We start from the raw sequence: 60948 nt of genomic DNA, 5'->3' as shown, positions 1-60948 counted from the left end.
GTTGGCCACCATATGTCCATATCACATGTTAAAAAGTACCCAGACAAATATTCTCTGCCAAAGTATGCCAATTTGTAAAAATTCAGAATATTTTACAAAGTTATGGTCCTCATAAGGCCAATTTCACTGTTTTTATGTCAAAATAAATAACTGAAACAAACAGGATTAAAATGTGTACATCACTCGACATCTGTTTAATCTAAATCCACATCTGTATATTGTCAAGGAGTTTGAAGAAATAGACACCATGTGTTCAATTAACAGTGTTTTGAGACTCAACTGCAGTGTGTTTGGTATGGTACAGGAATACTATCACACAGAGCAATGTCTTAAATGTGTTTTTTTTTTTCTTAATTGAACTTTGGAAGTACTGTAGACAGAGATGTATACATACACACAGAAAACAAATATGTGCAAATGCTTGTTAATTATAACAAGCAAAAACAAGACATAAACAAGACCTATTCTGTTTGACTGCAGAAAAAAGATGTTCAGTTTATCCCAGTTGTTATCAGGTTATGTCAACTCCTTCACCTTTATGGGTAAACATTATTTTCTAATGTACATCATAAAAGATCATTTTGGGCTAAATATTTGCTGACTTAAACTATTTTGCATCAGCTGCAAACCATGTGCTGGGTTGATCGGGTGATTTGGTGGGCATCATTTCCTATTTCCACTGTACATATGGAAAACCTTTAAGGCAATTGTTCTTCAGTTTTCAGCATGATTTTTTTTTAAACCCGGTCCCTTGATGTCAGGGATAGAATTTCTTTGCTCACTGCTATGTATAAGCTGCCTATCCTCATTATAATAATCATAAATAATGAATGACACATGTATTAACAAAAGTGTATTTTATTTTCTCTCCAAACGGTTTATGAAAGGTTGATATTCACAATGATTAACTCACAAGTAGATGTCTTTCAGATCATAACATTTTTTGCAATGCATATAATAAAAAATACAATTTTAAATAAGTTCTCATCAGATATATTTATTTATGTACTGTTCATACCAGATTTAAAAAACAGTTACATTATAAAGCCAGTCAGAACTGAAGAGGGAATATTGGACAAATGCCAAAATTCTCAGCAAAGTGCCATTACAACAAAACAAACAGCCAAAAAGAATTAGTCTCATCCAAAAAATTGTGTAGACAACAGAGCTGTCATTCAGTTAATCTGGCATCTCTCTAGATATTCTTTCATGCATGATTTGTCACAGAGACTTAGAAGTAAGATGTTAATATTTAATATTAATAACTTGACATTCTATTTCAAATATCCTGGAAGAGTTGGCTACTGCCCCCACAAAGGGAGATGAGTTCTTAACTTTAAAATGAGGTCACAGAGATATCCTAACGTTGGTTTGATTCATCAAGGATTTTGCATGACACTGTAATGCTTTTGCATAGAAAGTATCATGGAGCTTAAAGCATTTCTTAAAAGTAAAATGGTTTTGAATTTGATCCTAAATTCACAAAGTTGAAGCCCTGACTCAAAGTTAAACAAACGTGCTCACAAAAAAAACATATTACAGACACATACTCTTGATAACATACATGTAGTTAAGGCACTTGAAAAGGAACCTTATTTCCCAGTCAAAAAATTACAGCAAAACAGTATCTGGCTCAAATGAACCAACCGCATTCAAGTTGCCAGATTTTTAAAACAATTGCAGTTCTGCGCAAACTGAGCTCTCCCACCATATTTAACAAGCTGAATATGTGAGGAAACAGGGTAGGATAATTACAGCAATCGTATAAAAAAAATACCTCTCGTTACAATACTAGAGTACATGTTTTTTAGGTAAAGATTTCTGTAGAATAAAAATGAAGTAAGAAAAGATGCCTTCCAGCTTTTGGAAAGGGGATTTAGTCCCCTGGAGGAGTGTATGAAGAATTTAAGTGAAAATAAGCAGAGAAGAGCACTTGTTATCTTTGGCTGTTGGCATTGTTAATGAGAACACACTGGTGTACCATATAGCGTTTTGCTGGCAATGGACTCCATGAATGTCAGTGAGACTCGACATGCAGTGTCAATGTCATTCAGGCCCTGTGTATTGTACAAGCTCCCTGTCTGGTCGTGTGGAGATGGGAGAAAGAGGGCCAAAAACAGCCAGAAGATAATGGAGATGTCACTGTTCAACGGTGGGGTGGACTATTGTTGAACCACAGTACTTGCTTTAGGGATTTCCATTCAGTGCTCAGCCACTTAATTCGTCTGTGAACAATGTGTTTATTGATATCACACATTGGAATGACCACCTCTCTACATATGAAGCCCCATCCTGGACACTACCCTAGCTTGCTGTTTCACCTCTTTCTTTATTTGAAAAATATATAATTAGTTTGGTCCATAGTTTCTCTGCAGTCTTCTTCTTTTTTTTTTTTTTTTTGGTAGGCTGTTGCAACACATGCAACTATGTTATCACCCTCTTCTGCCATTATCTAAACAAGTGAAAAAAGATCTACCAAAAACATGATTTTTTTTCTTTACAGTTTTTACCTAAAAAGTGTTATTTTTGCTCAATTATGTTTTACTTCATATCATTTACATGCTACTGTTATTTAATCAGATTTTCCTTTCAAATGTTAAACTTCTCTGAAGTCTGAATTAGCCTTTTTTGGTGCTACAGTACTCATTCTCATTTATAAACTAAGCAGTGTTTTTTTTTTCAAACCACCCAAGCACTTTTCAAGGACTTGAGAGGCATGTTTGGCAATCCTTTATTAAAATCAAAATGAGCTGTTCAGAGAGAACACACAAGTCTTAGTCATAAAAACAGTGCTTGGTCATTGGCTCCAAATAATGGAACAAAGCTTGACAGGCTTTGTCAGATCTCATTGTATCAGGAGATCATATGCATTTTAATGTAAGCCATTTGATGGCTCTGTTCTTTGTAATTGTCCTAACGTGGGCTTGCATTTGTTTATTATGTCTTTTGGTTGGTTCCTTATGGCAGTAGGGCTCCTTCAGTAATACCTGCTGTGCTAACGCTTACTAAAACATGAGCGATTGCTGACCCAGTGGCATGTTTGAAGCCCAAAGTCAAAACCTGTTTGCGAGACAGGCTCTTAAATCAATCGCACATGGGCGTGGGAGGGTGCAGTCGCTACGCGCTACCTCGCTACCTCGCCGCCTGTTAGCTGTAGCTCCGCGGGCGCTAAGGTGAGCTCGGTGAGGTCCGGGAGCCGGGTACGCTAAATGATGCACGTGACGCCGGCATCCTCCACGTGTCCGCAGTTGGTCTTGCCCCAGCCGGAGAACTTGCACTGGTGAATGGTGTCCTCCGTGCCAGCGCAGGCCACGTCGTCCATCCATATCAGTCCAACGCCTGGGAGATGTGGGGGGAAAGGCCAAGGCAAGTGAGAAAACAGCCTTGGGTTGCCGAGAAACCCGACAACCCACGGCAACGGCATATAAAATATACAGTACCGTTTTCCATCGATTGATCCTCGACAGAAGCCTTTTATTGAAGATCAGCTTTGAAAAACACTCGGCAAACAGTGACTTGTGGAAATGATACCACAGATGGCGAGGTTGAGTAGGAACAGTGCTTGTATTAAAATTAGCCTTTTCATCATGATTAAGAGAAAAAAGGGGGCTAAAGTATCTAGTTAAACTCTGGCCTCTCCAGGATTAGGGCTATTTTTGACACTTGTGTCTGCTGTGTGCTTTTGGACATAATCTGAGGCAGATCTCTCGGAATGGGATGAAACGCTCAGGGTGCCAACAGTGTGGAATCTGTGCTGTTGTTCTACAGCTTGAGTCCACAAGCACGAGGCAAGCCAGCCAACTGCCACCAGAGAGGGCCTCTGGCAAACACAGCCCTGCTTATTTATGAAATAAATGCGAAACAGATCCACTAAGTCCATGAACACATGGGGCCCTTTCTCATTGTTGGCTTGTTTTTCATTGTGACTGCAAATGATTTCAAGATCGACAGAATAAAAATGTGTAGGGACAGACAGAAATCAAACTTATGACATCTTACAAATTTACTGTGCTTGTCCATGTCTTCAGACAGTCCAACTATTTATTAAATTGAAACATCAATCCACTCATTCTTGAATTTGGATAATGTAATTAAATAGACATCATTTTGTTAAATTGTATGACTTGCTTTTCATTATTTGAATCTTGGTTTCAGTCTTGGTGAATTCCATTTCATTTGAAATCAAAGTTATGACTACAGGGAGTCTTATTTATGATTAAGTTGAACTACGACTGAGTTCGGCCACGGCCTTATACAAAGCAGTACATGTGTACATGTGAACTATATTAACAATAAGACCGTAATTGAGGGATAATAACAGAATCATCCCCATAGCCTCATGGACATTCAGGGGTTAACTCACAAAGATTTATCTTCCTCCTCAGAGTTTGGTTTTCAATAGTACTGTTTTCCTGTACGAGTCAGCAATAATTCCCTTGAGAATCCAGTGTCTATTTTCATTTTCCCAGGACTTTCTACACCATATTATTATTGTTTGTTTCAATAAATTATCCTGTAACTTTATCCAGGAGTTGGAGGAGTTCACTGACCTTTACATACAGTAAGAGATGGAAGACCTTCTGTCATGTGGATAATTAATAGACAGTATTTTGTAATGTATAAACATCTTAAAATGATTTATCTTCACTGATTTTCAAAAACCAGCAAGACTGCCTGGATTATCATGGCCAGTAAAATACCCATTATGAAATACTCAATGTAAATGAGTAACAATAGAGGAAAAGCCAAAAAAATCATACCTATTAAGATACAAGACTTATAGAAATATGAGGCAATACATGAAATGTAATGAAGTTAATAAGAATAATTAGAAACATTTCCAGTCAAGGAGTAGTGTTTATATTCTAGAACGGATTCATATCACATGCTTTGTACTCAAAGAGTGCCCACATAGATATTCTTGACTCATTTCCACATAACGTTTTAATGAAGAAACACAAATAATGTATTATTAACAGAAATTAATATGGCCTTTTCTTTTTTGAATGCATTACGATAGAATATTTCAGGCTGACAAAATTGAGACTGCAAATTCAAATGATGGATTCATCCACTAACAGATGACAGTTAACAGATGTTGGAATCCTTTCCTGCCACATAATTTTATTAAGTACTCCGTGCTGATTAGGGAATTCATGACCTGGCTTGATGAATGACTGAGTGCGAAATATCTCTTCTCTTGGGTACAGCAAGTGAGCATGACTAGTTATAGTTTCAATGCGCTAAACCTTAGTGACATTCTATATGGCAACGCAATGAATTCAAAGGAAATTAATGCCATTCAAAGGCATTTACAACAGGTCTGTCTGAGAAGGGGGAAAAATTTCTCTAGAATGGCACAGCCCAAAAATGGATGTATAGAATCCCGGAGCATGTGGCATGGAACAGGTTGGCACAGATGCATGAAATGCATTCAGGAATGTTGTTAATCTGTCTATGTATGATTTATAAATGCTTTTTTGGTCTCCTTCAATATATTATAGTGAGTGTATGGAAAGGGCATCAGAAGTGGTAAATCTCACAATTTAGCACATAATCTCCTGATACTTTATCCAAATATAGACTAGAGATATATGACCATTACTTCTCTTCAAAGAACAGCTAAAGGCAGCAAAAGTTTTATTTGAAATACCAGGAATTTTAAAATTTAATTTGGTACATCCAATGTCAACATCTATGCTAATGGCAGTTACCACCATTTAGCAGTCATCGGCTATTGTATGTTTTTGAACAAGACCAGATCTGATCACAGAAAAAAAGTGATCTGGTGCATCTTGTCTGCAGCACAAATATGAACAGGCCCACAAGATTATAAGATGGAAATGGGCCACAGTCAAGTATTAAAACTGCAGCTGTTCAAGTGGACCTTTTCAGCTGCTAAGATTGATTGCGACATGGATATTTTTTAAAGGATTTGCTTGATTTACTTCAGAAACTCATCACATATTTTCAGACTGCCTCATTTATCAAACGAATCAGGCTAGCCGCACTACGACTTATATTAAAAGGGGTGTCTATCCAGAATATAGATGGGGCACTGTCAAGACGTACATTTCAGATCAGTCATGCAAGACATACGTTTAGCAAAACACTGCCAATCACTGATGATGGATACAGAGAATGGTATACTTTGGCAGGGAACCATTAATGTGTTATCCAGTTACTCTAAACACTCTGTAAAGTCTAAATAAGGTGAAGCGGACAAGTCGTCCTGGCAGTGGTTGTCAAATTCAAATATCCGCAGCAGAATGTCCCCATAGGATCTCACACTCAAACTAAGCGTAGTGAGAGCAGATCCTGTTGTGATTTTTCATGTATATGAGCTCACACTGAGTGATGAAACCAAAGGAGACCCAGTCTGTTGGCACGGAAACTGCAGATGACGGGGGTGGCAGCTGCATGAACATTGTGTTGATTCCACATTCCTGGACCCAGTGCAGTGTGAAGGCAAATTAATGGGATATCGGCAAGCTAGTGGGACCACCCATGTGAGAACGCTGGGCTACGGCGATGCAACATTTCTTATTATTTTACATTTAATCTTACAGTTTTTCAATTAACCTGTTCATGCACCTGTGATTCAAACGAGCTTCATAACCATCTGGCAAAGTGTCACCTGGCAAGTGGTTAGAAGTCTGGAGATAAATGTGAATAATGCCTTCAATGTGATCCAGCGTACATTCTATCACCTGGTACTGTGTTCAGTCTACATTCTATCACCTGGTACTGTGTTCAGTCTACATTCTATCACCTGGTACTGTGCACAGTCTACATTCTATCACCTGGTACTGTGCACAGTCTACATTCTATCACCTGGTTCTGTGCATGCATGTTCTGTGCAAATCCAAATTGGGTACTTTGGTTTGGACGCATCCAATGGAGTGTACCAAAATCAGACAGTAGTTCTAAAACTGATCAATATAACAGTGAACAAAGGCTTGTGAGGATGGTGTAATAAAAGGTATAGCGCCTCACCTTGGCCGAACCGAGCGGTTTTGTGAACTTCCCTGGCTCCTTTGTAGCCCAGCATCCTGCAGACGACGTCGCCGTCCTTCTTGTCCCACACGTCGTCGCACACGGTGCCCCAGCGCTTCTCGTGGAACACCTCCACCCGTCCCTCGTGTGGACCGGAGCCGTTCACCAGCCTCAGCAGGGTCTCTTCCACTGCGGCACACGCAACAAACACACACACACACGGTAAGGCCAACAGCGCCTGTTACACTGCAGCACACGCAACAAACACACACACACACACAGTAAGGCTAGGAGAGATCACTCCCTGCTAAACGGTGTGTGTACGCGCAGTTTCTGTGTGTTTGTTTTGTGTTTTGTTGTAATTTGCTTAATAAAAAAATGTAATGTGAATAGTAACATTGTCCGTATGGTTATGTTATATGAGACAAAAATGTGTCTTTACAGCTGGTGGAAGTGGCTTAAGTTGCTGTTTACTTTTCTGCAAAAAAAAAGGGGGGGGGGGGGCGAAAACTAATCATTTGTGGAAAACGTTACGCAATGCTTGTTAAAATCAGATAAGTGTGATCACTTAGGGTGTCATATGCCTAGGTCTTCATTGACCTTCTTAAAATACTATTGAAAAGAGTCAAGTACACTTTTTAAGACTTGTTAGGGAAGGTTAGGGAAGGGTGTAACACTTCAGAGCCTGAGTTGTTGGAAAATATACAAATCAAAATGCTTAACTTGCTGAACTATAAGATTCATGATATGGGGGTTTACACAGAATACAGATGCATGTAACCCTACAAGATAAAGCCTGAAAAGAGTGCAAGAACATTGCGTAAATATGTCACAGATGCAGGCTAGCTCTTGGCCCAAAACATGAAGCCCATCTGGGTGAGTGGAAACACATGTTCCCCATAGACATGAAGTGAAGACCTTCATTTTCTCGGAAGAGATCACTCTAGCCGCTCAGAAGTCTTTCATCTGTACTGCTGGAGCCAACTCAGGTTAACTCTACTCTTAGGTAAACATCTTGGAAGGCTAATGCTGAGCAGCAAAGGCTATAAAAAGTACAACACAAGAAAATGACAAAAAATAGCACCAATTAGGAACAATCAGGAAAGTGACAGGCCAGGATGACAGGGTTGATGTTAAAAATGTGTCATGGTAATTGGGAAAGACACCCGGTTCCGTCATCTTCATTTAAGGTGTGGATTTCTGCAGACTCGTTCAACAATGCGACTTTCAAGGGACGATTTATCTGAGCCACTGAGCCAGTCAGTGAAAGACACGATTAATGCACCTATTCTGTGTAAATGAGAGTAAGAGGGATTGATTTACACTCCACGTTTGCAGTCAGAGGGATGACTGAAAGACATCTTGCTGTTGTATGGCTCAATACACTGTCAAGGTACCATGATGTTTGTGGAGCAGAGACACTGAACGAAGACTGCTGAGAACCTGTGTCCAGTATCATCTTAGCCTTTATATGTTAACTGTTTCAATCTCAATACTCAGTCACATCGCATCATAAATATAAGCTTTATTCAAACATCAAGTGTTTTTTGTGTTCAATATTTGTCTCTATTTACAAGAAAAATGTTTTACTTACCTACTGGCTTGCATAAACCATTTTTCAATGTAGTCTGAGCCTCTATTATTATGTATTAGTATTTGTACTGTAAAGTGCAACGGTTAAGTAAAACCATTTCAAGCACAATGCCCTGGAAAGCATCTGTCCCTGAGGAGTGCTTTGTGTCAGCGTTTTGGGTTGAGGAGATAACTGCTGGAGCAATCGGTTCACGAGCTGGGTGGAGGCAACCGCTCTCTCTGCCAGCTGACTCTTATTTGCACTGGGCTGTATTCGTCGAGGCAGCTGGCCAGCGCGATGAAATCCGGTTCAAAGGGGGCGCTCCCTCTTAATCTGTGTGTTTACGAACACCCCTCAGAGAAAACAAGTGACATTCTCCCATGGAAGGACTGAAAGTCGGAGGCCGACCTTTTCAACCCGAAAAGGCCACAATAGCGCAGAATTTGAAAAGGAATGTACATGAAAAGGAAGGTAGATCTGAAATGAAGGCCCTGTTGCTAAAGGAACCGTGTTGATTCTCTACCCAGAATCTTCTGTAAGAGTACAATGATGTTTTGATCCTTTAAAAAGAGGTACTCGCATTGTTGCAAGTAAATTAAACTTTCACTAAACTTTCATTGAACTTTTCATGTTCAAATGAATTAGCGGCAAATAAAAATCACTTATAAAACATGTAAGAATAATGGATTGTACAGTTGATATATATGCGAAAATTTTAACTTATAAAAAAAATGTATTTTGCCAAGGCACTGGACATATATAACTATACTGCATTGTAACATGATCTCCTAAGAACTGTCAAGCCCAGTTCAGTTTCTGGACAATGTAAGAAGCAATTTCACTTTTGACAGCCTAGCAGCTGTGATTATTCCACTGCATACTTTCAGCTGTAAAATTTAAATTACGAAAAGCAGAGAAATGGTTTTGCCCCAGGGGATCAAGCTCTGAAACCCGTGATGGCAATATCTTAAAAATAATCCATGAAATATTTACGTACATTTTGGGAGTGTCCAAAAACAACCAAGTTCTGGCAACACATTGTACACATGCTCAATATTACAGGCCCCCTCTCTCCAGATGTCTTACTGCTGACAGATGATTCTAAGATGAATCCAAAGCACTTTTCTAAGAAGGCTCTCTAAGCAGGGCTCCTTCAGTTCATTGCATTGTTTATGATCCACTGCCGCCAAGAAGGCTTTTCTTAAGAGCTGGATTGAGCCTATAGTGGGTCTCAATGTCCTGTGGAAAAACCATTTGTTGGACATAGTTCTCTTAGAGAGAGCTTCAGTCAGACTTCGAAGAGCTTCTCCCAATGTTCTTACTGCCTGGGACGCGAGTGTGGAGAGTGTGTTGCGTTACGTTCATTTCAGAGACACAATGTAATTTATAGCTGTACTTTTGCTGAATTTTGTTGTAAGCTTTTGCACAAGCATCAGTTCGAGGGAACAGCAACAACACATCTGGCAAAGACTCTTTTTTTTTTTTCATGTTTTGAAAACTGTGTTAACCACTGTGTTCTGAACTTGGAAAAGACTTTTCTGTTGGTGTGCCAGTACTCTAACATTAGCCATGTCTATTCAAAAGCAGGCATTTAACCTCAAAGCTTAACATTACAGTATTATCCCGGCTTGATTTAGGGGCTTGATGTTTTATATCAAAGTCAGGTAGCCAACTTTTGAAACGGGACATGCGTGGGGGGATGGGGCGGGGGCCGTTGGAGGAGGGCGAAGTTGGGGTAGAGGGTAGGGTGGGAGGGTGTGGGCGGTGCTAAGGCAATGCTAGCTGATATTATAGAGGTTAAGCTTTCATGCAGGCCCATTTTACAATCTGCCATGCTGTCCAGGTGGGTGTAGATGTCTGACTCCACGCTTGTCTGTACAGATGTCAACCGCGACTTTATAGATGTCAGTCTAGTGGGGAAAGGTAAATGAATGAAGAAGAGAGTGAGATCTGGGAGATTGAGAGCCTGTGATCTTTGAGAATGGACAGGCGCAGGAGGGCCCGGAGCTTTTGGTGACAGTCCAGCACCCACTCAACCATTAGCGCCACAGCCCACACTTATGGAATCAATTTCGTATGGAGAAAAAGAGACCTCTATCCCCTTAAATCACAGGACGTCAAATTTAGAGTCAGTGATCTTTCCTTTTACCTAATAGAGTAAAATATGTTTCAGATGTTTGGAACCGTCACATATATAGAACGGAGTTCCAGCTTTCATCACACCAAAATGGTTCTAATGATGTCATAGAGAAAACACAGCATCGCCAGCCTGAGGAAAAATTGGGGGTTCGCCTTTGCTTTCTTTCTCTACGTGAAAACACATTTCGGTTTTATTCAAATAATTCGCCTGTCAGGTTAGACATGCACTGAAAGGTGTGAAAGAACAGTGTGATACAGCAGGTACACGGAGTCACTGAGGGGAATGCTAACAAATCAAATCAAAATTCACACATCTGTGTAAAAAAATATTGCTTTTCCCTAACAAGGAATTTCTGCTCGTCTACAAAGAAAGGAGTTCCCAAGTCCAGCATGCACTTTGGACAAGGAATTTTCATTGCTGTGGTCGATTCTCCTGTAAACTATATTTACAGTCCATGCTGCCTGAGACTCTGAAACGCATCTTTAAAATCCTCTAGATATCGATGTACGTAAGTAATGAACTCCCTGGACTGTAAAGCACAGGTGAATTAGATCTGTTTAGGGTGTTAAATTTAAGCCATGAAGGAAAATTACAGGACTCAGTGCTCTTGTATCCCCTCACTCAAAAACACGAGGAAAATGTATTTATTGGTAATGTTTGGGAAGTAAGGTTTCGTGCCTCAATGGTTCTCCAAAGTGCCCTCAAACATAGTCCTAATAAAATAAGGATGGAAGCACTGATTTCCAGGCCAGGCAGGGCTTGTGTGGGTAATGGAATTCCTTGGGGCTTGTTTACTGGTTTCATACATGTGGAACCTCCCCTACTGCCCCACAAAATAGTTAAACTGTGACATCATCAGTGTGAGACTAGCATGTGTCCTTGGGAATCATAATGTGCATCGTTTTTCTTGTGAGAGATTTTTTACATGCATCGGCACCCAACGCCACCAATTGCACATTTAAGACAACAAGCTTACCTGTCTTTTCACCCAGGACCCCTCTATCTCCTTTGTCGCCTTTTTGACCCCTTTCTCCTCTTTCACCTTGAAAACAGAAGAACATTACAAATCAGAACATGCACAATGGACATCACAACGAGTTTGGGTTGATTAGACTGTTAAATGTGACAGTTATGCGTGGAAGGATCACCTCTGAGACCTCTGCTGCACACAGAGTCTCCCACGATGCTCATTAATCTCAACTTCTGAAACCATAACCATATGCTCTGTTGCGAATTTTTGCGGGTGGGATAGGATTAGGGCTAAACCTAGGCTATGGTTTGTGGTTTTCAAATCACAGCTCCGACATGGGAGAAGGGCTACATTCAAGGTTACCGTAATATAATATAAACTAATGCAGTCACCCTCACACTGAGAAAAAAGCTAAACCTACCAACCTCAAGTGTTAAATTAGGGGAAGCACTTGTACAACTCAAAATTCAATTTCCTAAATATAGCATTTTATCACTGTGATATTCACCGAGGGAACCACAAATGGAATGTTATTTCCTTGTCATTATGCTTCATATTTGTCAATTACAACATAATTGCCATATGGTACAGTCAATTCCCCTTCAAACATGCACTCTACTTACTGGCCGTTGAGTACATATGTTGTAAATATATATTGAGTTAGCCTTTTCAAAATCCATTTCTACCGAATTTATATTGGCACACTTTTTCTGTAAGTCAATGATATTCCTTTGCAAGAGGAAAGGGGCACTGAAGAGAGACTTCTTTGAATACACACATGCACATACCAATACATGCACACAAACACACACACACACACACACACACATACACATAAACTTCCCCAGTATTATTCTAAATATAACAAAACAAACCCCAAATAAGGTTTGGCTGGGCAAAGCAGGAATCTAAAAATCTGTCTTCTGAGGTTCAAAGTCTTGACCACAGACTAGACACTTCCTTTAGTGCTACTTTTCAAATGTTTTGAGAAAACAAACAAAAACAAAACAAAAAAAAAACACTTAATTAGACTTGTGTAATGATCATTTTACAAAAACTACAGTGTTCCCTTCAGTACGGGCAGTAAAATATGGGCAGCTGATCTTGTTCTCCAAGAGAACACATCACACCCTTCATCGGGGTCATGATATCATATTCTCCATAGACAAAGGGCAGACTCAGCCATTGAGCTGGGCCATGGGCAATTTAACACAGAACCTATCAGGACTGAATCCCAGTGAGCTTTCAAAGCAGTCACTCACCAACATTTCTTTTACAGTTTAACAGTCAGTTTTATGTTGATTAAATATCACAATGAGGGTGTGTGATTGTGTGGTTGTGCATTATTCTTACTGATTATTATAGTTCACTTGGAAGAGTCTTACAGTTTACTATAAATATCACGTCCTGCAGTGGAAGAGAAGTAAAGTTTTCCAGAGATTTAATTCTGGGCTTAATGTGAAAAATGAATTAATCAGAATGCTGGCACATTTAATTGGGCTGAACTTTCAACAAGTTAGATCATTGTTTAACAAGATCATTGTTTTGTCTTTTACAAAGTGCAGTAGTATACCAAGAAAAATATATGCATGTAGTTGCCAGAGTTTCAAAATAAAACATGTTTTGTTTAAATGGTTATTTAAATATTAATAAATGACATCAATTATACCACCCAAACATTTAATTTTTCTTAGCTTTTTCCACAATACCTTGACATATCTACCCACTGTAATAGATAACAGATGCATTCCAGTCTCAATGACCTGTATCCGTATCTTTGTTGCTGGCCTTTATCAAAGGAAAACAATACGTTGTGCCATAATTATAAAAATGTAATAGCATATGGCAGTCATTACTTTTTACATATCCTCATTCATAGCCTTACACTCTTAAGATCATTTTTCAGTTAAGATAAATAGCCTCGTAACCAGTGCTACAGTCAGGTTTCCTGGTACAATATGGAGGTAAAGCACTACAGAGGATCTCAAAAGCTAAAAAGGCTCAAAAGTCACTTGGCTTTATGGCGCAGGCCAAGTCATGACCTGCGCCTCTTTTCCCTGGTCTGTGCATCTGTGTACAGACATGAATGCTCTCTTGTTTCACCAAGTAGTGGGTCTTTATTCAGGTTCTGAAGCACACACTTCCCACTGAATTCTCTGAATTCCTCTTCCCTGGCCAGTCATTTGAGTACATTGTCTACTAGACTGGCAGATTACTTTGTCTCAGGAAGCTTTCGTAACATATTTTACACATGCATTTGCACAGCTGGCATTTGCCGAAGACATTTGAGCTAGGTACCTTGCCCAAGTGTGCTCTTCTGGTTACAAGTTCATCTCTCTAACCACTACACCACACTGCCAACCCTTCCAAAACCTCAGAATGTGGCGCAATGCACTGCTTTTGTCGACAATGTTTTTTTATGACAGCTGGTGTTGCCATAAAGTGATATTCATGGACATTTCAATAGGCTGTTATTTAACTGGGGATGTAATTAGTATGTCTCCTTTCTAAAACCGGAACTAACCCACGAGACGTGGCACCCAAGAAGAACCACCAATTGCTTGGTCTTGTAGCCGGTAGACCACATCCTCTGTTCACAATGTGAACAGTGGTCGGGATACATTTTACAAATACCCATTCTTAAAATACATCACAGGAAAGGAAACAAAATGACTGTTTGGAGAGGTATTTTAGAAGTGGCACCAAATCTTTCGGTTTCCACTGAAGGGCTTTAGGGAGGCTAATAGGCTTCACGGAAAGGCGGAAAGACTTTGTTGTTTTAATCGCTCTTGTTTTAAGCCTCTTTTTCCTGAGTTTTAATCTGCGGGATTCGGTATAGATCAACCGGGATGGGCTGCAGATGCATCGAGCTGCAGAACCTTATCCAAGCTCAGCGTTGTTCACTCAAGGGGGGTTGGGACTTCACCAAGTGACAGCTCGGCCAAACTAAACTGATCCACACCAGCTGCATGTTAAACACGCTCGGGGTCCATGAAAAACACAAAAGATCCATTGTACTGAGTTACAACCATCACAAAATCAGCTTAGGCGCACCGCTTTGAACCATTTGAGAGAGAGGACAAACATTAGATGTCTCCCAAGTAATGGTTTGATAAATATCCAAGGTATTTTCGTGTTACGTGCTATCAGAAGCTTGGTGAGTAGCTTTCCGTACATTCTTCACCCGAAAAAACACAACACTGAATCAGTGCAGTAGGTCAGGCTGCCTGAGAGGAATGATTGATGTTGGTGTTCCAGAAAAAAAACCAACACAAGTCAATGCTTGATTGGGATGCCAAGCCAAGTTAAATGATGCTTCATGATTCTATTTTAGGGGAATTCATTCGGTTTCCATTTCATACCTTAAAGGAACAATCACAGTACACAATACAAAATACAGTATGTAAAAACAAAAAATATAAAAAATACTACAAGAGCACCTTAACCCTCCATATTGTCCACCTACCAATGTGTATATGTCTACGAAGAGCATGCAGCACCAGCAGCACACTGTCACAGCATGGGTCACTTTCATTTCAGTTTGGTTCAGGCAATTAATTGAAGTTCCATTAATGAATTGAGAAATGTCCATAAACATTCTATGAGGATTATTCATTAAATGGATTCCATTTCAGACAATTTCCTGATAAGTGACTGAATTGAAATGGAATGGCCTCCAACCCTGTGTTCTATCACAGCAGGGTCAGGGAAGTGGATGTGGAAGGTGGGCGGACTCAGTGGACTCTAGAGTCACGTACATGACACAATAGGAGCCTGCTTGTAATGTAAAGCGTACCTTTTGGCCCTCTGGGTCCCATTTCACCTTTGGTCCCGGGGAGTCCGCCGTTTCCGGCTGGGCCCTTTAGACCACGTGGACCTTGGATTCCTTTTTCCCCGGGGAACCCTGACAACGAGCAACACCGATACATCACAATTGCTTTCATACAAAGTTTTATATGCTGTATCTGGTGCTAAATAACAAACACGCAAACCGTTGCAACTGTCTTACAGAGAACTACCGTAAATGAGTTCCCACGATATGAATGTTGTCAAATGTTAGCAGACCTCCTACGAAATGCTGACTGTTGGAGTGATGCTACATGTCACCAGTCTAAGATGAACTGGAGCTTTGCTGCTTCATGAGATATTATGAGCAAACAGGGAAACATCATAGTTTAAAAGATTATGGTTGCTGTTTTTTTTACACTTTGGCAATGGCTTTCAAAAGTAATTCACCGGAACAATCCAAAAAAAATGTTTGGAGGGATGGAACTTTACACAGAGCGTATGACCACATCCCATCTTTGGGGAGAGGAGTCTAATATTCTTTCCTGACTTGTGACCCTTCGGGGAGGGCCTCATCATCTTGAAGTATAAGCAGGTCAAGTTCACCTTCTATAGTTTTTTTTGTTTGTTTTGCAAACGCAGAGTACACGCCTGCAGGAAGACTTGTACTCTGCATTTGCAAAACAATGTTAAAAACCACACAAGGTGAATTTTAAAAGCTTGAAAAATCAATTTTGTGTGTGTGAATCATTTCACTTCTTCATTTGAACTTGTTTTATTGGTTTTAATGCACCAAACCAAGTGAAGGTGAGCACAGTGATTTTTTTGTTATACATCGATTTACTCAGACATCACTAAGGTGGACCAAATGTAGAAATGACAGTTACCTGCAATCCCGGGCAGGCCAGGTAATCCTGGGTCCCCTAGGGGCCCCACATCTCCCTTTTCACCCTTTGGTCCCGGAGGCCCTTGATGACAAACAGGAGAGAGAGAGACATTTTTTTAGTGATTCAACAGTGAAAGGATAAAGAAAACCTCACTGCTAGAACAAAATGTTCCATGGAGTGTTTTTTCGAAAAGTGATGCCAGACTACATTGCCATTTTCTGGGTGTGTGACACTCAACCAAACTGCATCACTATTGACCACAGAGCTGAGCTTCAGGAAAAGATCAGACTCCTGCAGAGCAGATATTAAAGGGACACCCCCAGCCGTCTCTTGTACTTGGCTTCAGCTGACCAGACCTCACTGCGTTTGTTTTTCGATTGGGCTCACTACAATGAGGAGCATTTGGATATCGTGGAGCCAAGGAGGCACAGATCTACTGATAGAGAACTTTTCTAGGGCTGTTGTCGATTTGCTGTGTAAAAATAAGAGAAACCCGGTTCTTATTAATATGAGCTATTCATAAACCAGAGGGTGTGGTGCTGAATACTGAATTAATGGAACACTGCGTAGACTCTGGGACGTGTACAAGTATAAAGCTTGAATTAATGCACTTATGTACTCTTACATTGTAAGCAGGACAAGAACATCTGCCAAAAGAAACGTCATGTAGTAATATAACTGACTTGGGCTTAATCCTACTTTTAAAAGCGTCAGGCTTAGAGATTAAAAAGTGAGACTCTACCCAATAGGTGTCTCATTCTGCATTCTTCCCATACCAGTTTAGCAGACAATTGGATTTATTTGTTAAAGTGTGAAGGCTTAACAACAAACCTTGGCAAATGGCTCTAAAGAATGCATATTTCCTTGTTTGCAGAAATGCATATATTCACCATTGCAGTGTCTCTCTCTTTTTGACCATGGATGGCAAGTACGCCTTTCTGAAAGATCTATTTAGGAGGAATTTTGCAGTTGTGTCTTTTTTTTTTTTTTAATCTTGCTTTTGTTATTGGCTTGTGAGGCTGTGCCAGCCACCTATGTATGAAAGGGGAAAGGGAAAATAAGCAGTGATTTGAATTGGCCATTGTTCAGCATGCCATCATTTTACTTCCGAGCTTGCGGGCCTACGTCAGGTGCTGGAGCTCCTGGCCCATTGCTTTTCCTCAAGCCCAACTGAGTCGGACAGACTTCCTCTGTGGGGATCTCTGACATCAATTTGAATCCTTCGATTGCGCTGAATATTTCTTAAACCTTTTTGGCTCTGCGATGTGTAGTCTAAAATGGAATAAACTCAACGTGGCGGTCGGCCAGTGAGCTAATGTATTTCAGAATAGCCCCAGACAATCGAAGGCACATTAGCCAAGAGGTACATTCTCAGCGACACAGGCCTTTCTTTATCATGTATTGAACATTGAACATTCTCTGTCCTCATAGGTCAAATTAAAAAAAATAAGAGGATAATTAATTTGGCAAATCAATCACATGGCTTGTAGCTCAAACCAGAGCTATGAATCAATACCACAGACATGTTATTGATACTTCAATTAAGATATCTTAATTCTGAAAACACATGTATAACTTGTGCAGTTGAAAGCTATGTATTCAGACAGTAAGTTGTCCATCCATCTACACTGCTTATTCCTGGTCTGGGGAAGGGGGCAGGAGCTTATTCCAGCATGCACTGGGTGAAAGGCAATACACCCATCACAGAGCACACACACTCATACCTATGTTGTCCTCATGTTAAAAAAAACTTGACCCCCAAAGCAAGTTTAGATAAACTGAAATAAACCTGATTAACAAGTTCTGGAAAACATAACTTACATAGGGCTAACATAGGGCTAAGTTGTGGTGGAAACCACATATATTTTTTCACTATGGACAAACTATTAATCCAATTACAATTTGACGGACTGTATAGTATTTTCCTGGGCTGTTTCCAATATGGAATAGGAAGTTCAGTATAAACAGTGAGGGTTTTTAAAAAAAATATAACATCTCAAAAATACTTTGGTTACCAAGGCTTTTTGATCTCTCTGAAATTACTGTGAAATGAAATGGCTGCGAACAGAGAATTTGAGAGGTTGTGGTAAAGACTGACTTAGAAAAGCAAACATGTCTTCCCGGACGTCGTTACATTTAATCAAGATAAGAGGCCCTACAATTGTGCTGCTTCCATGTTTAAACTCTCCCAATATTAGCTGCAATTTTAAAATGTGTCTTTAGATCTAAAAATGCACTTTTAGAATGTATTTTTCGCTTGAACTAGCAGCAGTCCGCCCTGTCCAAATTGGAAGGTATGAAATATAAGCAAACGCCATTTGAACAGGGAGAGGCACGACACCAGTAACACAAGTTACAGTACCACTGTGAGGTGTGCACGTTCGCTGGCCAAAGCACTGCTTAATGAAAAACAAATGTGATGTTCACTGGAAATAATGACAAGGCTCAGTTCTGTGGTTTGGAAGTAGCTAAAATTATCTGGCAACTGGTTCGAGCCTGAATAGATAATCATTCCTGCACCCCAAAAATACTGAATTTAAACACAAAGTTCCTAATTTGGCACAAGGGCTATATATGACTATACAGCCATATATTAACTATTCTCGCTGTGACTCGCCCTAACAGTACACCACAGATTTTTCTACAGCAGTTCAGACATTCCAGTTCAGGACAGCAGATCTGCCTTCTGTGACTCTGTAAGCATTGTCAGAAAAAGGAAAAAAGTAGTTCTAAAGTAGACAAGAACTAAACATTCATGTTCTGAAATGTAGACAACTGCCCTCTTTGGATTTTTCCATAAATAAACTGACAAATGTGCATACAAACGTGAAAGCATCTTAACTCTTAATATTGAACTTTAAATATATCATGTCTACTCTTCCTTTAGTTCAAGGGCAATAATGAATGAACAGTCAGCTGAATAATGACTGTCTTGGTAATGTATTGTAATGTATGTACTGTATAATGTCTGTTGATAAAAGACAGTTCTGCAGGCTAGAGAGCACCTTCTATGAGAGTGAGGTTCTTCAGAGCCACAGACTGCTGCCAGTCCTTCAGTCTCAGGTCCTCGGTGATGGTGTTCAGGATCTCGATCTCGTTCCTCAGCTGCTCCTCCATGTGGACCTGCGCCACCCTCATAGTCCTGGCGTTCTGCGTCACGTTGCTGATCTGGACCTGCAGGTCCTGGATCTTCAGGTGGTGGATGCTGATGTCGCTGTAGAAGGTCCGGTTGATGGTCCAGCCGATGTCCTCCAGCCTGTCCCTGAGGCCGCCCACCTGGCTGGACGTCTCCCTCAGCAGGGCGTCCTGCGTCTCCAGGGAGGTGACGGCGTGCGCCAGGCCCTCGCTCAGGCTGCTGGCGTTTTGCCGGCCGGGGGGGGCGTCCGCACCCCCCACGCGCTCGGAGAGCCGCGACACCGAGCCGGCCGTCTCCTCGGACCGGGCCTGCAGGCCGCGCACGTCCTGCTCCAGCCTGCGCAGCGCCAGGTCCAGCTGCACCAGCGTCTGAGAGTGGTTCTGAAAGAGGTTCTCCAGCTTCCAGATGTTCTCCAGCACGTCGGTCTGGCCGGAGAGCTGGCCCACGGACTGCTGCAGCTCCCGGTACCTCTCGCCCATTTGAGTCACGTTCTCGATCATGGCTTCCTGCTTCTCCGAAGATGCCTGTGACCTGGAAACTGAAGGGTCAGAAGATGAAGCGGTTGAGTTTTAGTTGTCATTATTTTCATATGCAATGACAATTGGAGGTACAACAGAGATACAGAGTGCATAGGCAAAAGGTGAACGTCCAGGGATTACCCACTTCATAAACAGCGTATACTAACCAAAACTGGTCTGGTCCAGTGGGACTGAGCTGACATGCAGCTAAGTTATTATGATAGCTAAGAGCATGTTTAGTTCCATAAATATCACACATGATTTTACAGAATGTATGCTTTCTCTCACACCATTATCCAAACACCAACCAGTTTATTGCATGGTAAAAAGTTAATTATGAAATCTTAAATCTGTAAAAATCTGTTAAATCTGTTTCAAATTTTCATCATGATGTTGATCTGCATTCCACAACTTTTTCAAGTTAATTACAACGGATCTGTAATGATTCTAGCCTGCAAAGAACTTCGACGACAAAGAACTTTAAGCAACATTTAACTTTTTCAACATGACTGAAATCTGTTTTTTTATAGTTCCAACAGTTATGGGCACTGTTCTTTGTGGTAAAGCCCGGTCTCACTGGAGGAGACTTCTGTTGTCAAAATATTCTGCTGTTGTACGGGAAACATTTCAATCTGTTTCATACTTGCGACTCTCTTAGGACACATGGCTTTTCAGTTTCGTGCTCAGCTATAGAAAAGTTGTGTGGTAAGGCAAAAAAAAAAAAAAAGTTGGCAGAAGACAGTTCGTAACAAAATACTCCCCCTTCAGTGGTGACGCCATTCAGCGATATACTTTCACGAGACCCTTTTGTCAAAAAAACATGTAAGGTTTCTCAAACTAAGTAAAAGAATAAGTGCAGAGGAAACAAAAGGAAATGACTCCCACCTCAGTGATCATTTCTGTCCATACCTTCTTTACCTATTGATATATGTGTTGTATGAACTATTTCTCACTAGATTGTTTCCATATGATGAGAAAAAAACAACCTTTAAGGAAAAACTCAGATTCTCACTGGCTGGTTATACTGTAAACTGTATAGAAAACTGCACTGAAATGCAAAACAGGCCACCGTGTTACTTTCCGGCACATTCACCTCTATCTCAAGCTATAAGACTACAGATAAGACAAGTTGTTATTAATTGTTTTTAATCAGAGTTCTGGGACCAGAGAACTACACTCTAAAATGAGTTTAAAACCGAGTGGAGTTTGTGCCAAAAACCACATCAAACAGATGGATTTTTTTTTTCTCCCAACAGGGCAAATTAAGCAGAGGGAAAGATCTGGATTCTTGGAAGAGAACAAATACCATGTCGGTAAAGGTCAGCACTCATTTAATGTTCTATCCATCATTGTTGGAGACAACCTGAACTCTCAGGAAACCTGCTGCAAACTTCAGGAAACATTGATTATCCCCATTTAGCATGAATGAGGATCACCAGGGCATACCCTTGCATTGGTCCTGCATCTCTTGACACGCGACTAAAAAAGTTTAATTGCGCACAGGCGTTACGACCACGAGCAAAAACCGCGCGAAAGGCGACGACTGCTTTCGAAGCGACGTTCTCACGCGCAGCCCGAAACAGATGGGCTCTCCGTGTGAAAGCAGATATCCCCCGTGCCTGTGGTCCTTTTTCTCCGTATTCCCGAAACATCTTGCTGTCCTGGCACTCGGGGTCCTTGCGGCGTGTCACGGTGCAAGCCGAGCTCCGGCTCCAGGTGCGAGTCGGCTGCGCGTCCCGGACCAGATGCTGCTCTCCCACTGTTCGGGAACGGGGTGAAAAATGTGGGCCCAGCCGCCCTCCTTTTTCCTGTTATTTAGTTTCACGTCCCACCTGAACATGGTCCTGATTATTCCCCGGCGTCTCTCCGGCTAACGAGCCATTCGCAAAAAAAAATGGCCTTCTCCGATTTTCTTACATGCATGCTTGTATGCTTGTCAGCAAGGAATTTAGACATAAGAAATGTAGCTGCCTCCATCTATGGCTTAGCTGTGGCCAGGGCTTGAGTCTCTGTAAGACACCCTATTATTAACCCAAGCTACCTACACAAACCTCTGTGGAGGTGACCTCCTCAGCCTGTACACAAACACCCACAAAAGCTCAACCTACCCAGGAATCAATGTGGCACACACATATAATGACCTGGATCAGACAGTAAATAAATAAACATCAAGATTTGGACAGGCTGCCAACTACTCCACAGATAATTGGACAACCCTGTGTATGTTTTTTGGGGAGGGGGAGGGGGGGTGTGTGGGAAAATGTTAATTGCCTGTGCAACTGGGAACGCTTTGGCGGAGGACCGTTTGCTCAGTTAACGAGGGGCACGTATGAACAATAAACACAAGTAAAGATGGAGGCCCTGGCAGGCTGACAGTGGTGCAGTGGTGCAGAGCACCTGCGTGGGCTGGGAGGGCCTTGGCGGTTTTCGATGGCGGTCGAGTCCCGTGCTGCGAGGAGGTCAGTGTACACAGGCCGCCGCGCGTGCGCCATGCCGTTAACTGGAACCGCGTCCTCCAGTGACTCATTTATTCCAGAAGGAGGCGCTGCTGCAGTGGCATGAAATGTCCGCACTCTCTCTCTCTCTCTCTCCCTCTCAGTCTCTCTCTCTCTGTCCCTCTCAAGCATACTTTTTCTTTCTTTCACTTTCTAGATATCTCTCAATTCAATTACAATTCGATACATTAGCATGACATGAATATGACATAACTACTGCGATATCACATAGATATCATATCTCTCTCCCATACACAGACATCTCTCTCTCACTCTGTCCGTCTCTTAAATTCAAATGCGCTTTATCTGCAAGACAAGTAAACTACTGTTGCAAAAGTAATGAGACATACAGGCCCCTACAACCAAGAAATGAGGGGGGAAAGAAAAAGAGTAACCCCCGTCTCTGTCTCTCTCTGTCTCTCATTCTTTCTCTTTCTCTCTCTCACCCACTCTCTCCCTCTCTCTCTCTCTCTCTCTCTCTCTCTGGAGCTGGAGGGGGTGCCACAATATCATGCCTTGGCTGAGTTATTTCACATCTCTCTCACAGGCTCACAATACACAATTTGTGACCTTGGGCCCTTCGTTGCAATCTTAAAATGTGCCGCCCTCATCATTAACTATGAAGACCAAATGAAATGCTAGAGAGAGAGAGGGTCATTATAAGGGTTTGTGCAGTCCCATACTACACTTTTAGCCATCCCATAGGGTCCCCAGCAGAGGACTAATGTCACTGTTAGCAGCATTGCAGTGGGTAGCAGCGACAGTAATCCAGACATGTTGTATTTAATACCATGAGAGACCTTAGGCCACGGAGTCAAAAACAACCTGGGTGTTTAAATCACTTAATCTTAATATCTCTTACGCCAAATGTACTTTTTATTACTAACATTGTGAAATATGAATATGAAGAATGTGAATTCGTATTCCTTTAAGCTCTTGGTGACCATTGCTTGAGGAATTCTGATTACACGCTGGTTGGCTGACAGGCGATGTCCATGAGGGTCATGCCGCGCCATTGTGTTTACACTCCTGTAACATGACTGCATTAATCTGCTGATATAGTAATTCTCCATGCATTCCCCAGCTGCTTTTTGCACTTTTTTAATCAACATTTATCCTCAGAACAGGGTCCTGGCAACATATTCATTTGTAATATATTATTCACGTGGGACACACACACACACACACACACACACTGTTTATTGAGTGTCTGTGCCCATTATTAAAGGAGGGGTTGTTCAAAATGTGGCGAAATCACCCAGAAGGCACTGCTGGAATGCTACAGTGTAAACAACTTTGCACGCATGTCGTCATGGTCATTGTTTTCGTCGAATTAAAACCACAAACAACAGGAGTTCACAGGAACCAGGATTGATTCCAATGGGAAATACACAAGGACAGCTGACATGGGATGAATGATGTGGGTAATAATTGAATAATGTGGCGTAATGGTTAAAGCATGGCAACCCCACGCCTGATGAATATCTCTAACATTTTAAGTCACAATGTATAATCTTCTGTGTCTGCTGAAGGAATGTGAAGTAATAGCTGTGAATTATGGTTCCATGTTAGCTCTGCAGGAGGGCACGGCACTTTAAAAACAACATAATTGGGTTTTGGAGTGAGTCGGATGCAAAATTGAAAACACGGCAAGCTCCTACAGATAAAAAGGTCTGCTGAGAAAATAAGTCATAAGCCCAACACCATCTAAAGATGTGTGTGCGACTGCAGACTCATACAACCTTTATGATTCACCCACGTCATGTCAAACGATTACCGTTTCGGGTAGCATCATGCTGAAGTAAACAGAAGTTAACAATGACATGGAACAGAAACATTGCCTGATAATTAAATTCCAAAACCACAAAGCCACAAATAGCTCCTTCAGACTCAGTGGAATAACATGCTCTCTTATTCCCTATTACTCTCACTCTTAATATACAACTGCATGTTTGTGGACAACTGTCAGGCCAACAGTCACCATAATCTCATCTACTGGCATTGCATAAGCGTGATAAATGCACATCATGGCAAATAAGAACCATGCAGATCAATGCCTAGTGCATGCCTTTAGGAGCTATGGATGGGCTTTGAGTTTGGCTGTGGATGGGGCTCTGAATTTTTTTAGAACAATATTTCACGCCAGACATTCATTGGTCCCTCCTCTAAAATTTGGCTGCTAAGACCTGCCTAACTGGGTGATCTCTCATAGGTCTGCTCATTGCATCTGCAAGATAGAAATATTTCAAGTAGTTCACATCAACAAGGTGTAGTCAGCACAATTTGGAAAAGAAAGATAGGAAAAAGAACAATTGTCATTGGGCTTGATTAAAAGCAGGTCCCCCGATGCTGCTGCACCTGAAGATCTCGTTAAAGACCCATGTGACTCTACGCCCAGCGTCCTTTCTTTTTCCGATATATCATTCTTTTTCCTGGGCGGCAATCTCGGCCCGTGGGTAAAAAACACAGTGATTCATCCTGACCCCATTACTGGCCGATGATGTCACAGTGAGTGTTTTTGCAATCGCACGAGCGGTCGCTGACGGCACGGACAGCTCGTCCCCCAGCTGAGCGCCATGCAGCGGAGCGGGATCTATGGCCGTCTTGTTTCACTGAGAGCAAAGAGGGCCGCCCTTCTTCTGGCTTCCACAGCACAGAGCCTCTGGCATCCCACGCCACTGCGTTATCACGTGATCCCGCCCGCCCACACCAGGCATGCAGGAACAGAGGTTTTTGGGGGGGGAGAGCGTCTGCCAATGGGTCAACCTACAAAGAGAGCTCTGTCGCGGAGAGGCCAGCCGAGACGTCGGGCCCATGGATGCGGGCCTCCCTTTGATTCAGCTCCACGGGTCCGGCCAAAACTGGGCCCAACCGAAAACCGGACTGAATTTTATAGCGATACTGACAGCCAAGGGAAATGTCTGTTTAAAATACTGTTATCGGCACACGGCTGAAGTCCAAATGATAATGACAAAATAATGAATGAACTGCTTAAAACAATATATCAAATAAAATGCTTCATTGATCATTTATATGTCAAAAAATCTATTCCACACATATTACATATTTAGTCTGATTATGTAATCAATCCCTTTGAAAAGCCACTCCATTCACTCTTCTAAGATCGGTCCACAGCTAGCACCAGAAAAGACGTCAGACGATGTTGTTTTTCCTTTGTTATTCCAGCGCCTACAGTGACGCGTGTGTGTCATCTGGAGCACATTATGGGATTGCACCAAACTCTTGAGTCACGCTCTCATTTAACAGAGCATTAACTTGTACTTTGGGTACCAATAAACGTAGTCTAGCAGTGGGAGACATCAACATGCAGTTCTCATTGTCTGCGTAACAACATTAAATGCTAATGCAACCTTCTTTGGCCTTGAATTTCCATAAAAAATTATATACAGATCAAAGCCATTTGTACGTGTGTGTCATTCTGTAAATGACAGCTTCCCATACAACGCCACCAAATTAGTTATCACCAGTTATTGGTTTGGGAACCCTGTTTGTGGTGAATACTGTTGTACTGTTTTGATCTCCCTTCTACAGCAAACAATAATGGTGAACAACTTAACCATAATTAATAATAATAGTGGTGAGAGCAGAATCATTTCCTGGGGTGAGATAGCAGGGCCATACATCTTGTTGAAATGAATAGTCGAGAGCAAAGTTTTCAATGCAATGCATTTGGCTTCGTGTCTGCATTCCAGAGCTAATCTCCCACTTCCATATGGGGTTGTGACCCTCTCTGGTTTTCAGCTTTCTGTATCCGATAATAAACATACATTCCTGTCACAGCATCTCATCAAATTAAATAAAAACAAAAACCCATACCACCCGTGCTCTGGGTTAAAAAAAAAATTCACTGTTTCCTTCCACAGAGATTTCTGAAACAAGGCACAAATTTAGCATTAGCATTTTTTTCAACAGCACAGACATTAGAAGTGTGCGTAATTGAAATGCACACAGATAATATTGACAACCGGTTATTTTACCTCCGGGCCAGATTTTTAAAATTTTTTATTTCAGAGACCAAGAGGGAGGAACAGTAACAGTAAAATGAAAAACCCTTTAAAAAAAAACAATAAAAAAAACTCAGTTTTGTTACTGCTCCAGGTTCCCCGCATTCTGGCACGGACCGGCCGCATCAAATTCTGTTTACGGTGGCAGGCGCGGAGCTTCCTGCCTCGAGATGGCAACCCGAAGGGTGCGATCTCCGGCAAGGTGTCCGGTTTTCCTGGAGGACGTCTCGGCTCCGGTTGTTTTGGTGGGAATGATTCATGCCTGGCGCATTGTCCAGAGGCCTGAGGAACCTGGAGCTTTCCCATCGGAGCGGAATGAAGAAAATACAGAAGGCGGGATCGGTTTTCATTACCATCCCCATAAAAAAAAACTGTATATTCTGTAGAAAGCACAATGCACGATCCTTCCTTCTTGACGAGACGAGAGGCTCGCTTTAATTTCCTGTTTCAGGGCTAACCTTTATACACAATTCAGACAATGCCATCACAGAATTATTGGGGCACGCACGTGAATAACTGAGAGTCTCGACGGTTCGTCAGGACCGGGCCAATCAAACCCCAGGGTGACCCACCGCAGCAGGCCTTGTCGTCGGGTTTATCGGCGCCCGGAGGCAGGAGGGCGGCGGGACAAAGGAACGGGCCCGTAGCCCGGGAACGGAGCCGCCGAAATGCCAGCGAAGCCCGTCCGGCTCCCTCTGATTTAGCTTCGCTTTTCTGAAGCCGAGTTCAAAGAGCGCCTCACGCTGAGGTGGGAATTGACTTGTAGGGGGAGCGATCCTCTCTAAGCAGCGGTCGGTAGGTTTCATCCTCGCCGCAAGGAATGGCGGTATTAAAGAAGCCTGGATGAAGGCTCTGTCCACCTGCTCTCTTCTTCCCACAGCACTCAGGACTGTCTACGAGACACATCCCGTCTTCAAAAGGACGTTTAATTATTTGCTTAATGGCTCATATTATTCCATTTCATTTCACCCCTGTTTCTAGTCCAACCCCACCCTCTTTAGACAGCCTGTCTAATCTTTATCGTCTGTTCACCGTGACAACTTTTCAGGTTCATCGTCATGTTTCCGTTTTTAGAATGTCCTCCTGGGAGCCATAAGCTATCTCTTATTTAACACAGTAAGGAAACAGTAAGTAAACATAATGATTACAACAAATAGATGAATTATTTCCCACTCAAATATAAGAGGATACTACAAAAGTACAAAGCAGAAAATTGCTGGGATAAGTTACAGAATAAGAGAAACAAACTTAGCCGGTTTAAGTTCAAACATTCTCATAAATCAAGCTAGTCATCGATCCAGACAGTCCTCAGCAGGTAGGCATCCATTTTGTGTTTCTTCTCCACAGCTTGATTAGTTTTCTTTCTCCAGTGAAATCATTCCTCCGAGAGACGTTTGAAAATTATGGCAGAACCCCCGACGGCAATGTTGGTACTTTGCGTGTTTGCACAGCGTCCTAATTTTATGGTCTGGAACACTGCGGGGGCAAAACCGCAAACACGGCCCAACGTGTGGTCTCTGAGCATTGGCTGCTTAATTAACTCTGGACTTAACACAAGAACATTTAGAGTTGCAATTATATAACATGCCGTTCCCTTTGTGAGCCAAGGGTTTTCTCTTCTGCACGAACAGGGCGCTCAAATCACTACAACCTCTTTTTTTTTAAAAAAAGACCCTTTTTTGAAAAGACCCTTTGAAAAAACACTGCAACACCGTGTGACGTTCAGAACAAACCCTGTCAGTATGCTACAGACAAACATTTGATTTTTTTGGTGTGTTTTTGCCAACCAGCCTTTAATAACATTGATAAAATCTTCTTTTTAAAGAATTTGTTTCCTTTTGCCTTTTGCAGTTCACATGCAGTACATTCTATGTCAGCCTAATTCTTTTTTACGCTTGGAACAATGTACACAGCGTGAGAAGAAGCTTGGTTGGGGTGGTGAGAGGAATGACTCCTGGCCTCTAAACCACTTGACTTCTCTTTGTCTTGGCGCATGAAGGGGGAACCACTGAGGGCTCAAGAGATTAGAGATATACAGAAATGACTATGAACGCTGACTTCACAATGCCTCTTGTACAGGGGGGTTGTGGGATCGAGGTTCCTTATACAGCACAGGAAATCAATTTGGCGCCTTCATTTGTCGAAGCTAAATTCTCCAAACATCTTCAATAAACAGCCAACAGGGCACACTGTATTGAGCAAAAGCTTGTGTACAAAGGCAGGCCATTACAGCAGTGATAAATCACGTGGCCTCCTACTGGTACTCCACACCAATTACAGTTCAAATGTTAATTAATGTGCTATTTAACTCACCGTTTGAGTGCGCACGATTTTGCTGTTCATGACTTCTCAATGACCCTATAGAAGCTGGGTTTTTCTAGAGAAAGAACAGGGTTTCTGCTCACACCGTAATGAGTTGGACACAAAGGGGGGGCTGATGCAACACAAAATTAATTAGACAAGGTTTTTAGAGAGAAGAAAGGAAAAGCAACCGGGACTGGCTCGGAATGTTGTGCGAGGGGGTTCCAACGCGGTTGCCGAGTGACACACATTTACAGAAAACCTTTTCTCAAGACCGGATTAGGACGACCATGTATAAACTGTCGCTCTAAACAAACAGTACGATAAATACTTTCGTGCTATCAGTAAACACATGTATTTCTGTACATTTTGCCAGTATCTCAATACCTCAGGTGTTTTTTTTCCCTCTTATTGACAGATTTGCTTAAAAAGTTACCAACAATCGCTCACGCATGAAGTTGAACGATCGCAAATGCACTACTCTCGATAAGCTTGAAATTAAGCGTGACCCACATGGTCTAGATTTGTGAATTTATATCCCGTGTTATGTTACATTAAGTAGGTAAACGTATCCTTAAATAAGTTAAGACAGCCTGAAAAGCATGATGTGATAACATTAAGCCCAGCTTTTCAGTATCTTTCCTCGAGGACTAGGCCGGGGTGAGTCATGCTTTTTTAAATTTTAAATCATGACAGGTATGCATTGCCAGCCAGTTGGAGCAGGAGTCGGCGAAACCACACAAAGCTGGCACGGAGTCCCAGATGTTCATCTAATGTGACAGTTCATGGTTTTCCTGGCCCTCGACTCCATTTCGGGTAACGGGACACGTCTGGGACCGAGCCCTGCTTTACCTCATCCTCCGTGCTCGGCGTACGCCTCCAAGCAATCGCAGCGCCCGTCCCAAACTGCATCCCAGCATGCATGGAACCCATTAGAAACTCTCATTGGTAAGGAAAGATGCACTGTATACCGGGATTCCAAACATGACCACAAACGACATTGGCAAGGGTTGCCGATGACGATGCGTCACACGCAGAAGAAAACAGACCCACAGAGCACAGTTTGCATGTCTCGCATAAGTTGCTCCAATGTTGCTGTTTTCTCACGTGACTACCAACAGAAAAAAACAAAGACAGAAATTTGACTCAACTCCGGGGAGAGGTGGGATGAGGAAATACCAAGAAACCAAAAAGCACACAGAAAAAAGGATCTTGCAAAAAAAAACCCCAGAAAAACAAGACTATAAGGTATGGAGAACACCAAATGTGCACACAACGGAACTAATCTTCAAACCCATTATGTTCAGGGTTTGTTAATGGAATCCAGACCAAGCAATAGCCTTGTGTTTATCTCCTAGTTCTCCACTCTAGAGAATACAGTGGACTGGGTACAATTTCTAAATTAGGAATAGATTGCTAAAACAAGATAAAAACCAACACAGGCATGATCTAGAAGCAAATGGCTCAATCTGCATGCACTTCAAGTCTCTACACTTGAATACTTCATCAATCCTTAATTTTATGTGGCTTATAAAATACTTGTAAATGTGACTGTGGTACTTTGGGTGGTACAAAATGAAGCCTCAACTATGTACAGTGTAGAAGAATGGTCGAGAAAATTGATGTGCTTTGCAAAACCTAGGGAAAACGTATATGTTCTTTGAGTCAAATGGCATATCCCTGCAATGGTGAAGCCTTACGATAAGAGTCTAAAGGCAAAAGTCTTTCCTGGTGATAACAGACAGGTATAAGCCTGTGATGAAACCTAAACTTAAGCTTCTCTGAGCTGCTGATAACCTGATATGATCTGACCTTGACCGCATGCCAGGAAAAGACAACCAAACTGACTTTTATCTCCCTTTCCTTACATTAAAATGAGCCCAATGATCTCTTTTCCCTCTCTGCTCCAGTTCAGTGGTGCACTGAAACAGTATTTGCTATATGGCCTCAGGGTATAGCTTAGTATGACCTGGGGTTGAGCCAGTGGAATTGTGGGAAGTCTTTGGCGATCAGCTCTGGTAGTACATCCCATCCAGTAAAATCATCACGAGGACGATGAAAACAACGAGGAAATGAGCTCGACCAATCGGCTGAGCTTTCATGTTGCATCACACCAGCAGTGTTCCCTTGAAGAAAACATTCCACCCAATTCCGTCACATGAGGGTCACGCTAGGGTCTAGACTAATGATATATCCTGTTCCCTCAACTCCCTGAACTTTAATGACTTGTTTTTTGCCCTGCAAAATCATACCTCATACACAAATACAAGGGAAAACCTACATGGTAAACCTATCTACATCTCTCCTGGAGCAGATAGCCAGGTTTCAAAGTTGCTATACTGTCATTTCAATTCAATAGCTATAATCAGCTAATTTGGAGACAAAACACATTTTTAACGCAGTATTTAAATGACTGTTAATTAATTAATCAGACATTGTGCTACATGACATATTCATAATATGACTATAATACCATTATGAATAGGAATTTATGTGTCTCCGGAGAAGATTTAGCCATATAAAACCCCCCTTAGAATATGCTTTGTGATCTCTAAATCAGGAGTCGGCTAAACCATGGCATACTAAAGTTATTAAAATAGACTAAATCATTATAATAATAATTGTAAAACAGTGCATTTACTCATTGTCACAATTTCAACCATCACCAATTTGGTGACGTTAAGATATTCTATTAATGATATCTAACCAATTTTGAGGACCATGAATATAAAGCTTTGCACATAGATGGGCATTCACATATTTAAAAACAGTTCATGTACTAACAGAACAGATTTCCAAAGCTAAAGCAGAGCTGAAATAAAGCATGCTGTGTTCATAAATTGAGTATACTAAATATCAGGGTCTATAGCAAATTCAAGACATTGTACAAGTCTAATCTCAGTTTTACTTATTCCTTAAAAAACAATGAGACACAACGGGGCTAAAAAGGGACGTCAAACAACCTGATGTAAATCAATTCTACATTTAGTTCCTTTCGTTGGATATCACGTTACATCCCTTCCTGCCTGGCAAGATTTCAAACAATATGACTATTTTGATATTCGCACCAAAGTAAACACTGGGACAAAAAAGAACTTCAGAGGGCAATATCTATGTTATTAATGACGGATACTTGATACATCACAAGCAAATGCCTTCCAGAAAGGGAAATCCAGCTGGTACAGCTTATTCAAAAGCTCTCATAGCTGTATCATATGGGAATTGTTTTAACCATTTGAGCAGCAAGTATGCCTAGAAAAGGTCAGTAAGTGTTACTGCACCATTCCATGTAGTCCTTTGAATCATTTTATATTGTGAACCATGTCTCCATTGAGAATGCATACTTTATGCAAGTTTGCTGTATACAGTATGTGAGCACAAGACAGAGATACAGAATACTGAAACAATCTAAGCAAAAAACCCAACGGCACTGGTAATAAAAGGAAGCCATTAAAAAACATATTTTGTCTGGTTATGACAAATAAACCCCTTTTGACTACCCCAGGAAATCGCCCAGCAATGTTAATAAACTTCACCCTAAAGGGAACAATAGCTCCCAGAGCCAGTTTAATGATGAATGACTTAATTGTGATTCATAAGGGCTTTTTATACCAATTCATGCTAACCCACACTTTCACCCATAATTCCTGTTCTCGGTGAATAGTGTACAACGGTCCATTGGAACAACAGGCACCTTCCAAGTTCTAAATGATAAGTTCAGAATCGCACAGTACAACAATCAGCGATAAAAGTCTTGTCTTTTTCTGGCACTCAAACATGACTGCAGATATCAGGCTTGTCAGGGATAGCAATACTGTATTCCCTTATTTGCCAAATACGTTAATGTTTTAATGGATTGTTCTAAAAGTTGTTCTATTCTCTACCAAAGACACTCTATCCATCTTGGAATGTTCAAACAACTTTTTTTATTACTAGTAAACATCCGAGATTGCAGGTGGCCTGTCTTTCTGTGCAGAGACATCTGTTTATATTAGAGAGACAGAGAGGATAGTACAGGCTGTAATATTCAAGAGGCTCTCTGGGGAAAAAATGGTCCAGTGAAGCCAAGCTCACCCAGGACTGAGGTCAAATTAATCTGGGGGATATAAACTGATGGTCAACAAGAATCCATGGTGGGTCATTGAAGCTTTACTTGCACAAGATGGGGTCAAACAGACACTCAATCAAGCCTTCCATATATCTCATTAGTCTATAACAGGGGTGTCAAATTTTACCCGAAAAGGGTTGGCGTGGGTGTAGGCGTGACTCCTGATTCAACGAATTAATTAATCGTGGTCTTCAGGCAAGACCCTGATAAATATAATCAAGTGTCTTAGTGCTGGGCTAAAACACTCCGGCCCTTTCCTGTTAAGATTGGAGACCCCTGGTCCATAACATGTTTAATACTATCCTACTGTGGTTCCCCACTGGGCTGAGGCAACACATCCATTTCCTCAAAATTAAATTCCGGTGCTATTCGCTATAGGCTTCCAAATGTAATTTAATATGGGAGTGAAGCATTACTGTGGTTTCCACAATAAAGGACAACTCCTATTACAATGAGAGTTGGACTTACGTTTCAGCTGGTGATCAGCTATGCAATAAGTCCAAACTGTGTGTCCAAAGAACAAAAGCAAGTTGCCTAGCAGTGGCATTTATTTGTGAGTCAAATATACAGACTCTACGATATATGATCTCTACTCTGTAAAGGACAGGGAAATGCAGCCTGAGTAGCACACTTATCTGCCATAGTTTGTGTGTAGCAACTTCAGGGAGCATTCACATCTCAAGAAACAGGCATCTATGTATCTTACTTTATACTGTTTGTAGGCTGATCTTAAGTCTAAGCTGGCATGGAAATTTGATTAAAACAAACCCTCCTTTCAAATTCTTGTTCAATTCTTGTTCAATTTCAGTAATATTAATACATCCAGGGAAAGGTTCCATTGCTCTTATCTAAAGCATGAAAAAGGAGTACAGGTCAGTGAGGGCTGGATCTGTGGGAAACTAACGCAGTGAGACTGCATCAAAAGCTTAGCAAGGTCACATGAGAAATCCAATAAATATTGAAGTATGGATGCAAATCAAAAGCAAATGTGGATTTTAAGCAGACTGGGTGTGTTCTTGTTCTCACTGGAAAACTGGCAGAGGTTGGGGAAATGTATCCTGTGAACAGTTTACAGTCACTCATTTCTACAAGCATACAAACAACTGATTCTGTACAGAGTGTCTAAAGGTGTATACTTTGTTACTTTAAAAAATTAGTCGTACATTAAACCACAAAATGTCCCCGATACAGTACCTCATTTCAATACTGTCGTGACTGAGAGTTATTAATAATGTTGTGAATTTTGACTTTACTGTGACTTGTATGCGTGCTTATGGTAATCAGTTGTGTAATAATGTTGATCCTGGGAAATAATAAACAAAGGGCAAGATGGTTGTCAATGTGAAATTAAATAAAGAATAAAAGGCATCCAGCTGCTACTCACACCATGACCTGATAAGTTCTCTGCTGATGCACTTTACAGGGGGAACGCAAGGTTGTGCAAAAGCCATAAAAGCAACCGCTAACACGGAAACATCTGAACGGGATTTATAGGCCACTGGGCCGTTATTTCTCATTCTTGGCAACCAAAACGCAGGCCTAGTTCAAAAACACAGCCCTTGTCATTTCACAGCAAAGCCATTTCAATAAAACTTCAAATTACGCTATCAAGCGGCGAGACCGTCGTCAAACGTCTGTCACATTGACTTGACCTGTTTTACTGAAGAATCCCTGCGATTCAGTTTTAGCCAGTAAGGGCTTGCAGCCCCCCACTCCCCTCCCGATCCAAATCCTTCCCTCCGGCATGGAAATGCAGAGATCCAGGCCAACTGTGGGGCCAATCTCCAGGGCTCCTTCCAGCTGGCCTGTCCCTCAGCCCAGAGACCCACCGTGGACTTCACCACGTTCCGCAGAGGGGGGTCACGCGACGAGTACGATTTCGCTCAAATAAGCCCGCTTCGCTAAGCGCCGCGGGCCCTGGCCTGTCAGGGGTGATTAATGGGCACGGCCGGCCCCGCCCCGAAGGCAACCGGGGCGCCGCGCATCACCTGAGGACAAGACTTTTCATCGGCGAGAAGAAAGCCGGCAGCCCCGTCGGCCCACGGGCCGGCCTCAGACTTCCAGGGGAGGGGAACGTGCTGAGAGGAACCAGCCTCCTCCCATCTGCAGAGCAGGAGGCTGGCTGGCTCAGGTGGGGGGGGGGGGAGGGGGAGAGAGGGGGGCGGGGTAGGAACAGTTTATGCACCCAGAATGGTGTGGTCCAACGGCCCAGGCCAAACGGCTGGGCGCACTGTGCTGACATGTCCCCTAAGAGCTGGACCACTCCGCTGGCCACCCTGCTCGGCCCTCCCCAGAGGGTATGCGCAATGTGATCAAAGCCTCAAGTTTAAATGCCATCTGCTTCCAATTCAGGTGGGAGGCAGTCACAGCTTTCCAAGGTCAACTGCCTGAATGGATTTACCTTCAACAAAGCAGCTTCAAGGTCATTCGGAATAATATTCCTGGAATGAGTTGACAATGGCATCTTCTAGGCAGATAGTCTACTCACTAATGTCCTTTTGAGCTTCTCAACGGACGGAGAGCACTTAAATTTTACCCATTGTGTCACCTTCACCACAAACTGAAATAGGCAGTTAGTTGAAATGAAAAAAAAACAGAGTACAATTGCAAATACAATCATTCTGCGTTACCTAAGACTACTAAATGCTTTGATGCGGTAGCAACTAAAAGTTTTCCTATTAATTTTTATCTTTTGGGATCGGTGATGTCATTCACTGCACAGTGCTGAAGGCTTGTTTTTTTTTTTTTAAACAAAGCCAGATGGCCTCACAATGTACAATTCCAGTCTGAGAGACTGAAAATTTAACATGTCCTGGGTTATTATGTTTTTAATTTCATTTTAACTGCAAGCAAGCATGTTTAAGGATGTGAAATGATTCAACCGCTGCACACACCCAAGCCAGCAGAGACGATGCACATAATTCTTAGCAAATTCTTGTGTGTTAAAAAATCCACTTGCAAGGATTTATCGCATCTGGGCCAAGATCAGAGTTACACAGACGCAGAATGCAGCTCTCTGAAGCCTGCCACACTTTTGGAGAAGCCAGTCACTGGTGGCGGCACCATCTGGTTTCATTTTAAATCTGCGCTTTGTTTTACCGGCTCTGTGTTTACACTCCGAATAATGCGTTGCCACTTCCATCGCGAGCGAAGCGGACAGAGGTGGAAAATCCAGGTTCAGAAAGTAAAAGTCCTCCCCAGTATTTTGTTACAACCACCTGTATTTGCTAATTAGCACAATTCTTCAGCCAGGAGGTGGAACTAATTAGTAGAATCAGCTTTCTGAGTTCATGGGTGGAAGAAACACATGGCTACTTTCTGACCTCTGGACTTTCCACCTCTGGAAGCGGGCATCTCACCTGCGATGCAGAGGCCGAATATGCTGAGGAGCACCAGGATGTACAGGGAGACGATGGCGTACTTGATGGCCGACAGGGAGTCCAGGTGGGCACAGCAGCCGTCAGCCTTTCGTCTCCTCTTGGAAGAGCCGACTGCAAACGAAACACCGCTCTTCAGAACAGCCGAAAACAACGTAACCGGCAGGAAGAAGAGACCAGCAGACAAACCTAGATATTGCATTTGAGGGCCCTTTCTTTGGGCTGTGGAGGGCACAGTTAACTTGTAAAATACTGCAAGTGTTCTGGTTGTAAAAATTCAAGCCAAAATTCAAGTGTTCCCCGGTGTGCATGGATCAGGGACAGGAGCCAGCTAAGAAAGTATGCATTCAGGGATATGCAGTTATTGCTTATTTTCCATTACACGTCCTTCATCTGTATCTAATCAGATACATGCTCAATGTATTAAACAAAATGTCTGAGTAGCCACAAACTCTCGTCACACTCTGTGATTTGGGTTTCAGCCATAGCTGGAGTTTTCTTGCCTTGTCAATCTCACTTCCATGTTGCTTGTGCAGTGATCCCAAAAGGCGACCCAAAGCCAGGATCAGCAAGGCTCTCCTCGGAATTCACACAATATTTTTTCTGGACCAGTCAAAATCGATCATTCGTCAGACTGTTCCCACACAATCACGCAGTTATGACTACAGAAACTCACTGAATCAATAATGCACCTCTTCAGTTTGGTAGCCTAAACTGTATACATGCCAGCACTAGTTTTGATCCTGTTTTACATGACCCACTCTAAACCTTCTCCCATGCTTGTCAAGTCTATGAAGGTCAATCAAAGGATTCAGGACTGAACAGAACTTGTGACAGAAGAATTATTATTATTTATAACATACAATATAGTATTATTATCATTATATCACAGGATTATTATTTTTGGATGTCATGATGCATCATGCTCCCATTACTAGAAAGAACCAAGGCTGAACAATAACAGGTTAGGAAATAAAATATATGAAACCCATGCAGTGTTGTGGCCTTTTTGGCAAGCGAAACCTTCCCATGAATCATAACCCTGCAGACTCATTGCAGGAGTATACTGTATATTATTTTATAGAAATGTATTTTTAATTTAATTAATCATTTGAAGAGTAGGTTTTTTCGAATGTTTTTTTTCAATATTCTAAGTCAGTGTTCTAGAACTCCATTGCATTCAATTACCAGTAGTGATTGTTACATCTGCATTAGAATGTTCAGTATGGAACACGCTAATCATGTACTAGTGATCTTACACGTTGACAAGTTAAAATAATAAAACTTTTTCCCCCTAAAATATCTCATTTCTGTGAGCCCAGAAATAGCATTTGCTTATCTTGAGAAGAGCGCCTCCTAAAGTTACACTCCCAAGGGAAATACAGTATGTCCAGTAGTGGTAGTATCCCCTGACCTAAACATGATACAAATGAGTGAACAGCGACAATTTTCCTTGTCTGAAACAGGCCTCACTGATTCGAGACAATATTTTTTGTGGAGCCATAGGCATCTGCTAACATGTATCGTAAAACCTAATTAATCATGGCTCCCTCTTTTCCATTGTGACTGCTAGGGTCCGTGAAGCCTTGAGCTCGAGACCCGTTGAGAGCCAATCCAGAAGACACAACGTTCCATAAACATACTTCTGCCTTCTCTCCACAGCACGGTTTCATTTGTCCCAGGACCGATGATGTCATTTCAGTGGAGACAGGATTTTTTTCTTTTTTTTTTTTCTTTTTCACTGCACACAAGCTGCGGGACTGAATATTGCATTAACCTTTCAAGAGCCGCGAGGAGTCGAGGCTTTCTCAAAATTAAATCCCAGCGAGGGGAGGGACACACCCTTTATCCTTTTTACGAGGGCGAAAGAAAACACAGCTGCCGTGGACTCGAAGGGAAAAAAGGAATGTTTAGCAAACCGTTAAGCGTTTTGCAGGTGTCACTTCTTGATCAGGCAACTAGTAACAGCGAACTGGAAAATTACTTTTGGAAATTAATTTAATATACTTCACAAACAAAAATAAAAAAAATAAATAAAGAGAACACTCGCTAGATATAATCTTCATGAGCTACGGCATTCTAGCCTAGCTACACCCGCTACATATGCGCATTGTCAATCAGCAGATCCAGTGAATTGTTTACACCAGTATGGTCCCAAGTGGATCCCACATTCAGTCAGCTAACACAACACAGGATATCAGGGACTCGCTACAACATTTACCTTGCTTCATATCAGGTGATGTTCACAAGAGTCAATAAGAACTACATACTAGCTTGACATCCAACTTTGAGCTCCAGGGCTATGAGCTAAATGGTGTGGAACAGCTTCTACTTTAAAAAAATTCCAGCAACATTAAAGCATGAAAACAACAAGACTTAGTGGGGAGGCTATTGCCTAGGTTTGTGCTTTTTTTGCCAAATGAAAGATTTTCCATGGGCCTTATTTTTAAATGCTAATTTCTTTCGCTTAAAGCCTGAAATTAATTTCACGCTCCACTCCGCTGTACATACAAAAATTGCAACTGTAAGGTATACTTCCGAATTTTTGCAGAGGAAACCTCTAGGTGCCTTATAAAAGTAACATTGGCATCATTATTCAATATCCACATTTTTTGCATTTTCCATAAAGTGGTATACTTATAGCCAATGCTAAGGAAAATTTTCTGCACTGCAAATGTGCACATGCACCTGTTTAAGCCAAGTTCCTACAAACCCCATGGCATTTCCCATTACAGAATATGACCTCAGCAACCTACAATCATGTGTCATATTTCACCCATTCCTCTTTATCTTCCAAAATCGAGCAGACAAATACTCTGTAAAGACACTAAAAGGAGACAGTCTCATATCATATCTACATAATCTGTAGTATGTATACAGTAATTCTTACCACACAACTAAAAGCAATATGAAAAGATAAACAAACTTCATGCCTCATGTAATACCCACAAATACAACCAAAAATTACGCTTTCATTAGCATCATTATGACTAAAGTGGTATAACTTATGGACAAACTGTGTGAGCAAATATCGGCCTTATTTTAAAAATCTAGCGATGGAAAAATAGATACACAGATAGATTGGTACTGTATGTTTGGTATGAACCATGATTGCTTGTTTACTAACAGCACCCAAAAACCTACAGTAGACCGCACTACTGGTACTGCCTCCACCCCTTAAGAATTGACTGAAATGTCTGTAACAGCACCAGATGTGTGCTTTATGGTTATGGTCATGCAGGGGCATGAGGGGCAGCGCTGGGTCATGCTTTCTCATCTCAGAACCCTTTAGGCACAGTTCAAAATTTCATACCCCCTCTATCTAAGTGAAACGATGACTGGCCTGATAATTGAGAGTAGCATGAAGAATATGACAGGCTTTAATAGGGGGTATCTCTTAGACCTTCAGCTCTGAACCGGCATACACTCATCGCCAAATTCCTGGTAAAAACAAAGAATTTAATTGGAAAAGAGAGGTGATGAATAAAGGTACATTTCAAATGTACTGGTAGGCAAACAATGCCAAACCAACTAACCTGTGGAATTGGGTAGGAGTGCGGGGCAGTTAACGAGACAGCAGCAGACTGAAATGGTGGGTAGGTCACTACCTGTGATGTTAACCTCCAGTTTTTAACCTGGGTGACTGCTGTGAACATCAAGTGTAAAACATGAAAGACAGGCACAAATGTTGGGGGTCACTCAGGATACAGGTGTCGACCGAGTGAAAAAAACGAAACAGATTTAATCACAAGCTTACCTTCTTCACACAGGTTCAGCTTGGACAGGTTTCTGCTGTTCATCCCTTCGTAGCCCTCTTCGTAGAAGGATCCATTCTCCCGCTCCTCGTACGAGCTCAGGTACATGGCCTTGTTCTCCATCGAAATACTGTCGCGCAGGAAAGGAACAAAAAAACGACCAGTTTTCAGGATCCTTGTAAATGAAATCCGACACGCACGGACATGCATTGCACTTCTGTGCCTGACTCGAAACCCACTGGCACAAATACCACCCATGTTGCATGAAACGTATCAGAATCCATCCACCCATCCATCCATTATCTATGCCCGCCTATCCTGGACAGGGTCGCAGGGGGGTGCTGGAGCCTGTCCCAGCGTGCATTGGGCGAATGTATCAGAATGACAAATCTAATTTAAATCCCTGAAGAGAGGATGATGTATGTTTAATTACCCGTTTCCATGGTGCTGCTCTTACCCATAGTCGCCACAGTCTATCTGATGTAACTACAGTCATTTGCATCAAACTCACACTGTTTGCCATCCCAGTGAAAATGTGGGTAGCAGGTTTTGAATTTTTTCCCTCCTTCACTTCTCGCAACAAACTCAGCTGATGTGTGTTTATCACCACTTATTTAAGAGAACATAAAACACATTAAGAAGAACATGAATCAGATAGCAAAACTGTGAATGCTCCAGCAAGATTGTTGGCCAGGCAAATCTAATGCAGAATGACTTATTATGACCTTATTATAAGTTCCATTTTACACCCTGTCCAGATAACCATGAGTTAAGCACTCCCCTGAGGCAGGTTTTGCTAAGACCTTGGAATGCGTGCTGGCCCATCTCCATGAAAAACAGATGTTTACGCAAAAATATGAATATATTATTTTCCGCGTACACCGGGCTCGGTTTTTTTGTGCATGTTCCCCATCTATTTTTGTTTTTAACACTGAACCCCAGGACAACCCCATGTGAAAGCTCTGTTCTCCCTGGACCGTGGCCAGGGCTTAGCAGTACATAACCGAGAGTGAGACTCGGGCAGATTGTCTCTCTGGCAGTTTTTTTCCACAGATGAGCTCCAACGGGGAGCGTAGAACGACAGGGATAAGAGAAAATGATGCAAAACCGTGGACGGAATAAAGTGTTTGCTGCAACAAAATCTGGTAAAAGGTTTTGCTGCCTTAACCTTTCAATTGAATTTAGTTACATTTACATTGGATATGAAACCCTCGGTGGTGGGACGACAAGACACCTCATTCCCGTGTTGAGTCTGGGCCCTGCTCGCTGAATATAAAACCACCAGATATTTTGATATTTGATATTTTGGCAATCCCCCATATAAATAAAAGACGACTCTGTGTTTATTTGTTCATTTCCACGTCCACTTACTACAAAATTATCAATGAACTTAGGACCAGCATAACATTAGATTTGAAAAAGCAAGAGAAATATAACAAAAACAAACCAAACACGTGCACCGCATGGGCTGAATTACGAGCAAGAAGCCATGAGAAGAATGCGGATTCCATCCAAATCCTTTTGTGCTGCCCTCTAGTGCCATAAATCAGACGTAGAGTCCACAGCGAGTGGCTCGACAGCAAACATTCACAGCTGTACAGCTGTCGGCGAGAGACACTCCCACATTCCTGCTTCGCCGCTGTCTCATGATACTGAGCTCCTCCTGGGGGGGTCAGGAGACAACCCGGAGCAGCGGCAATGCAAATGAGTGCTGTGAAAATTGAAGATCCCTGTCTGTAACTCCCTGAGGTACAGTTAGTGATGATGTCCCAGCTAGCCAGATAAGAGGCCTTTGGCGGGGGGTGGGGTGGGGGTGGGGGGGTGAGTTTAAGACAAAGACATTTAGGATAAACTTAAGAAACCCTTAAGATGGATGCCTTGTATCTGCCGCAGCTATTGTAAACACTGAGGCCTCGGCCTCCAAGAAGAACATCGTGGAGAAGGCCCCTCTCCTTGCATTCTACAACAAAACTGTTATGACGAGTTTGAAAAACTCCACATCTTTCAACTGCATGGCCTTTGAGAAAACGTTAGATGTATCTGTGCTCAATCTGTGCTTACTTTTTATTTTATTTTCCAAGGTGTGTGTGTGTGTGTTAAGTGGGCGATTACCCTTTTTCTGAGTAGGCTCAAAAAAGTGTGAATGTGTGTGGGGTGGGTGGGGGGTTCTCTTGACAACATACTGAAATGTTATGTATCTTCCAGCATTGAATTAGCATGGTCTTTTCACAAAGGTGAAATAGAGATAGCATTTGTGCACCATTGTGCGTAGCATTGTGGGATTGCTCCTCTGTGATCAGACATTTTACAAAAGGACATGAAGTCAGACGGACAGCGAATTGTTGAGCAAAGTCATTAAATAGCATTCAATCTAGGCTTTTCATTACTCAGACAGGGTTCTGCTCGGCTTTTCTGGTCTGGCAGACAGAGCCATTAGCACGCCAGGCTGCTAGGAGACATGGGATTACTGCTCATCATTGTCACCGCTCACAGGACGCTGGGAAAAGGCAGACAGGCGTCTTCCACCACCACCCATTCTATGTGTGCCTCTCTCTCTCTCTCTCTCAGTCTCTCTCTCTCCCTCGTGCCTGGGACCTGCACACACAGTCAACTAACTCTTAACATATAACATTTGGTCCCACATTCCAGAGTGAGACCAAAATTTATCTGTTAAGAGTTGAATGAACACTGTTAGAGTTGAATTTTACTGGACATTTTACTGTGTACAACGTCTGAAATGTTTCTTTCAACTAGAGACAACTATGCCAACTCTGCTGTATCTTCAAGTTAAGCATAATTTCACAAATACACACTTGCACTGTCGCACACTTTTCACACACACAGATACATGCAGTCTATTCTAGCTCTCACTCCACCCTTCACAGTTTTACACCTTCAATTACCTTTCGCGTTACTTATCCGTGATTCAACTGTGCACGTAAATGGAGTGCTCATAGTACTCTTTTGCCGTGCTCTTTAATGGGATATGTAGATCGAATAAATTATAGCCAGGCAACTGATTGCAGAAAGGGGCTATATTCATGCAGACGGAGGAGAAAGCATATGTTTTTTTACACTCGAGTCAAATATCCTTGCCCAACGCTCTAAAACTTAACATTTCCAAAGGCTGGACTCAGAGTGAGCTAACTGGGAACTGCTCGAGCGATCAAAAAGGCAGCTGTCACGTTGGAAGTCTCCGCAGGCAACCTCTCGGCAGGCTTGCAAAATCTAACAGAAACCGAAGCGGCTTTTGAGCAAAGCAAAACATCTAGAGCGCGCTGTTTGATCTGCTCCATGTAATGCGCGGGATGCAGGGTCAGCGTCGAGTGCGTGTGGTCTCTCTCTCTGTTAGGCTAAGATACGGCTGGATTGCGATCGGACATCAGCGACCGAATTGTTTTGAAAGGAAACCAGTTGTGTAGATCAGTTGTAGATGCAATAACATTACTCTCAAGTCATTAGGCAGACGGAATCGTATCTGTGACCTCTGATGCACTACACTGATAGACTTCGAAACTAACCGCACACAGGTCACAGGTAGCTTGTACAAGTCTGTTGTAAAGTCCACTTGTAAAGTCAGATACGGCAACAGACCCAGAACTCGTCACGAGTTATTGTCTCTTCAAAGTCCAACAAATATTACACTGACCTGCAAAATACCATCATATGTCTAAGACAGCCTAAAACACCAACTTATATTTGCATGAAATTAAATGTAATTAGCTAATTTCCAATCATCTAATTGTTGCAAAATATAAACATTTTACTAGAATGAAGCAAATAGGAAATTTCAATCTCAATTTTCAGTATTTTACACATCCTTTCATGCTGAAATCCGTGCACTGTAAAAACAGAAAAACTACCTACTGAAGGCAAGCTCTGAGCAAAGATTGCTCTACAGTCAAGTGCTAGAAGCAAGTGGAATATGACGATGTTTTTCTTTACTTTTTGAAGAGTCACAGGAGTTGCAGCATCACGTTGCATGACAATAAACAACCCTCAGATAAAAATGTTGCCACTTACCTCGTCAGTTGTGAAAAGTTCCACGATTGAATATTACCCTAGCACTTCATGATGATATCTAATCCTAAATGTAATAAGGATTTGTAATAAAGACGAATATCTTTCGCTTGTATATAATGTATTTACATTCAACAAGGAACTTGACAGGCGTTCATTTCAAATAGTTTTGGAGACAAAACATAACTAATAAATAATCATTTGTAACAAAAGTTGAGCACCGCCACGAGAGCTGTGCATCCGCTCCAGGGCTTTCTGGATTTGTAAGAGCAATTTTAACCAAGCCGAGCGTAAGGTGCGTACCCTATTCTAATTAGATTCGTATTTACTACATTGTACAGTATCTAGTTTCCCCGCTAGAACGCCCGAGGCAATGTCCAATAAAACTGCATTAAAAACTTTTATATTTCTTTTAACAAAAGCGCCCTCTCCTGGAGACAAAGTTTTACTTTTCTATTGTACCCGGTTGTACCAAGCTAACGATGAACCAAAACAACACAGAAGAACGCAATACACGTTCGGAACGAAATACATTTTACAGACAAATAATATTTACTCATGTATTATCAATCTTGTTTTTCGTGTTTTCAAGTCGGCGCCAATTAGATAAATCATAACCAGTTTTTTTTTGTTGTTGTTGTTGTTTCAAAACGTTATTCATGCAAATTTATTTGTGCAAAGACAGACACTCTTTGTCCAGGCAGATAGAGATTCATATGCAATATCTGCGCAGATCAGAAATTGGGGGAAGTATTTGTCAAAGAGAATGTTTTTTTTCTGAAGACCATGGAGGAGGTAGAGGTTGATGACACAAGGGAGTTCATTTCACCACTTGGGGGCTACAGATGAGAAACTGAATCCGTGGCTTTGAAATGCTGGAGGGGAGAGACAACCAGCTGTGGATAAATGCAAGGTGCCGGAAAAAGCGGAGGGTAGGGTACACAGCCAGGGAGTGCAAGAGGAGCTTACTGCAGCTTCAGATGCATTTTTCCACATTAGCTGTGTTCTGGATTGCACCAATTTGGAAACGTTGTACTGGGAAGCACATGAGACCTGTTTTGCATTTTTGACAGGAAGTAGCTTCTTGAACTTCGTTGCCAGCCTTGCCTTGTCATGATAGTATTTAAAACAGGAAGTACGAATTAATGTAATGCCTTTACTTTGGGGTTGTGTTATTCTATATAATAGCCCTAAAACCTAATCGTGGACATAGTCAGATCAGGAAGGTGGTTCTTCATTAAAGCCTAAGCCTTACCAATTTGCGCCAGTGTTTTAACCTTTCCCATGGTTGGAGCTGCAGGCCACTTCAGCTTACAAGATGTCCTAACTGCAACCTTTGGATATTTATCTTTTTTAAATAAACCTTTGTATTTGGGTTTACTTACTGTATATAAGTATACAGTAAGTGACAAAATGGTAAAAAAAAAAATATTGTTATATTTGGATTCTTTTTCAAATCTGATGCCTTCTACAGAACTATGACTGAAGCAGAAAATAAAATGCTAATTAATGAGTCCCCAACATGCTCACACAAGGCAGTGATTCATTTCTTTTTGCAGAAATTCACAGCTAAAGCTAAAAGAGGCCTGCTAATCATTTATGGGTCTCCACAGCTTAGTAGCTTTCTCTGTTTCAGAACAAAATGTAATTTTATGGATTGTGAACCTTATTATTCTGCTGCTGTATTGCTTACAAGTATTCTGTATCCCTAGCTATGGATTTATTATTATAAATTATGCTATTTTCCTATTATGACTATTTATTTACTTGCCAGGCTGATCAAGAGTAATTAAGTTATGCATATTATCGGTTTATATAGCCAGATTAACTCTGGCAATTAAGGTTAAGTACAGTGCCTTTCTCAAGGATGAAACTGCAAACTTTGTAATTAAACCAAAGGCCTTAAATTACAAGCTCTGTCTTGTCTCACTGCTAGTGTAATTAAAAGCAAGAGAGAGAGGGACATATGGTGAGAGTCTATACTAATAAAACACTAAACTGAATCAATGCATAATATACCTTCACTTGTAAACAACACAAAATGTATTAAAATGCTTGTAGTTAGTGATAATTACAATACAGTCAATTGATTTGATTCATCCTTGTGTGGCCTATGTGGGTGTGTCTGAAATATAATGGTTTATTTTTCTGTATTGTTTCTTCTTTAGCATTTTGCAGATGGTGTAGTTTCCGTCCTTGATTATGTATAGTCTGTTGTCCACATTGCATAAGAAAATAACTGTGCTATTATTATTATTATTATTATTATTATTATTATTATTATTATTTATTTTCTCAGTTGAACAATAAAATGGTTTTCTGGCTGTTGGGGTATGAAATGAACCTGCGGTTGATATATTCTTTGCGTGTTTTGGCTTAATCGGTATTTTCAGATAAGTGCATGCGTGTCAGAGACTTAATCAAGGAAGAAACAAGCAGGACTAATAAAATGCACCACGAAAGGTCGGTGCTTGCGCTTGGCTGTGAAATTTCCGTGCTCCTTATGGTACCATTCCCTTAGATATTGCATTGGAGTGGGCGGCTGAATTCCTCCCAAAGGAGAGTGCTCTTCCTCCTGCTTCCACTGGCACGCGCAGATGAGCAAAACGCGTGCGTCACTGTCCAAAACGTGCGCGATATCGCAGGTAAGAAGCAGGCCAGGTTTCCGGAAACATTCAGCTGTGACTCTGCCAACATTCAATTTAAAAATAACGCGCTGTCATGTTTTAAAGAGCCAGGTAAGCATTACAACGACTACTTTCACTAACAAGAGGTTTTTAAAGTTTCCCTTCTGTTGCTCGGTCTTTCGAGCGACAGAAGGGCGTTAGTGTATTTTCTTTGACCATTTAATTACGTTTAATTCGTTCATTCCTGTTGCCCCTCGCGAAGCGCCAACTGAACGGTTTAAGTTGCAGGTTGTTAGCTATGTCCTGTTCGAACTGGAATAGCCCTGAACCCGCTGTCCTGGCTAGCAGCTTGAGTTAAGCGTTACATTCACTTTTGACTGCGACCCTCAATATTAGGCCTACGTCCTGTATGGGATGGAATGATGTAGATGCTTTGAAACTACGAACCCGATGTTGTAAAACAGACTGTGACTATAATGGCAACGTTGAATGTTATTACAGTGATGTTAAAACAACGTATTCAACTGGCTGCAGTAAGCCTTCTGCATTATTAAGGAATAGTTGATGCAGTAACGCAAATCGCCGCTTGGGGGTATATTTGTACCAGTAATTTTGCAGTCTGCGACACCCCCTGCATATTTTTTTTCTTATATTGCAGGCAAATATATTGTGTAGCATATAGTGTGTAGAATGTCAACTTCCTGATGAAAGTCTGTCTTTTTGTTGTATACCACAACAACTAGCATACCTTATAATACAGCCAAACTGGCTGCAGTCCTCATCACGGGTCCAAGGTAAGAGTGTGTCCTTTTATCTTGGGTTGTTGTAATGCAAGTGATCTGCTGTCTTCCCCACATTGTCCTCCTGTGTACCTTATTGTAACAGGAAACCGCTGCCCCCTGTTGTGTTGTTTTGCTGCTGTTTTATTTGATATTCAAACAAATGTACATTTCATTACAAATAAGAAAAGAGATATATTTTATTCTATAATTAATGCTTTGAATTTAAAGCATAGTAAATCTGCGTTTATTTATTGTGTTTTCTAAGAAGTATATAGAGAAAAATTGCAGATGGTCTCCACTGCCCTGGGGAAAATGGAGGAGCCCTTCATTTAGATTTATGTTTGTCAGCAATGGATAACACGCAGCGTCATTATGCTCTCTGTTGTTTTTTAAATAGACAGTGACTATACTGTCCTCAAAATTGAACTGAAATACCAGTGTTGTTGTTTAAAGGAGTGGTCTTCATTATTTTAATGTCTTTTTATTTGGAGCCGGTGTGTATAATTGTGATAGATGACGGTTTTATGCGGCGAAACAGACAGGAATTAACATGTTAGAGCATGAGGAGGAGTCTCATTTGTTCCCATAAACCAGGTACAGTGATGTAATCCAGTGGAATGTGTATGACTGATGAGAGTTATTTACTTGGATTTCTTGTGCTTTTTTTGCCCTCTAACTGAAATAATTTTCTTTTTGTTTGGCATTGGCTTGTGCATAGTCCCGTGGGACTTCATTCTTGGCAGTGCTGGGGTTTAATCTCTTTAATTATATGAGGGAAATTTGATTTTTTCCATTTGAAATCTCAAAACGAGGTTGTGCCCAACGACATGCAAAGGTCAAATGAACAATTCTGCCGAATACGTTTATACAAGTTTGTTTCTGACATTAGTCAATTTTGGGGCGTTGGTGTTGAGGAGCTCGCTTCTTTAATTTGTCATCTAGTATGCACGTGCATATAAACAGACATCTATTAAAACAGTTTCGCACTTAATGGCCAAGAACTCATTCTAACGTGTGCCATTCCTAGTGTCTAAACGTTATGAATAACGACACAGCCTCACAAGAAACCGGACGGAATCGAAGTCGCTCCTATGCCTTCTAGTTGATTCCGATGGGAACGCGTCGACGTAGGAGGCAAAGCACCCGGCGTTGCGTTGAAAGGCTCGTGGCTCTTTCTGGGAAACACGGGCCGGTGGAGGTTCATTTCACATCGGCAATCCTCGGTCATTTAAGACCTCATCTTATGCCTGCACGAGCGGCAGCTCGACGCGCTCGAGGGGGTGTTTCTGCAGATGTGGCGGAGGAAGTAATTTCCTCTCCCGTAACCTCTCCCAACATTGAAAGCTTAATGAGCGTCGCAATTTACCAGCAACTTTTAGTTTAGTTTGCACGCCAGTGATGACGTGCTTGGACACAAGTTGCTAATGGTATAGATCAGGTTCATACGAGATTCTTTGCTTAAAAGCCTTTTTTGATCGGCATTTAAAAGTTCATCGCATTGATGTTTTCCTGTTTTTTTTCCCCAACTAAACATTGTGCACCTTTTGGTTCCAGAGGATCAGCGATGAACGATTTGGCATTTAAATCAACCGTATGTAATTTAATTTGACAGAATGACTTGGAGTTTTATTTGTCTGATTTTTACAGCAGGAAATCACCTGTTGGTATAATTGAGCGTTTAAGGAAAGGTGGTCAGATAGGTCTGGAAAGTTCATTTCTGCAATGCCATTTCGACCATTCTAATTACATTTAAAATCTTGAAATATAATACAAATCCAATTGAAAGGCAATGCAGCAGAATCCAAATGACCCATTGCTATTGTGCTATTGATTTAGTATAGACCAGGGGGTGCTCAACAAGAGCTGATCCGCTTCAAGATTTAGAGTCAACATATGTCCTTATTTAATTAGCTCAACTGCTTACCCGATCTGACGGTTTCCCCCAAAAACCATCAGCTTTAGCTGAAGACTGCACATACCCTTGGAGTATATTGCTGTTTAGGAAATTATTCAGTTATTTTGTTTAAAAAATAATAATTTTATTTGATTGGTCAAATGGTTAGAACAAAAACCAGCATATATGATGACCCTCCAGGGCTGGACTTATTCAGTCATCGAGAAAGGAAAAATGGGAAGAAACCCCAAAACAAAGTTGAATGCAATTCCTCAATGTGTGACATGCTAAGAAGCTGACACATACGGTTTGTTGAAAGGATCCTTGACTGACAGCTCACAAAGCCTGGTCTGCATTTATGAGCTGTAGGTGTTAACGCACCTCATGTAGGCACTGTCAATTTGAGCAGCACACGAGAAAGTCTGAAAACTGACAGACTTAGTAAGGAGTGCTGAAATTTCCAGACAGAGGTTTGGGAGTAGGGCTGGTTTTTTAAACTCTCTTGATGTATTAACAGTTTTAATGGATGGGGCAGACGAAGTAGAGCAAGGAATTAGACTGGAAAATCTTAGTTGGCAGGATGCTGCTTATACTACAATTGGTGAGATTTGTAAAGAGTGGGTGGAGTTTACCTGTGGCCATTCTTCCAAACTCTCAGCTATAATCCACTCTATCTTGATCGATGTGTGCTTGGAAGACTTAGCACTAAGAGATCCTACCTGTCTTCATGCCCCTGGCATTTTCAGGGCACCGGGATGGGCAGCTGCAAGAGAGTCTCCAACTGGACCGTGGAGGAGGTGCACGTCTGGGCCACAGCTCAGTACCCCTCCAGCCAAGCCACCTTCCGGCAAGCAGTCAGCAGCCATGCCATCTCAGGTACTCCTGCGGCTGCTCGCCCTAAAATGGCTGCCACCATGATCTTAATCCACCTGAACATGTAACGTCAGCCAGTATTTACTGTCATTTCCCCACCTCTCTCTGCACCTTGTGCTTTGTACCGGAGGGAATAAAAAAAATAAAAAAAAGTTTTTGTTTTGTACACTGTTTCCCTCAAGGTTTCACATGGTACTAATGGCAGTCTCAGCAAATACTCGGTCTCTATAAAACCCGATGTTGTTTGAAGTGTAAAATCACTGGCACGGCTTTGCGATTGCTTTTTTTATGGTGAATGAGGGGGGAAAAGTTGTATTTTCTATAAATGCAGCTATATTAAAGTTGATTGTGGTTAGTGTACATGAAGGTGAAATGTATGTGAATGCACTTTCAGATGCTGTCAGACTTTTCATTGTCGTACGTTTTAATTTATTTCAAATGCCTTCGAAAATGATTCTAAAACAGTACTTGAGATACTCTAGAATGGCTGCTGTACAGAAACAGTTCTGTGTTGCTGACATAAAGCAGGATGTAATTCTTGCCGTGTTCCCCATTATTTCCTGTTTATTTAAATGTAAATATTTTGGTCATCTTATCAGCCACGTAGCATGTTCACTTACTTGGAAAAAGAGTCATTTTTATCAGAACATCAGCATGCATGTTATTGCCTCTGCTTGGTTGAGTAATGGCATGTCAGTAAATTCCTGAAAGTAAGTCACGGCCTAAAGAAGCAAAGCATTGTGGGAACGCTCGCGACGTGTGTCCCCCCCCCCCCAGGCCGGGCCCTGCTGAGGATGAGCGAGCATCAGCTGGAGCGGATGGGGGTGGGAGCGAAGCAGCAGAGGGAAATCCTCCGGGACATTCTGCTGCTGAGAGTTCGAGAGGAGCTGGAGAACCTCAACGACATCTTCGTGGGTAAGAGCCGCCCTCCGTCACCCAGGGACATGTGGTCCGGAGGGCCCGTCAGCGTGCGCTAAAGTACTTAGGCCCGGCCGGCGCTCCTGTCCGTTACATTATTTGGCACGGAGCCTGGCGTCGAGAGGGGTAACCTTGAGTCGCCGGCAGCCTCAGACGCCAACTGACAAAAAACGGCATGCGCACCCTCCGCAAAAAATAAAAAAATGTAAATTCAAGTGAAAGAGTGAGAACCCGATCGATCTTTCAACTAGGCGCAGGGAAAAAACATTTTCTATGGAATTCGCCTTTTTGAAGCATCAAAACGCAAGATCAAGGAAAGCTAGCTATTGTCGACTGATAAAACATGCATCTTTCAAAGGCTGTTCATTCAAGGGCTTGCAGTGGAAGAAAATGGCAACATATTTTGTTTCATTGGCAGAAGAAGAACAACTGTAAAGAAAGATTGATGCTTAAGGTGAATAAAATAGATCTTAAAGCCCCTATGTATTTCCAAGTATGTTCTCGTTTTGTTTTATCATTGTGCTTTTATCTGCTGAAGTATGTTCCTTCGGAAATGTTGCATTGGCCTAAAATGTCATATTTGGGAGTTCTTGTAATGGCTATTTTCTAGTGCTCAAAGAACAAGACCAGGTTAAAACCTAGTATATGGCTGGACTGGCCGACCAATGGTGTGACGTCATAACTCGGCCGACCAATGTAAGGTCATCACTCAGTCACTCACTCAGTCACAGACATTCGCGTTTGTAGGGCTGGCCCCGCTGTTGCGGTCCAGCCAAAAATCATTGCTAGTAGGATATTTTCCGGTCCGCCAATGCATTGTGAACGCGCTCCGTTTTTTAAACGCATGCTGGTTTCGCCCTCCCCCCTCCCCTCCTTCCAGAATGCTTCTCCTCCTGACCAGAAGAAGAGACCCGAGTTGTGCTTATTTGTTCTTGCGTGCAGAGAAGAGAAGGAGGAGGGAAGCGGCTTTCAGAATCATTGACCTGAAGAAGACTGTGAGATTGGTTTTGCCACCGTGCTATTTCTCCGAATCAAGCCCCTGTGTGTTTTCCCCCACTCGATGTAGCGCTACCAGTCTTTTTTTTTTATTTTTTTTTTTACAATGCTCAATGGACTATCCAGCTGCAATCGTGATTGGAAAACATCTCTTCGCATTTACCAGGGGGATAGCCCCGCATCTCTCGTCTGGACAAAATGCCGCTATCGAATAATCAGAGCTGATTGGAGGTGGCTAATAGCCGGCTGTATTGCCCTTGTGAGACCCCGTGTGTATTAGTTAAAATGGGAGAGTAAGTCAATTAGGCTTGAGATTCATGCAGCCGCAATTGAAGACAATTTAACCGACGGCCAAATACAGCTGCTTACCTATTATGCCTTACAAGGGAATGTGAATGAGAAATATTTTTTTTATGGGACCTGTTTTTGGCGAGGTCTGAATCTGCTTTCAGCGCTGTGGAATTTTTGTGGGAAATGTCGCATGTGCATATCCCTGTTTTGTGCTACAGGATGGGGAGTTGTTGTTCACTCAACAGCGTGTTTATCTAGTGTGTTAAATCACCATCCTCGTTCAGCAGTGCTGTTATGTTGAGGTTTTATTTAGCAATTGGTTATTTTTGCCCATTTAGACAATTTGAACATTGTTTTTGTTTCCATTAGGCAATTCAATCACAAACTTGCGAATATCTGAACAAATTAGATTTGCTCCATAAAAATCGACATTTCGATGTTTTGATTTTAAGTTTTGTGTCCTTACAAATTTCAGTCTACTCAGAAGCCTTACAGAAAAAGTGACTGATTGCAGTAGAATAGTAGTTTATAATATATAATGGGGTTTAATCCTCAAACTCTATTTTTCTGCATATTGTAGAGATGTTAACATTTGTTGAGCATACCAATATCCAGTGCACTTAATCCATTCATATTTTAAATTCCTGGAGTTTTTCGCAGTCTATTTGCCAAGTTTGAGGTGCAGTCATAACAATAGCATATTTGTTTTATTATGTTTGGAGAATGTCTGTGATTTTCAGTAATTGATTTTCTACGTAAAACATGATTTATTTTCATATGTAAATCTGTCTGTGATTGTGCTGTCTTGATAATCTTGATCATATAGCACTTGGTATTTTATTTTTTATATACATTTTTATTAACAGAAATACCTATATATATATATGATTCATTTATTGCCCTATAAAGACAGTGGAACCCCCAATGAAAAATCACTTCATTTCCTGAAAATAAGATGATGTGTCACATGTAGAGCCACAAAAAAAGTATTACAACAATACAGACTGAATTATAATAAAGGCCTTCATTCTTAATGATTGTGTCAATGTGTCTTATTCTCCCCCATGACCAACAGGTTTATATAGTATGTGAATAACTGAAAGCAAAAATGTGTTACCATATATACGTGTTGTAAACCATGAAACAGTAGTACCAGTTGCTTTTTAAGTTTCATGAATTATTTCCCCTCCTAATTTAAGTGAAAGCCACACACACCTATGATGTGTAAGAGGCAAAACATATTTGTGAATTTTGGAATTTTTACATTTGAATTTGGGCAATAGTTCCCTCCATTACAAGCCTCCTTAACTGTACATACTCGAATCGCTATCACGTATAAGACTAAAGGGAAGAAAAAACCTGAGAATGGTGTAAAATGCAACAACATGGCGAAGGGGAGAGAAAGAAGCAGTGTCACATGCCTCCTGAGGTATTGTCCTCAACCATCCAGCAAACCAAAAAAGTTCAAAACAAGGCCGTCGTGCCACAGAAAGCCCTGTTTACATTTCCGCACCTTCTGTGGACATAACTAAGTGCTGAGCCTGTAGCTACCACAGCCCATTGGGGGGGCTGGGGTGGGTGGGGGTGGTGGTGGTATACCAAATTAGACTGTGTGATTAATATCCTTCTTCCGAGATGTGTGGCATTTGATTTCCTCCTTTCAGGGCAACAGTGCATCAGGGAAGCGCTGACTCACATTAAATGTAAATATACCTCGGGGAGCGGCACTTAATCATGTCTGACGGAAGGGGGGGGGGGCCGCGGAAAGCTCTCCAAAGGTTAGCAAATCTCGCCTCCGTCCCGAAGCCATGAAACCAAAAAAAAAACTAAAAGCTGATTTCTGTTGTTTTAATAACCCTTTCGAACACAACTACCCTGGACCGGCAGCATAAAACCGGGAGAATTCGGTCGGAGGTTACTTACTTAACAACCTGCTAAGAACGTTTCCGTCAGTTCCAGTACAGCATGCATCGGGATATCGTATTAAACAGGAATTTTTCAGTGTGAAGAGTTGTGACAAGTTCGGTTTTTTTTAGAATGAATCTTTTTGGAAATTTTCATGAAGATGATGCCCCATTTTTAAATAGCATGCCATGCTTCATTTTCACCCAACAGACACTTAGCATTGATTTAAGGAGGCTGCAAGTTTGTTTTATCTTTGTTATTTTTAAGTAATTGAGTAACGTTGGTTCTCACTGAAGGGTTTGGATCACTGAAATGTGGCCATTGCTGAGCTGGGCACTAAAACCAAGGTTCAGTCTACCCAAAAGGAACCTAAGCAGATAATATTATCAGATTTTTGCTAGTGTTGTTTCAGTGTTGAGAGATAGTATAATCGGGCCTAAATTTATCACTCCCCAAGTTGAGGACAAAGCACACCATGCAAAGACACTTCAGAATCCAGGCCTTGATTAAATTTAACTGCGGTGTTCATAGCCCCTCGAAATTCAGGACACCTGAGCCCAAAGTTACATTTTTAGTCTCCCGTACAATATCATTTGTCTGGCAGGCGCTGAAATCAACCAGAGAAAAAGCAAATTGTCTGAGAAACGACCAAAAAAAAAAAAAGTAACACTTGCTTACTGCTCTAACCGCCTTCATTATATAGAGCGAGAGGACAGATGGTGCGGAGCTGACGTTAGGTAGTGCAGTCCTGTGAGTGTTGTAAGCCTCTTGCCGAAGCCTGTGCTTTTATGAGAACAGCGAAGGGGGGACGCAGAATGATAATTACATCCTTCTGCAGGAACAGCAGGTTAATTCACACCTGAGAGACCCACACCACAAATAAGCAGAACTAGGCTGAAAGAATAGTTCCTTTGGTGCTCCCTCCTTCGCTCGCTGATTTGCTTTACGCTTTTGCTATTCGGTTTGTTTCCGGTAAAAACCCTGTTTTCCCTGTTTTTAGACTGAAACATGATAGCGTGGGGGGTTTTTAAGAGTCCAGTCTACAATATGAAAATGGTGGATGAATGTGATAAATGAACAATACTCTAACATGATAGAAATCCTTGGCAGCGGAAAACTATTGGAAAATGCATGAAGGTAATAGATGTGGACTTCTCAAATTGTTTAAAAGGATTTCACCGTTACTCAGAGCTAAAAATGCACGTGTTCTTCTGTGCATTTCACTTCTACTTCACCTGTGGTTTAACAAAGCAAGAGCAAGCCTCAATGTGAAGTAATTCCACTAACTCGAGGGACATGTTGAGACCCCATTGGTGCCTGCACAAAAGAAGGAAACATACTGTGATCTCAGTTTTTTTTTATCTGCAGAGCTTAGAGAGAGCCTGTGCAGCTTGCTGTGAGCACGCTCGCTGTTCGGGCTTACATAAGTGGATGGAATCCAATCTTTCATGTCGCGCCTCCCAGGAAAAGAAAAACAAAATAAACAGGAAACGGCGCTGCCAATACCATGTGCCCGTTCTGGTTGAAGCATATCTCCAATCACATTTAATTGAGACTGGCCCAGACCCCTTCCAAAGACCCAGTGTCTTGAGTTGCATCACTGCAGTGAAGCAGGGCACGTCTTCTCATTCAGAATGCTACAGCTAGGCTGGCCTTCAACTTTCGAACATGTCTAGACTCTCTTTTTCCATTTTCTCTGGTTTCCTTTTTTTTTTTGCCCCCCCCCCTTTTCTTTTTGTCTGCAATTTGGATGCACCACTTGTACCTTTGTAAGTGTATGCTGTGTGTCGTAGAATCCTGTTTATATTCAGCTAATGACAGCTGAAGCTGTAACCTGCAACAAAAGCCACAGCCTTTCACTCCTGTTGGCGAATGCTTTTACCAGCAGAGCCACTCGGGAATCGGAAACCCCACGAGTTGTTGATTATGTCACTTTCTAAATGACGCTACCCGCCTGGCTGAAAGTTTCAGCCTATTAGGAAAGTCAGGGATACGGATCCCTCAGAATTCGTTCCCTTATTTTACGGTACAAGGACTGCCCGGGGGTGGTGGACCAGGCCTTTTCAAATCTGCGATACTGCAGGAAAAATCATTTAGGAAGGCAAATTAGCTTTTAGACTGTTTGACATCTACACAATCCAGAGTTGAAAAAAATGACACACAGCTTTTTTGTGTGATCACAAATCAGTTGAATGGTATAATTTAAAATATTAATTTATGAAATAACCATTAAAACTGTAATTCATCGAATTTGCTTTATGAGGTTTTTTGAGAAGTTCACTCTACAGCATGCTTCTTTTCATTGTTGGAAAATCAATCATTTAAGTGCTTCCTGTGGTTACCTTCTCTGATATGGTGCATTCAATGAACAGTGGGTGCATTACTTAAAATCTCAAGTAATCCTCTCAGTTTTACTCTCTATTTGGCGTATTGGTTAAATTGTGGTTATGGCAGCTGTCTAAGATTCTAGAGTTCGGTATGTCTATTTTTCACTGATCGATATGGCATACATTTTTTGAGCTTACGTCTCTAGTCCCCTGTAGCCAGCTTATTCATAATGTAGCTTCACTATTAGCCACACGGAATATATTAGCAAGAAACAACGTTTCTCTTATCACTGTTTTATTGGCATTATGTTATCAGTAAGGTTTAATATGATAATACCCTTACTATAGAGTATTGTAAGTGTTACATGTATGTTAGTATGATGTACTGTATGATGCTTTAAAGGATACGAGTTAGCACTGTGTACGTCGCCATTTTTCAGCTTGATGCTCATAAACATTGCTATACTGTACTGCACCGATGACCTTGTACTGCTTGCTTCTGTGACACGCATTGTATTTTGCCACGATGGCTTTGTAAATTGATTTGAACGAGAGCATCTGACATATCAAATAACAATGAGCGTTTTGGAAAGCTCCGCTGCAGTGCAGGTGCTGTAGATGCATAATGGCGGACCATGGGAGGAGCAGCAACGACAGGATTTTGTGTCTGAGCCTGACAGCCCCATGTATAGACTCGTTAGTGGCATTAGTGTATGTCAACTGGGCGGCGGGCACAACGGGACCAGTTTCAGAGTAATGAACCAATTAAAGTTGAGTCTTTGAAGGAGTGCTAAAGAAAATACCGGAAATCTATGCCTACTTGCGCAATATTGCTTCCAAAAAGAATGTTATTTACTGTGAGACAGAACACTAGTTTCAGAAATTCTGCAAATGTCCTGTTTGCTGTGTTTGCATTATAAAAATAGTAGCGCTCTGTGCTCTGCGCTCTCTCTCTCTCTCTCCTTCCAGCAGCATATCCATCCACCGGTGCTGCAGACTGTTTGTCACTGTCTTGTAATTTATTCATAGCTGCGACGGCAAGAAAAGGATCGATCTGTTCTGACAGAGAAATGAGTAAGTAGGGAGGCATGAGATGCATCCATCTTTGGATTAGAAAGAATAAACAGTGGAAACAGTTGGAGAAGTGATATTGAAAGGGGCCAGGCCAGGAAGCTGGTTATTTCACACATCGCGGCAGAGCGCGGAGCTTCTGCCTCTTCGTTTTCGGACTTATTTAACGGCTGGGGAAACCGTGGCACAGAAATTTCCCAGCGTCCATCGGCCAGTGAAACGCCTGCTTTTGAATAATCCCTTTCACTGTCTTTAGAAGGGAAGAGGAGCAGAGCGATCTTTTGATTTCGAAGGGGCCTTCTTATCTTCAAAGTAATTCCTGGATTTTTTTTTTTTTTTTTAAGTTGCACTGTTAAGGATTAGGCCTATACTCCATATTTTCCCCCACAGTGATTTTGTATATGGCTATTGTACCATTCAGTTTTCATTTGAGAATAAGCCAGAGGAAACATTCCCCTAACAATTACTTGCTTTGTTGTGTTCATTTTGATCAACAGTTGAAACGGAAGCTTCACATGCTGCCAGGGATGACTGACTGAGTAATGAATCTTTGCTTATTGCATTTAAATAATTATACCATTGCACCTGGCTAATTGCCCTTAGATAATAGAGAAATATGAAGCTTTACAAAGTTTGTATGAATACTGCTTCCCATGTGGGACCAGTGTAGCTTGTATGCAAAATGACATAGAGCAGGGGTTTTCAACCTTCCCTGGCCCTCATCATACGTTAAACTGTATTTAAAAAATGGCTTTATCCCAGATAGCAAGCGACTCCGGGCTGGATCTGCGCCGATTCCAGCTGACTTGGGGCCAGAATTGGTGCAGATCCGGCCTGGAGTCGCTTGCTATTTCGGATGTTTTTACATAAATTCCCAAATCTATATAGTCGTTGCATATCAAGTATCTCCAGAAACACACTACAGTACCTTCAAGGACCCCCAGAGTAGGGTTGCCTGATGCCAGGTTTTGTAATTATTTATACAGGTCTGGTTCGTGGTCCTGGCCGGACACGGACAATATGAATTTCCGGTCTGAATAATTGATTGAAATATGACCGCTAATGAATTCCATACATCTCCACAACCCCCCCGCTTCCACCATCCCCCAGTCTGTGATCCATTCTGACAGCTCCACCTCCTCCCCCCCTTTCCGACCAAGCTTCAAGCTGCCCTCCGAGTCAACAAAGCCAAACTTTGCATATGTGTGTATGTGTGCGCATATGCGGGTGTATACTTTAGGTAATTCTAAATCTGGCAACCCTACCCCAGGGGTCTGCAGACCCCCTGTTTCAAACCCAGTGGAGTCTACCACTGGTTGGAATTCCACTGGAGTGCTCATCTATAATGAAAGTGAATTTGGAAAGTTCTTGACAATTATTTTCCTTTATTTCATTTTTATAGCTACATTAGTATTTAGATAAAGAATGCTGCTATCTGCAATTTCACGCTTTTGTGCCATTTGGTCTGCAGTGAATACCTATTTGATGCAATTTGTTTGGCACAGTCATAGAGAGGGCAGAATTTGACAAAATAAAAAAGGTCTTAAAATCGCTAATTTGACCGCTAAATATACATTTTCTTTTTGTAGTTAATGCTATTCATCAGCCAAAACTTATAACGCATTAACATGCAGTGACCTCCATTACGGTTCAGTCTGTCGCGGTGTGCAGAGGAACTGATGTGTTCTCTGGAATCAGGGTGCCGCAGAGCCACTCTGAGAGCTGGAACAAGAACGGCATTAACTTCAGCCCCTGAAGTGTAGCAGGCAGTCTTCCATAGCCTGAGACTGCGGCTCTGTGATAATGGTAAACGCGGCGTGGCCTGCGATTCAGACGGGCATTGCTGAGTTTCAAGGGTGTTTTTCTTCTCCCTCTCTGATGACATCACTCTCCCTCATCTGTTAATGCCAGATGTTAGTGCTGCTCACAATAGCGCTTGCTTTCCCCGCTGAAGTTCACCCAGGAAAACAGTTACTGCCGTATATGAGCACAACACCTACGGCATTTTCCTCTGAATACTGCGCAGGTCATTGAATAATTATAGAATATAGGCTCCGACAATTTAGCAGGACTTTGATTGTCTGAGCCTTTTGGGAAGTAGACACACTCAAACACGCTAGATCTTCTCGTACTGTACCCTTTCTGATGCTGCTAGGCATAATTCTATCTATTTGTCATTGTTTTTCATGTCATGTCTTATTCGGAGTGAGAGAGCTTTACAGCTGGTTAACAGTACGATATTGAAAAACCATAATTGAACACAAGCTCCTTCCCCACCTCCAGCGATGTTTTTACATTGCCACAGTTGCTGTGTTGCAACACGGTGGTACAATGAACAACAGACAGTATTCTGCATTGGGCTGGATGCAAGATCCCAGAGGGTAAGGTGGGCTGCTGAATTTTATTGCTGTACCCAATAAAATAAATATAGAATGAACAGCAAGAGGTATTCATTATAACAACTGACAACTGGTATAAGTAGAGGCATGCAAAAGGGATTGCAGTGTTGACTAAAAGAAGCTCTGAGAAATCCGTAGACATATATCTCAGATGTTGATGTAGTGCGCCTGCAGTTTTTTCTTTTGTTTTGGAAAAAAAGTTACCCATAAACATATTTGTTAAATTGGGGGTCTTGTCGATGGTCATTGGCGCGTGACAAAGTAGGAGTCTCGAGATGTGTTCTGTGTTATTGTTTTCAAATCCACGGGCCTGCACATTTTACTACTGTGGCGTGTGCGTGCGTACATCCTCCATCACCGACCAGAAACCCTCAGGTGCGCTGTTCAAACGCCAGTCTTCCATCCATGAAAGAGGAGGGTGCCTGCAGTATCAGAGTCGGACGCACTACAGCGGTTTCACAGAAATGCGATCTACGGGTTTAACCTGACATGAGGGAACCTCCGCCGTAAACCAACCCAGGATCACGCCCAAGGGTCACATGGGCCCGTTGATCCAAACAGAAAAGTGTGCTGGTTTCCACAATGTTTTTCTTTCTTTTTTTTCTTCTTCTTCTTCTTATTTTCTGTGAGGTGCACACCTTACTGTGGGCATTACATTTGTCACAGAAATGCCTTGTTGCGCCATCTAGCCTGCAAGACAAGCGAGCACAGGACTTTAGGTGGTGAAACAACTTCCAGTAGTTTCTAAACAACCTGTGTGTTTCCCTTCCTTTTAATC

General features: G+C 41.8%; 2 protein-coding genes across 7 annotated transcripts; one reads left to right on the top strand and one right to left on the bottom strand.

Moving 5' to 3' along the window:
• Window positions 1-842: 842 nt before the first annotated feature.
• scara5 (scavenger receptor class A, member 5 (putative)) lies at window positions 843-44479 on the bottom strand. 2 transcript variants are annotated; one of them, XM_064340384.1, is made up of 9 exons: window positions 44091-44479; window positions 40070-40197; window positions 36295-36426; window positions 19358-20026; window positions 16353-16433; window positions 15476-15583; window positions 11686-11751; window positions 6997-7185; window positions 843-3339 (listed from the first exon to the last, which is right to left on the bottom strand). In XM_064340384.1, the coding sequence occupies exons 2-9, from the start codon at window positions 40188-40190 to the stop codon at window positions 3206-3208; spliced, it is 1500 nt and encodes a 499-aa protein (XP_064196454.1). In that variant the 5' UTR covers window positions 40191-40197; window positions 44091-44479; the 3' UTR covers window positions 843-3205. The 2 variants fall into 2 exon arrangements, with proteins under 2 accessions (XP_064196454.1, XP_064196455.1); XM_064340385.1 differs by lacking the exon at window positions 44091-44479 and adding an exon at window positions 43935-44025.
• Window positions 44480-46576: 2097 nt separating this feature from the next.
• Window positions 46577-53502, top strand: LOC135257549 (sterile alpha motif domain-containing protein 12-like). Of its 5 annotated transcripts, XM_064340383.1 has the most exons (5): window positions 46683-46825; window positions 47446-47508; window positions 50137-50266; window positions 51041-51178; window positions 52062-53502. In XM_064340383.1, exons 3-5 carry the CDS (start codon window positions 50146-50148, stop codon window positions 52076-52078), a joined length of 276 nt encoding a protein of 91 aa, XP_064196453.1. In that variant the 5' UTR covers window positions 46683-46825; window positions 47446-47508; window positions 50137-50145; the 3' UTR covers window positions 52079-53502. The 5 variants fall into 5 exon arrangements, with proteins under 5 accessions (XP_064196452.1, XP_064196450.1, XP_064196453.1 ...); XM_064340382.1 differs by lacking the exon at window positions 47446-47508 and having other exon boundaries at window positions 46577-46732; XM_064340380.1 differs by lacking the exon at window positions 47446-47508 and having other exon boundaries at window positions 46593-46825.
• The last annotated feature ends 7446 nt before the right edge of the window (window positions 53503-60948 follow it).

This window comes from Anguilla rostrata, chromosome 6, assembly GCF_018555375.3.
Source record: "Anguilla rostrata isolate EN2019 chromosome 6, ASM1855537v3, whole genome shotgun sequence".
NCBI lineage: Eukaryota > Metazoa > Chordata > Actinopteri > Anguilliformes > Anguillidae > Anguilla > Anguilla rostrata.
Note: the sequence above shows the minus strand (reverse complement) of the source record. Positions and strands in the feature narration are given on the sequence as shown.

What these genes read in the sequence shown, in the direction of transcription:
- scara5 (XM_064340384.1), bottom strand. Translation starts at nt 40,190, where the DNA reads ATGGAGAACAAGGCCATGTACCTGAGCTCGTACGAGGAGCGGGAGAAT. An exon ending in TGGCCTGCCCGGGATTGCAG is followed by an intron (nt 15,584 to 16,352) that starts GTAACTGTCATT and finishes GCTCGTTGTCAG; the next exon opens with GGTTCCCCGGGGAAAAAGGA. An exon ending in GGGACCCAGAGGGCCAAAAG is followed by an intron (nt 11,752 to 15,475) that starts GTACGCTTTACA and finishes TCTGTTTTCAAG; the next exon opens with GTGAAAGAGGAGAAAGGGGT.
- LOC135257549 (XM_064340379.1), top strand. Translation starts at nt 48,608, where the DNA reads ATGGGAACGCGTCGACGTAGGAGGCAAAGCACCCGGCGTTGCGTTGAA. An exon ending in CTGCAGATGTGGCGGAGGAA is followed by an intron (nt 48,803 to 50,136) that starts GTAATTTCCTCT and finishes TGGCATTTTCAG; the next exon opens with GGCACCGGGATGGGCAGCTG. An exon ending in CAGCAGCCATGCCATCTCAG is followed by an intron (nt 50,267 to 51,040) that starts GTACTCCTGCGG and finishes CCCCCCCCCCAG; the next exon opens with GCCGGGCCCTGCTGAGGATG.